The sequence below is a fragment of the Hordeum vulgare genome, chromosome 4H, assembly GCF_904849725.1.
Source record: "Hordeum vulgare subsp. vulgare chromosome 4H, MorexV3_pseudomolecules_assembly, whole genome shotgun sequence".
NCBI lineage: Eukaryota > Viridiplantae > Streptophyta > Magnoliopsida > Poales > Poaceae > Hordeum > Hordeum vulgare.
In genome coordinates this window covers 20,216,372-20,288,460 of record NC_058521.1, presented here as the reverse complement: position 1 = coordinate 20,288,460, position 72,089 = coordinate 20,216,372, and the positions used below count along the sequence as shown (strand labels likewise).

General features: G+C 47.2%; 2 protein-coding genes and 1 long non-coding RNA gene across 3 annotated transcripts; 1 reads left to right on the top strand and 2 right to left on the bottom strand.

The window, feature by feature from the left end:
- Positions 1 to 19,909: 19,909 nt before the first annotated feature.
- Positions 19,910 to 39,629, bottom strand: LOC123447537. Its single transcript, XR_006631514.1, has 3 exons — positions 39,363 to 39,629; positions 26,127 to 26,133; positions 19,910 to 19,922 (listed from the first exon to the last, which is right to left on the bottom strand). It is a non-coding gene; the product is annotated as an uncharacterized LOC123447537 (long non-coding RNA).
- Positions 34,594 to 39,541, top strand: LOC123447536 (cytochrome c oxidase assembly protein COX11, mitochondrial-like). The gene is made up of 6 exons (XM_045124143.1): positions 34,594 to 34,991; positions 35,586 to 35,638; positions 36,510 to 36,582; positions 36,659 to 36,763; positions 38,796 to 38,876; positions 39,238 to 39,541. The coding sequence occupies exons 1-6, from the start codon at positions 34,698 to 34,700 to the stop codon at positions 39,334 to 39,336; spliced, it is 705 nt and encodes a 234-aa protein (XP_044980078.1). The 5' UTR covers positions 34,594 to 34,697; the 3' UTR covers positions 39,337 to 39,541.
- Positions 39,630 to 59,212: 19,583 nt separating the features above from the next.
- On the bottom strand, positions 59,213 to 60,793 carry LOC123447535 (zinc-finger homeodomain protein 11-like). Its single transcript, XM_045124142.1, has one exon. The coding sequence runs from the start codon at positions 60,132 to 60,134 to the stop codon at positions 59,412 to 59,414; it is 723 nt and encodes a 240-aa protein (XP_044980077.1). The 5' UTR covers positions 60,135 to 60,793; the 3' UTR covers positions 59,213 to 59,411.
- Between the last annotated feature and the right edge of the window lie 11,296 nt (positions 60,794 to 72,089).

The following is a 72,089-nucleotide window of genomic DNA, read 5'->3' as shown; positions in this document are numbered from 1 at the left end:
TATTGCAATAAACACGATCTAATCATGTTCATGCTTAACGCAAGCACCAAATAACAATTATTTAGGTTTAACACCAATCACGATGGTAGAGGGAGCGTGCGATGTTTTGATCATATCAATCTTGGAAACACTTCCAACACGTATCGTCACCTCGCCTTTAGCTAGTCTCCGTTTATGCCGTAGCTATCATTTCGTGTTACTAATCACTTAGCAACCAAACCGGTATCCAATACCCTCGTGCTACTAGGAGTACTAGTAAAGTACACATCAACATCATGTATATCAAATATACTTCTTTCGACTTTTGCAGCCTTCTTATCTACCAAGTATCTAGAGTTGCTCCGCCTCAGAGACTGTTCCCCTCATTACAGAAGCACTTAGCCTCGGGTTTGGGTTTAATCTTGGGTCTCTTCATTAGTGCAGCAACTGTTTTGCCGTTTCACGAAGTATCCCTTCTAGCCCTTGCCTTTCTTGAAACTTAGTGGTTTTACTAACCATCAACTATTGATGCTCCTTCTTGATTTCTACTTTCGCAGTGTCAAACATCGCGAATCGCTCAAGGATCATTGTATCTATCCTTGATTTGTTATAGTTCATCACGAAGCTCTCACAGCTTGGTGGCAGTGACTTTGGAGAACCATCACTATCTCATCTGGAAGATTAACTCCCACTTGATTCAAGCGATTGTCGTACTCAGACAATCTGAGCACATGCTCAACGATTGAGTTTTTCTCCTTTACTTTGTGGACAAAGAATCTTGTCGGAGGTCTCCTACCTCTTAACAAGGGCACAAGCATGAAATCACAATTTCATCTCTTTAGAACATCACTTATGTTCCGTGACGTTTCAAAACGTCTTCGGCGCCTTGCTTCTAAGCCATTAAGTTTTTTGCACTGAACTATCGTGTAGTCATCAGAAACGTGTATGTCGGATGTTCATAGCATCTACAAACGATGCTTGAGGTGCAGCACACCGAGTGGTGCATTAAGGACATAAGCCTTCTGCGCAGCAACGAGGACAATCCTCTGCAAAGTTTGCTACTATTAACTTTCAACTAAATTTTCTCTAGGAACATATAAAAAACAGTAGAGCTATAGCGCAAGCTACATCGTAATTCGCAAAGACCTTTAGACTATGTTCATGACAATCAGTTCAATTAATCATATTACTTAAGAACTCCCACTCAAAAAGTACATCTCTCTAGTCATTTGAGTGGTACATGATCCAAATCCACTATCTCAAGTCCGATCATCACGTGAGTCGAGAATAGTTTCAGTGGCAAGCATCTCTATGCTAATCATATCAACTATACGATTCATGCTCGACCTTTCGGTCTCATGTGTTCCGAGGCCATGTCTGCACATGCTAGGCTCGTCAAGCTTAACCCGAGTGTTCCGCGTGTGCAACTGTTTTGCACCCGTTGTATGTGAACGTTGAGTCTATCACACCCGATCATCACGTGGTGTCTCGAAACGAAGAACTGTCGCAACGGTGCACAGTCGGGGAGAACAAAATTTCATCTTGAAATTTTAGTGAGAGATCACCTCATAATGCTACCGCCGTTCTAAGCAAGATAAGGTGCATAAAGGATTAACATCACATGCAATTCATAAGTGACATGATATGGCCATCATCATGTGCTTCTTGATCTCCATCACCAAAGCACCGCATGATCTTCTTGTCACCGGCGTCACACCATGATCTCCATCAACGTGTCGCCATCGGGCTTGTCATGCTACTCATGCTATTACTACTAAAGCTACGTCCTAGCAATATAGTAAACGCATTTGCAAGCACAAACGTTAGTTTAAAGACAACCCTATGGCTCCTGTCGGTTGCCGTACCATCGACCTGCAAGTCGATATTAACTATTACAACATTATCATCTCATACATCCAATATATCACATCACATCGTTGGCCATATCACATCACAAGCATACCCTGCAAAAACAAGTTAGACGTCCTCTAATTGTTGTTGCATGTTTTACGTGGTGACCATGGGTATCTAGTAGGATCGCATCTTACTTACGCAAACACCACAACGAAGATATATGAATTGCTATTTAACCTCATCCAAGGACCTCCTCGGTCAAATCCGATTCAACTAAAGTTGGAGAAACCGACACTCGCCGGCCATCTTTGAGCAACGGAGTTACTCGTAGCGATGAAACCAGTCTCTCGTAATCGTACGAGTAATGTCAGTCCCAGCCGCTTCGATCCAACAATACCGCGGAATCAAGAAAAGACTAAGGAGGGCAGCAAAACGCACATCACCGCCCACAAAAACGTTTGTGTTCTACTTGAGAAGACATCTATGCATGAACCTAGCTCATGATGCCACTGTTGGGGAAAGTCGCATGGGAAACAAAAAATTTCCTACGCGCATGAAGACCTATCATGGTGATGTCCATCTACGAGAGGGGATTTCCGATCTACGTAGCCTTGTAGATAGCACAGCAGAAGCGTTAGTGAACGCGGTTGAAGTAGTGGAACGTCCTCACGTCCCTCGATCCGCCCCGCGAACCATCCCACAAACCGTCCCGCGATCCGTCCCACGATCCGCTCCGATCTAGTGCCGAACGGACGGCACCTCCGCGTTCAGCACACGTACAACTCGACGATGATCTCAGCCTTCTTGATCCAGCAAGAGAGACGGAGAGGTAGATGAGTTCTCCGGCAGCGTGACGGCGCTCCGGAGGTTGGTGGTGATCTAATCTCAGCAGGGCTCCGCCTGAGCTCCGCAGAAACGCGATCTATTGGTAAAACCGTGGAGGTATGTGGTCGGGCTGCCGTGGCAAAAGTTGTCTCAAATCAGCCCTAAAACCCCACTATATATAGGAGGGAGGGAGGGGAGGAGGCAGCCTCAAAACCTAAAGGTTTGGCCGAAATTGGAGGTGGAGGAGTCCTACTCCAATCCTACTTGGAGTAGGATTCCACCTTCCCACTTGGAAACTCTTTCCACCTTGTGTTTTTTCCTTCTCAAACCTTATGGGCCTTAGTGGGAACTTATTCCAGCCCACTAGGGGCTGGTTTATCTCTTCCCATAGCCCATGAGACCCCTTGGGGCGTGACACCCCCTCCTGATGGTCCCCGGCACCCCTCCCGGCACTCCCAGTACACTACCGATGAGCCCGAAACTTTTCCGGTAATGCACGAAAACCTTCCGGTAACCAAATGAGGTCATCCTATATATCAATCTTCGTTTCCGGACCATTCTGGAAACCGTCGTGACGTCTGTGATCTCATCCGGGACTCCGAACAACATTCGGTAACCAACCGTATAACTCAAATACGCATAAAACAACGTCGAACCTTAAGTGTGCACACCCTGCGGGTTCGAGAACTATGTAGACATGACCCGAGAGACTCCTCGGTCAATATCCAATAGCGGGACCTGGATGCCCATATTGGATCCTACATATTCTACGAAGATCTTATCGTTTGAACCTCAGTGCCAAGGATTCATATAATCCCGTATGCCATTCCCTTTGTCCTTCGGTATGTTACTTGCCCGAGATTCGATCGTCAGTATCCGCATACCTATTTCAATCTTGTTTACCGGCAAGTCTCTTTACTCGTTCCGTAATACAAGATCCCGCAACTTACACTAAGTCACATTGCTTGCAAGGCTTGTGTGTGATGTTGTATTACCGAGTGGGCCCCGAGATACCTCTCCGTCACACGGAGTGACAAATCCCAGTCTTGATCCATACTAACTCAACTAACACCTTCGGAGATACCTGTAGAGCATCTTTATAGTCACCCAGTTACGTTGCGACGTTTGATACACGTAAAGAATTCCTCTGGTGTCAGTGAGTTATATGATCTCATGGTCATAGGAACAAATACTTGACACGCAGAAAACAGTAGCAACAAAATGACACGATCAACATGCTACGTCTATTAGTTTGGGTCTAGTCCATCACATGATTCTCCTAATGATGTGATCCCGTTATCAAGTGACAACACTTGCCTATGGTCAGGAAACCTTGAGCATCTTTCATCAACGAGCTAGTCAACTAGAGGCTTACTAGGGACAGTGTTTTGTCTATGTATCCACACATGCACTGTGTTTCCAATCAATACAATTATAGCATGGATAATAAACGATTATCATGAACAAAGAAATATAATAATAACTAATTTATTATTGCCTCTAGGGCATATTTCCAACACATAGCTAGTAGCTAGATGGCTTCTTCTCTCTCTTGGATCTTCAATACAAAGTTCTCCATGATCTTCATGGAGATCTATCTGATGTAATCTTCTTTTGCGGTGTGTTTGTCGAGATCCGATGAATTGTGGATTTATGATCAGATTATCTATGAATCTTATTTGAGTTTCTTCTAATCTCTCTTATGCATGATTTCATATCCTTGTAATTCTCATCGAGTTGTGGGTTTTGTTTGGCCAACTAGATCTATGATTCTTGCAATGGGAGAAGTGCTTGGTTTTGGGTTCATACCGTGCGTTGACCTCACCCACTGACAGAAGGGGTAGCAAGGCACGCATCGTGTTGTTGCCATCAAGGGTAAAAAGATGGGGTTTTCATCATTGGTTTGAGATTATCCCTCTACATCATGTCATCTTGCTTAAGGCGTTACTCTGTTCGTCATGAATTCAATACACTAGATGCATGCTGGATAGCGGTCGATGTGTGGAGTAATAGTAGTAGATGCAGAAAGTATCGGTCTACTTGTCTCGGACGTGATGCCTATATGTATGATCATTGCCTTAGATATCGTCATGACTTTGCACGGTTCTATCAATTGCTCGACAGTAATTTGTCCACCCACCGTAATACTTGCTATTTTGATAGAAGCTGTCGTGGATATAAGTCTGACAGTAGATGTGTAGGGTACGAAAGGATGGGCAGAGCCTTAGCTACGGCGAGGTTGTATGAGTTCAGGCCCCTCTACCATGGAGGTAACAGCCCTACGTCTCAGTGCTCTTGGGAGCTTGATGTCGAGTGGAATATGGATTACCGTGAATTGCTAACCCCTGCACCAGTGGGGAAGGGCGACTTATATAGAGTGCGCTGCCCTTCACAACGGTTCGGTGCACAGGGGTGGAGTAGTGGCAATTAAATGTCTACGTTACAGGTAACGTATGCCTTAAATGCTAATAAAGGTACATGAAAACGTATGACCGTTGCCCTCCAGGTGGGTTACGATGTACAGAGTGGAATCCAGTCGGTAAATTTGATACGCTCCGAATGCTCATCTCCGACTGGATGATGGAGGAATCATCACCGACTGGATGATGGGAAGTCCTTAATTCAGTCGGAACTGACTAAGGGCCTTGTCCCTTATGAAGGGTAGTCCTTGGGTAGGACCTATAGGGCAGGCCTATGACCCTACCCTAGGACTATAACCCCATCATTAGTCCCCGAATGGATCGGGGTTGGAACGACGAAGCGATGCTTGGAGTACGGATCCGACTGGTGTGGATGCGACTTTGGCGTTGTTTGCCTCGATCCATTTTATCCTCTTGACCAGTGATCCGAGTGGATATATCTGTGAAACGAACCGTCAGAGACCGAGTGCTTTCATGGAATCTTTTGACGTGACCGACATCGTCATCGGCAGGAGTGGATTTTCTGGGATCCTCAAATTTCGGTTGTCGCGCGCTCAGCGGGGATGACGACATCGTCATCGAGTAGTATCTGCCGCCTCGATTTCCGTGCCTTCATCTCCTCCACTAGTATCGCAGCAACCGGTCGGGGGATAAGATTTCGGGGCCACCTGCTAGTGACCCAGTCGGAACCTTATTTAAACCTCTCCAGCGAGGGTTTCTTGTTGCACTCGCCTGATAACTCGCACTCGCCCCGCTTCTCCCGTGGCTTCCTGCGCACCCCAAGCTCCTTCCTTCTTCTCCTCCTCCGCGGATCTGCAGCCTCCACCATGAGGAAGGGGCAGACGAGCAAGCTCGAGGCGCGGAAGAAGAAGAAGACGGCGGTTCCCGCTCAACGGCGACAACGGGCACTGCCGGCGGGTTGGATCCAGGGGGATTTCCCCCCCTCCAGAGTGACGAAGAGCGACATGCTGGAGCTGGTGGAGCAAGGCCTGATCGAGAACAAGACGTGGAGGCTGCCGGCGGAGGGCGAGACGGAGCCGGCGCCCCAGGAGGGGGAGCGCGTCTTGCTGCTCAGTCACGTGTACCGAGACTTCTCTCTACCTCCTCATCCCTTCTTCAGAGGTATAATGAACCACTTCGGGGCGCAGCTCCACCATTTTCCTCCCAGCGCAATAGCTCATCTCTCTGCCTTCGTCGTGCTTTGCGAGTGTTTTATCGGTTGTCCTCCTCATTGGGGGCTCTTTAAGCACATCTTCTCCGCTAGATCCCAAACCATCAAAAGACTTAGCCAGTCGGACGACAAAACTCATCTCCTCCAGCTCTGCGGAGGCTTAGGCTTCCAGAAGAAAAGCAAAAGTAGCTATCCCGCTCTTTAGTTGTCTGAATCCGTTAGGAACTGGCAGTCGACTTGGTTCTACTACATGGACGTCGCTTGTCCGAATGCCGCAACTGGACTGCCACCTTTTAGCCTAGACCGACCGGCTCCGCCTAGGCAGCTTGCGCTCACGAATATGGAAAAGATCTAGATTCAGCCTCTGGTCGACGCGCTGGTAGATGTCGTCCGCAAGGGAGTCACCGGCACAGATTTGCTGGAGATTTTTCTGGGTCGGCGTATCCAGCCTTTGCAAGCTCGACACCACGCCATGTGGCACTACACGGGGCCTGAGGACTCCACTCGGACTCACCCCGAGTGCGTGACCCGGGAGGTTGTGACGGCGTGGATCCGCAGCATCACAAGCGCCTGCGATAACCCCAGAGGAGCGCGACGAGTGAAGCCCTTCCGCGCGGACAACCCTCCTCCGAATGAGGTGAGTATAACTTGTCGAGTGCTCACAATTGTCTTAGATTTATCGCTTTTTCTTGTATCACTGTCTGACGTCTGATGTTGTCGACAGTATCTCGTGCAGGCGTGGACCAACTGGTTTTCTCCCATCTCGAACGGGAATCCGGCTGAGGAAGAGGAAGGCAGCCAGGAGGGCAGCTTGGAGAGCGCCGAGTACGTCTCCGACAGTGGGGAGACGGAGGAGGAGTCCGAAGAGGAGGAGGGGGGAGATGAGGAGCAGAGCTAGCTGCCGCCACCACTAGAGCCTCGAACTAAGCGCCGCCACGAACCTGTGACTCCGTCGGCTCCCCCAGCGGCTCTGAGTGCCCAGCCAGCTCCTCCTGTGGTTCCGGGCGCCTTGCCAGCTACCCTCGTGGCTCCAAGCGCCTTGCCAGCTACTCCCGTGGCTCCGAGTGCTCGGAGCACAAAGAGGACCAGGGACGCTGCTGCTGAGCCCGCGGGCCAACCTCTCAAGGTGGCTAAACCAAGTGGATCCAAGCCTCGGAAGGCTTTGCCTCGGATGAGGATCGTCGTTCCCGTTGCCTCAGCGTAAGTGTCTTGTTCTCCTATCTTCTTTCAGTATTTGATTGAACTCATGTTTATTGGTCGAGTGGATTTTACTCGACAAAGCTGCTACCTTCGCCACTTCTCCGCCATGCCAGGAAGACGATCCCATGGATACGGACAACGTTGCCACATCCCAGCAAGGTACGTCATGATGACTCCGAGAGCTTAAATTATTGTTTCGCGAATTCTGTCTTTGATCTTGCCCTTTTTCCGATGGTCTCACGTCATTCGGTTGGGCTTCCTTCAGAGGTGATTCATGTGGAGGAGGACGACCAGAAGAGGTCCGAGCAAGCTGCGGTGCCTGTCCTTGAGGCTGTTCCATCTGCTATTACTCCCGCCATGGACGCGCCACCAACCGAGACGATGCCGTCGACTGAAACGGCGCTCATCGCTGCTGAACCGACTGGAGCGGGACTTGGGATGCCCAAGGAGTCTCTTGTGGTGCCAGGTCCATCGACCGTCCAGTACGACGCCCAACGCCTCCCGGAAGATCAGGTGGGAGCTGCCAAGGGGGCGATGGTGCAGGCGGAGTTGATGGCGGGTGATGCCAAGAGTGCGTACGACTCCATCGTGTCCGTGTACAAGCGAAGCTTGGAACTCCGGGACGATATCCGAGTAAGTGGGCTAGTAAGTATTTACTTTCCTCTTGTAACCCAGTGGATGTTTAAGCAATATACTCGGATGCAGTATGATTATCTTGCAGTGGGTTCACTCGTAGTGAACCCAGTGGGTGTAGTCCCCGAGACTTCTATCGAGTGCTTGCACCGGCAGTTGTCTTTATATACATTTTCTTTAACTTGATCAGATCAAATCTAATCTGTTCGAATGTTACCGGTGGGGGCACTCCGAGTGCACCTACTGGAAGTAGTCCCCGAGAGTAATTTTACTCAGGTCGGGTAGTAGTAGCCTCATAGGCTTGTTTTTGTTATTTAGCTCAATAGAGCGGACCTGTTTGAGCTTCGTGGCAGTGGGATCACTCTTAGTGAACCCACTGGGTGTAGTCCCCGAGGCCGCTGTCGACTGCTTGCGTCGGCAGGGGTCTGAAGAACTTCGAGCTTTTATTGTTTTCCTTGTTGAATTTGTCTGATCTTCTCTTCGCGCTGATTTGCAGAAGACTTGCGAGATGGGATGAGCGTACAACACTCTGAAGGCTGAAAAGATTCAGCTTGCTGCGGAACTGGAGGCAGCTGTTCATGACTTGGCTGGTGTGAAGGGTGCTCTGGCTGAACGAGGGAAGTCCTTGGAGGAGTCTCATGAGGCAAACAAGGCATTGGTGGCCGAAATGGAGAAAATGGGCAAACAAAGAACTGAGCTGATGGGACAGATGAAGGTGATGAACAGATGGTGCATATCACAGGAGAAGTACGTCAGTGACTGGGCAAGGAAGATGATTGCGCTTCTCGGTGGTAAGTTCTGTTTTTCCGAGTGCTTCTTGACTTTGTGTTTCAAGATGCGCTTACTGTCTGCTCGTCTTGTCTTTGTAGATTTTTGTATGGACGCTCAGGCTGAAGCAGCTGACATTGAGCGGTCGGTTATTCCGAACGTTCCACTCGGCGACGACGCCAATCGAGACATGCTCCGAGCGCACATTCGCCTGGGCAAAGTGGGACCTTTCGTCGGTCGCCTGAGAGAGGTTGTCGGCTGAATCGATAAGGAGCTGTGGCCCAAAGACGAGTCCCGGCGGGAGATGGAAGGGTTGATGACTCGGCTGGAGGACATCCCGAACCGACTGCAGGCGTGGAAGAAGTCTGCTGCTTGCTGTGGTGCGGACGTGGCGCTGTCGCTGGTCCGAGTGCACTGCAAGGAGGCTCGCGAGGAGAAGCTGAAGGCGCTGCAGGTCGCCAACACCAAGAAGCTTCGATTCGAAGATTTCATGGAGACCTTCCTTAAGAGCGCCAATCGCATCGCAGACGGGATCGACCTCGACACTTTCGTGGAGCCTGCCAGTCACAGTGCCAGTCCTGACGACGCTTGAAAAAACTTTACCTCGGTATGCCGAGTGGTAGTTGTATCAAACTTTGGCCACTGCTGTTGGCCGTCACGTTCGTGGTTCGGTGTGGATACGCTTGATCTACACCGAACCGACTATCTTTAAAACAACTTTGAATTTGAATCTAATATTTTGCTCTTCCTTTGCCAAATAATTGTTGACACGATTTTGGCTCGTGGTTTTTGTTTGGCGTTTCTTGGTGAAGCCAGTGGCAAACATGCGGAGCATGTAGTTGTCAGTTGTCTTGACATCTGCATGAGCCTCAATGAGCGTCTGCTAAGTCTCCGAGTGTATCTCTAGGATACACTCGAAGGCAATTGTTTACTTAGGCGATTCGTGATCGCAGCTAAGTCTTCGAGCGCGACTGTAAGGTCGTACTCGGAGCGAGTTACTACTCATGTAATTGTCAATTGTCTTGACATCTACATGAGCCTCGATGAGGGTCTGCTACTCATGTAATTGTCAGTTGTCTTGACATCTGCATGAGTCCCAATGAGGGTAGTTGCTAACCTCCGAGTGGATCTCTAAGATACACTCGAAGGAAGCTTTTTACTTAGGCGATTCTTGATCGCAAACAAGTGCCCGAGTGTGACGGTTAGAGCGCACTCGGAGAAAGATGTTGTTTAGGCAATTCTGGATCGCAGCTAAGTCCCCGAGTGCGACGTGCAGTGCACACTCGGAGAAAGTTGGTACTTAGGCGATTCTTGATCGCAACTAAGTCCCCGAGTGCGACGGTTAGTGCACACTCGGAGAAAGTTTGTACTTAGGCGATTCTTGATCGCAGCTAAGTCCCCGAGTGCGACGTGTAGTGCACACTCGGAGAAAGTTGGTACTTAGGCGATTCTTGATCGCATCTAAGTCCCCGAGTGCGACGGTTAGTGCACACTCAGAGAAAGTTTGTACTTAGGCGATTCTTGATCGCAGCTAAGTCCCCGAGTGCGACGTGTAGTGCACACTCGGAGAAAGTTTGTACTTAGGCGATTCTTGATCGCAACTAAGTCCCCGAGTGCGACGGTTAGTGCACACTCGAAGAAATTTTGTACTTAAGCGATTCTTGATTGCAGCTAAGTCCCCGAGTGCGACGTGTAGTGCACACTCGGAGAAAGTTGATACTTAGGCGATTCTTGATCACAGCTAACTCCCCGAGTGCGACGGTTAGTGCACACTCGGAGAAAGTTTGTACTTAGGCAATTCTTGATCGCAGCTAAGTCCCCGAGTGCGACGTGTAGTGCACACTCGGAGAAAGTTTGTACTTAGGCGATTCTGGATCGCAGCTAAGTCCCCGAGTGCGACGTTTAGTGCACACTCGGAGAAAGTTTGTACTTAGGCGATTCTGGATCGCAGCTAAGTTCCCGAGTGCGAAGTTTAGTGCACACTCGGAGAAAGTTTGTACTTAGGCGATTCTGGATCGCAGCTAAGTCCCCGAGTGCGACGTTTAGTGCACACTCGGAGAAAGTTTGTACTTAGGCGATTCTGGATCGCAGCTAAGTCCCGGAGTGCGACGTTTAGTGCACACTCGGAGAAAGTTTGTACTTAGGTGATTCTGGATCGTAGCTAAGTCCCCGAGTGCGACGTTTAGTGCACACTCGGAGAAAGTTTGTACTTAGGCGATTCTGGATCGCAGTTAAGTCTCCGAGTGCGACGTTTAGTGCACACTCAGAGAAAGTTTGTACTTAGGCGATTCTGGATCGCAGCTAAGTCCCCGAGTGCGACGTTCAGTGCACACTCGGAGAAAGTTTGTACTTCGGCGATTCTGGATCGCATCTAAGTCCCGAGTGCGACGGTTAGTGCACACTCGGAGAAAGTTTTTTTTCTGAGACCGGAGTCTGCGAAAGCGGAAGAATTTTGCATCTGCAAAAACTCAATCTGCTTTGTATTACTTCAACGATACTTGTTCTTTACATTGCTTCAGTCGACGGTCACGTGTAGAAGCGCTTCAGGAGATCTCCGTTCCATGCTATCGGCTCGTCCGTTTCCCTGTCGAGGTTGTAGAGTCGATATGCTCCGTTGTTGAGCACCTTGGATATGATGAAGGGTCCTTCCCAGGCGGGAGCCAACTTGTGAGGTCTCTGCTGATCCACTCGGAGCACCAGGTCGCCTGCTTGGAATGTACGACTCCTGACGTGTCGCGCGTGAAAGCGCCGCAGATCTTGTTGATAAATGGTTGAGCGAGTCAGTGCCATCCAGCGCTCCTCCTTTAGAAGATCCACTCCGTCTTGCCTTGCTTGCTCTGCTTCAGCTTCGGAGAAGAGTTCAACTCGTGGAGCGTTGTGAAGCAAGTCACTCGGAAGGACTGCCTCTGCTCAGTAAACGAGGAAGAACGGGGATCGCCCTGTAGATCTATTTGGGGTTGTGCGGAGACCCCACGGCACCGAAGGCAGCTCGGTGACCCATGCGCCGGCAGCATGTCCCACTTCTCACAGGAGTCGAGGCTTCAAACCTTGCAGAATAAGTCCATTCGCCCGCTCTGCTTGCCCGTTTGTTTGGGGATGCGCCACAGATGCAAAATCCACTCGGATACCTTGGCCTATACAAAAACCTTTAAATCTGTCCGAGTCAAAGTTTGTGCCATTGTCAGTGATTATGTTGTGCGGTACCCCGAATCTGGAGATGATGTCCCTGACAAACTTGATGGTTGTAAGGGCGTCGAGCTTCTTGATGGGCTTGGCTTCAATCCACTTTGTGAACTTGTCGACTGCCACCAACAGATGTGTGAATCCCCCTTGGCCTGTCCTGAATGGACCGACTGTATCTAATCCCCACACTGCAAACGGCCAAACAAGAGGGATTGTCTTCAACGCAGATGTTGGCTTGTGGGACTTGTTAGAGTAGAACTGACAGCCTTCGCATCGGTCAACCATATCCTTTGCCATTTCATTCGCCTGCAACCAGAAGAAGCCAACTCTGAATGCTTTGGCGACGATTGCCCTTGAGGAGGCGTGATGACCGCAGGTTCCCGAGTGAATTTCTTCCAGGATTAACTGTCCCTCCTCAGGGGAGATGCATCGTTGAAGGACGCCTGAAACGCTTTCCTTGTACAACTGGCCATCAATGAAACTGAACGACTTTGACCTGCGGACGATATGTCTGGCTTGGACTTCGTCTTCTGGTAATTCTTGCCTCAGGATGTATGCAATGAACGGCATAGTCCAATCGGGGATGATAGCAAGAATCTCCATGATCAAATCAACCACAGCAGGGACTTCGACTTCAGTGGGATCTGTCGAGCTCTTTGATTGTACTGGTTCCTATGTGAAAGGATCTTCTTTAACTGAGGGAAGGTGAAGGTGCTCGAGGCAGACGTCACTCGGGACTGGTCTCCGAGTGGATCCAAGTTTCGCCAATTCATCAGCTGCTTGGTTTTTCAGTCGCGGAACATGGTGGAGTTCCAGACCTTCAAACTTTTTCTCGAGCTTCCTCACTGCATTGCAATATGTGGTCATGGTGGGGTTCCTTACGTCCCACTCCTTCATCACTTGATTAACTACCAAATCTGAATCGCCGTAGACCATCAGGCGACGGACGCCGAGTGCGATGGCCATGCGCAATCCATAAAGGAGAGCCTCATACTCTGCCTCATCGTTGGAGGAATCAAAGTGTATCTGCAACACATACTTGAGTTTGTCACCCTTTGGCAATATGATCACAACGCCAGCGCCGGAGCCATTCAACATCTTGGACCCATCGAAGAACATTGTCCATTGAGTCGAGTAGATGTGGGTCGGTTGCTGTTGTTCTACCCATTCTGCTATGAAGTCAGCCAGAGCTTGAGACTTTATAGCTTTCTTGGCCTCGAACTTGATGTCGCAGTATAACATCTCCATCGCCCACTTCGCCACTTGGCCCGATGCGTCCCGATTGTGGAGGATTTCCGACAACGGAGCATCAGAAACGACAGACACTGAGTGGTCTTGGAAATAATGAGCCACCTTCTTCGCAGTCATGTAAATCCCGTAGATAAGTTTTTGATAGTGGGGATACCTCTGCTTGGAAGGAGTCGGGACTTCGGAGACATAATACACTGGCCGCTGAACCTTGTATGCTTTGCCTTCTTCTTCGCGTTCGACTGTGAGAACAGTGCTGACGACTTGATTTGTAGCCGCGATGTACAGAAGAAGGGGTTCTTTACTGAGCGGAGCAGTAAGAACCGGTGGGTGGAAAGTAGGACTTTGAGGTTGTCGAATGCGATTTGGGCTTCATCTGTCCACTCGAAAGTATCTGATTTCTTCATGAGTCGGTACAGAGGAAGTGCCTTCTCGCCGAGTCGACTGATAAAACCTGCTCAAAGCCGCTAGGAAACCTGTGAGCCTTTGAACATCGTGTATTCTGACCGGCCGCTCCATTCGGACGATGGTCCCGATCTTTTCGGGGTTGACATCGATCCCTCGTTCGGAAACGAAGAAACCGAGTAACTTTCCGCTGGGAACACCGAATGAACACTTGGCTGGGTTGAGCTTGATATCGTACCTACGAAGGTTGGCGAATGTTTCTGCCAAGTTAGCCAGCAGGTCGGAACCTTTGCGTGACTTGACTACGATATCATCCATATACGCCTCCACATTTCGACCGATCTGGTCATGGAGGCATTTTTGGATCATGCGCATAAAGGTTGCTCCTGCATTCTTCAAACCAAATGGCATAGTGATGTAGCAGAAGCACCCGAATGGGGTGATGAAGGCTGTTTTTAATTCATCGGGGCCATACAGACGGATCTGATGATAGCCTGAGTAGGCATCAAGGAATGACAAACGCTCGCAACCCGCAGTCGAATCAACAATTTGATCGATGCGGGGGAGCGGGAAATGGTCTTTCGGGCAGACCTTATTGAGATGCTTGAAGTCGATGCACATTCGAATAGACTTATCCTTCTTGGGCACCATGACAACATTGGCGAGCCACTCGGAGTGGTGTACCTCGCGAATGAAGTTGGCTGCCAAAAGCTTAGCCACCTCTTCTCCGATTGCCTTCCTTCTGTGCGCGGCGGACCAACACAGGCGTTCTCGGACAGGCCGAGCAGCAGGATCCACATGCAGTCGGTGCTCAGCCAACTCCCTGGGTACACCTGGCATGTCAGCGGGCTTCCATGCGAAAATGTCCCAGTTCTCACGGAGGAATTGGATGAGCTCGGCTTCCTATTTAGGATCGAGGGTGGTGGATATGTTCGTCGGGGCAGCGGCGTCGTCTGTCGGGTGGATGCTGACCTTCTTCGTTTCTCCCGCCGACTGGAATGCGGATTCCGAAGCTGGCTTCTTCGGACGCATCAAGTCAGCGGGGTCGACTGTCTTCTTGTACTCGTCAAGCTCGAGGACAGCCATCTGCTGATCGGCGATCCTCGATCCCTGCTGCAGACACTCCTCGGCTTGCTGCTGATTGCCTGTGATAGTGATCACACCTTTTGGGCCTGGCATCTTCAGCTTCAGGTACACGTAACATGGACGGGCCATGAAACGCGCATACGCCGGGCGGCCCAGAATCGCGTGGTACGCACTCTGGAAGTCCACCACCTCGAACGTCAGTTTTTCCTTGCGGAAGTTCTTGTCGGAGCCGAAGACGACGTCCAACGCGATTTGGCCGAGTGACTTGGTCTTTCGTCCAGGGACGAATCCATGGAACTGCATGCTGCTCTCGCTAAGTTTGGACATCGGAATGCCCATCCCCTTGAGAGTGTCAGCATACATGACGTTCAAGCCGCTGCCGCCGTCCACGAGGACTTTGCGCAGTCGGACTCCTTCCACCACCGGGTCGACGACCAGGGCCTGCCTCCGTGGGGTGGGTACGTGTGCTGGATGATCCGACTGGTCAAAGGTGATCGCAGTCTGAGACCATTTGAGGAATGTGGGATTGGTCGGGGTGGCCATGTTCACCTCCCTGTTCACCAACTTCAGTCGACTCTTGCTTTCAACGTCAGCAAAAATCATCAGTGTGGCATGGACTTGGGGGAACGGATCCTCCTTGTCCTCCTCATCTTGTTCATTGTCCTTTTCACTAGGCTGCCCTTCGCCGAACCCCTGGATCAGGAGGCGACATTGCCGAGTGGTATGCTTCAGAAATATGGCGTTGCCCTCTTCATCCATCTTCGTGTGGATTGGACATGGCTGGTCCAGGATGTGGTTTCCGAAATGCTTCTTCTTGGGGGTGAACTGAGCCTTCCCCTTGCCCTTGAACTTGGCATTGGTAACGGCTGCGGCCTCTGCCTGCGGAGTGGACGGAGCTTTCTGCTTCTGCTGCTGAGTGTTGTTCCCATCTCCATCGGCGATTGCTTTGTGCTTGCCGCTACGAATGCGGTCCTCTTCTTCGCCATTTGCATAGCGTGCCGCTATTTCCATCATCTTGCTCATGGAGATGTCGCCTGTTCGACAGAACTTCAGGTACAGATCTCTGTACCGCACGCCTGCCTTGAAGGCGCAGACTGCTTGGTGCTCTCTGACGTTCTCCACCGTGTGGTAAAGGGTTGTCCAACGCTGGATGAAATCGCGCAGGGGCTCATTCTGCTTCTGGACACAGTGCTGGAGCTCCACGAGACCAGCAGGGCGTTTGCACGTCCCCTCGAAGGTCCTGATGAAGACTCGGGCCAGATCTGCCCAACTGTAGATGCTTGAAGGAGCCAACCGGTTCAGCCACGCTCGTGCCGAGCCGTCGAGCATCAGGGGGAGATGTTTCATGGCGACCTGGTCGTCTCCACCGCCGATCTGGACTGCCACTCGGTAGTCGTCCAGCCACGTTTCTGGCTTGGATTCTCCTGTAAACTTGCTGATTCCCGTCGCCAATCGGAAGTTGGGAGGGATGTCAGCCGAACGGATGGCTCGATTGAAACACTCGGGGCCAGAGACAATGGTCCTGCTTCCACTCGGACGGTCTATATCATGACCATCGCGGTGGGCCCGACCCTGTCGACCCTCCTCTGGGTGATATATCCTCTTGCGTCGGGCCTTGGATCATAAGTGTCACCGACCGAACGCCGATTATCATGATGTGGGGGCCCTTAGGGCCCACCTCGCGGAGGGGTGCGTGAACGGCAACGATCTTTGGAATTCAAGTAACGGCTGCCTCCCCTATGTCGCTGATGAGAACCAGGGCTGTGAACTGACCGATGCGTGTTCGCCCGAACAGAACTATTGTGGATCCTGTTGTGCGACTGGGAGACCGCCGAATTTTGCTGCTGCGCCATGTGCAGCAGGGCACGGATCTGCTCGATCCCTCTGCCAGCCTCTGAATTAGTCGGCTGGAGGGAATCGACTATCTTGGCAGCGGCAGCCAGGTTGAGGACGGGTGTGCGGAACACCTCCACGTTGCTCTAACGAGTGCGCCGACTGGCAGAACGGCGGGGCTGACGGCGAGCGCCGGATGTTTTGCCGACCTCGTGCTCGTTCCGGCCGGTTTGGCGGGGACTTTCATGGGAGTTGGCCATGTGCACTTCGGCTGCAGGCCCGCGACCCAAGTACTCGGAAGGGAACTCAGTCGGAACTGAGTCCGAGCGCTGGGACAACAGCGCAACTACAACCGACTCGAGGACCGCCACTTGTGAAGACGCGCTCTGGCGCGCCTGGGCGTGTCGCACCCAACGCCAGAGCCGCAGACGGCGAGACCGCTTGTTGCGGCGCGTGACTGGGGCGAAGGTCGACACCGGAGCCGACTGCTGGAGAAGAAGGATGCCGCGGGCGCCGGCACGGAAGTGTGTAGCCCCGCGACTGGGGAGCGCGTCGACGTCGAGAGGAGCATCCCGAAGCCATGCCGAATCGTCGACGATGAAGGAGAGAGCGCCGAAGAGAATCTCATGACCCATGCACAAATCTCCACCGGACGACATGATGAAAAGATGTAGTCGCAAACTCGCCAAAAGTCGCTTAGACGCGTGCCCCACGGTGGGCGCCAACTGTCGTGGGTATAAGTCTGACAGTAGATGTGTAGGGTACGAAAGGATGGGAGAGCCTTAGCTACGGCGAGGTTGTATGAGTTCAGGCCCCTCTACGGTGGAGGTAAAAGCCCTACGTCTCGGTGCTCTTGGGAGCTTGATGTCGAGTGGAATATGGATTACCGTGAATTGCTAACCCCTGCACTGCACCAGTGGGGAAGGGCGACTTATATAGAGTGTGATGTCCTTCACAATGGTTCGGTGCACAGGGGTGGAGTAGTGGCGATTAAATGTCTACATTACAGGTAACGTATGCCTTAAATGCTAATAAAGGTACATGAAAACGTATGACCGTTGCCCTCCACGGGGGTTACGATGTACAGAGTGGAATCCAGTCGGTAAGTTTGATATGCTCCGAATGCTCATCTCCGACTGGATGATGGAGGAATCATCATCGACTGGATGATGGGAAGTCCTTAATTAAGTCGGAACTGACTAAGGGCCTTGTCCCTTATGAAGGGTAGTCATTGGGTAGGACCTATAGGGCGGGCCTATGACCCTACCCTAGGACTATAACCCCATCAGAAGCCTCTAGTAAACACTATGGCCCCCGGGTCTACTCCACACCATATTTTCAGCCTTACACTTTTTACTTCGTTGCACTTTCCGCCTTCAGTTCTCACTTTGCAATCAATCTTGAAGGGATTGACAACCCCTTTAAAGCGTTGGGTGCAAGCTCTTTTGAGTTTGCGCAGGTAATCTAGACTTGACGAGATTCTCCTACTAGATTGATACCTTGGTTCTCAAACTGAGGGAAATACTTACTGCTCCTGTGTTGCATCACCCTTTCCTCTTCAAGGGAAAAACCAATGCAAGCCCAGCCTCCGTCAACGTGTCAATTTCTGGCGCTGTTGTCTGTTGCCGTAGCAGAAGAATTTCTGGCGCCGTTGCCGAGGAGGATCAAGTCAAGAACTCATCCAAGTAAGTGTCTCAAACTCATATCTTGCATTTACTTTGTTTGCGAGTTGCCTCTCATTTTCCTCTCCCCCACTTCACCAATTTGCCTTTTTCGTTCGCCTTTTCGTTCGCCCTTTTCTCTCGCTTGCTTTCTATTCGTCTGTGTGGGATAGTCTACCTGTCCTCATGGCTAGATCCATCACTTCAAACGATACTCCCGAGAGAGAAGTCCTCAGTTTCAAACAAATTGAGGAAGAAAAGTTAAAGGACGCTTGGTATAGGATTTGCAATGCTGAGAGTATATCTACTCATAAGCAATCCACTACCGTCCTGCTTTGCAGTTTTTATGTGGGTGTTTCTCCTTGGAATAGGTATATTCTTGACACCATCGTAGGTGGAAATTTCTTGGGTAGCCATACTGTTGATTCTTACGGAGCTGTAATAAATTTTGTAGGCTCACCCCCGCTCATGGTTAATGCAACTACCTTAACTCTGGAATATGTGATGCGTAGGCTGGACGTCATTGAAAATAAAGTTGCTACGGTCGAACTCATTGAGAATTTGGATAAAAAGATCCACAATCAAATCACTCAGTATGGATCCAAGGTGGGAATGGTTTTGAAAAATCTAAAGGAGAAGGAACCCACAGTTAACGAAAAACTAGGTCATGATTCCGCTAGGATTGGCAAACTAGAGGATGTTATAACCGACTTGGGTTCCGCTTTTGCCGTTGTGTAGAATACTCCAAATTTTGCCCACAATAAAATCACCAAGTCTGTTTTTGTTCCTAAAAGTAGTGGTGAATCATCCAGCAAGAAAGATGAAAACCTTAAGATGATAGGTGATCACGCTACTTATGGTTTGAGCACCAAAGACGACGATACTTGATTCTATCGCTTTTATGCCTAGCTAGGGGCGTTAAACAATAGCGCTTGTTGGGAGGCAACCCAATGAATTTATCTTTTTCTTTCTATTTTGTTGCGTCCACACCATCATAATTCTGTTGTGATTGTGTTTTTTGTGTTTCTTTTTGTGTTCGAGCCAAGCAAAACCTTTATGATTAGTCTTGGTAATGGTTGTTTGATCCTGCTGGAAAAAGACAGAAACTTTTCGCTCACGAGATGATTTTTCATTTTTATTCAGAAAGAGCTTTTGAGTTGATTCTTTTTGCTGCTGGTTGATATGCCTTTTTCCCAGTCAGTCGTAATTTTTCAGAATTTGTGAGGTACCATAAGTACACGAAGTATACAGATTGCTACAAACTGGTCTGTTTTTGACAGATTCTGTTTTTGTTGAGTTGGTTGCTTGTTTTGATGAAACTATGGTTAGTATCGGGGGGTACTAGCCATGGAAAAGTGAGAATACAGTAGCCCAACACCAATATAGATAGAATTCAAGTTTTCTACAGTACCAAAAGAGGTGGTAGTTTGTTTTCTTGTGCTAATGTTATCACGAGTTTGTGTTTAAGTTTTGTGTTGTGATGTTTTCAAGTTTTGGGTGATGTTCTCATGGACAAAGAGATAAGGAGTGGAAAGAGCTCAAGCTTGGGGATGCCCAAGGCATCCCAAGCCAAATTCAAGGACACCAAAAAGCCTAAGCTTGGGGATGCCCCGGGAAGGCATCCCCTCTTTCGTCTTCAATCCATCGGTAACATTACTTGGAGCTATATTTTTATCCACCACATGATATGCGTTTTGCTTGGAGCATCTTGTATCTTACGAGTCTTTTCTTTTTGTTGTGTCACAATCATCCTTGATGCACACCTTTTTGAGAGAGAGAGAGACATGCACTCATCGTGATTTTGCTAGAATGCTCATAGTGCTTCACTTATATCTTTTGAGCTAGATAATTTTACTCTATGTGCTTCACTTACATATTTTAGAGCACGGCAATGCGTGACTTGGTACTTGGCTTATGCTATGAAAGTAGTCCCAAAGGTGATAGGTACCCAAAGAGGATATAAAAACCTCCATCTTCATGTGCATTGAGTAGAAAGGGAAGTCTTGATTCCTCTCAATTAGTTTTGAGACGTGGATTCGGTAATATTAAGAGTTATGCTAGTAGGGTGTTGTGAATCTAGAAATACTTGTGTTGAAGTTAGTGATTTTCGTAGCATGCACGTATGGTGAACCGCTATGTTAGGAAGTCGGAGTACAATTCATCTATTGATTGTCATCCTTTGTGTTGAGGTCGGGATCGCGCGATGGTTAACACCTACCAACCCTTCCCCTAGGAGTATGCGTTTAGCACTTTGTTTCGATTACTAATAAAAACCTTCGCAACAAGTATGTGAGTTCTTCATGAATAATGTGAGTCCATGGTATAGATGCACTTTCACCTTCCACCTTTGCTAGCCTCTCTAGTGTCGCGCAACTTTCATCGGTACACAAACCCACCATATGCCTTCCTCAAAACAGCCACCATACCTACCTACTATGGCATTTTCATAGCCATTCTGAGATATATTGCCATGCAACTCCCACCGTTCCGTCTCATGACTTGTGCCGTCACTCTCGTATTGCCATTGCATGATCGTAAGATAGCTAGCGAGATGTTTCAACATCATACGCCAAGCTAGATCGTTGCACATCCCGGTACACTGCCGAAGGCATTTCCTATAGTGTCATCATCATTCTAAGCTTTGAGGTGTGAGTAAATAAAAGTGTGATGATCACCATCATTAGAGCATTGTCCCATGCGAGGAAATAAAAAAAAGGCCAAAGAGCGCCAAAAAAAGAGAAAAAAAAGAGGCCTAAGAGCCCAAACAAAAAATGACAAAAGGAGAGAAGGGACAATGCTACTATTTTTTTCCACACTTGTGCTTCATAATAGCACCATGTTCTTCATGTTTGAGAGCCTCTCGTTTCGTCACCACCATATGCTAGTGGGAATCTTCATTATATAACTTGGTTTGTATATTCCAATGATGGGCTTCCTCAAAATTGCCCTAGGTCTTCGTGAGCAAGCAAGTTGGATGCACACCCACTAGTTCTCCTTTTGAGCTTTCACATACTTATAGCTCTAGTGCATCCTTTGTATAGCAATCCCTACTCATTCACATTGATATCTATTAATAGGCATCTCCATAGCCTTTTGATACACCTAGTCAATGTGACCATCTCCTCCTTTTTTGTCTCACAACCACCACCACACTCTATTCCACCTATAGTGCTATACACATGGCTCACGCTCATGTATTGCGTGATAGTTATAAAAAGTTTGAGAAAGTAAGAGTGCGAAAACAATTACTTGGCCAATACCGGGGTTGTGCATGATTTACATTAGTTTTGTGAGGATGATGGAGCATAGCCAGACTATATGATTTTGTAGGGATAACTTTGTTTGGCCTTGTTATTTTGAAAGTTCATGATTACCTTGCTAGTTTGCTTGAAGTATTATTGTTTTCATGTCAATAGCAAACTATTGTTTTGAATCTTACGGATCTGAACATTCATGTCACGTGAAAGAAGTTGCAAAGGACAACTATGCTAGGTAGGATTCCACATCAAAAATTCAGTCTTTATCACTTCCCTACTCGAGGACGAGCAGGAGTTAAGCTTGGGGATGCTTGATACGTCTCCAACGTATCTATCATTTTTGATGGTTTCATGCTATTATCTTGTCAAACTTTGGATGTTTTGTATGCCTTTTATATATTTTTTGGGACTAACCTATTAACTCAGTGCTAAGTGCCAGTTCCTGTTTTCCATGTTTCTGACCCCTTTCAGAGGAGGATTTTGAACGGAGTCCAAACAGAATGAAACTGGCAAAAAGATTTTTTCTGAAACAGAAAAAGATCGGGAAGCCGAAGAATCAGGGCAGCGGGCCTCCAGGGACCCCACAAGCCCTCATGGCACGGCCAGGGGGGCCGTGCCACCCTGGCTTGTGGGCTCCCTCGGCCACCCCTGCCCTAGGTTTTGCGCCTATATATTCCCTAAAATCCCAAAAAAAATCAGGAGATCATCGAAAGTACTTCTTCGCCGCCGCAAGCTTCTGTCTCCGCAAGATCCCATATGGGGCACGTTCTGGTGCCCTGCCGGAGGGGGGATTCGGATACGGAGGGCTTCTTCATCAACACCATGACCTCTCCGATGATGCGTGAGTAGTTCACCATAGACCTACGGGTCCATAGCTAGTAGCTAGATGGCTTCTTCTCTCTCTTGGATCTTCAATACAAAGTTCTCCATGATCTTCATGCAGATCTATCTGATGTAATCTTCTTTTGTGGTGTGTTTGTCGAGATCCGATGAATTGTGGATTTATGATCAGATTATCTATGAATATTATTTGAGTTTCTTCTGATCTCTCTTATGCATGATTTGATATCCTTGTAATTCTCTTCGAGTTGTGGGTTTTGTTTGGCCAACTAGATCTATGATTCTTGCAATGGGAGAAGTGCTTGGTTTTGGGTTCATACCGTGCGGTGACCTCACCCAGTTACAGAAGGGGTAGCGAGGCACGCATCATGTTGTTGCCATCAAGGGTAAAAGGATGGGGTCTTCATCATTGGTTTGAGATTATCCCTCTACATCATGTAATCTTGCTTAAGGCGTTACTCTGTTCATCATGAACTCAATACACTAGATGCATGCTGGATAGCGGTCGATGTGTGGAGTAATAGTAGTAGATGCAAAAAGTACCGGTCTACTTGTCTCGGACGTGATGCCTATATGTATGATCATTGCCTTAGATATCGTCATGACTTTGTGCGGTTCTATCAATTGCTCGACACTAATTTGTTCACCCACCGTAATACTTGCTATTTTGAGAGAAGCCTCTAGTGAACACTATGGCCCCCGGGTCTACTCCACACCATATTTTCAGCCTTACACTTTTTACTTCGTTGCACTTTCCGCCTTCAGATCTCACTTTGCAATCAATCTTGAAGGGATTGACAACCCCTTTAAAGCGTTTGGTGCAAGCTCTTTTGTGTTCACGCAGGTACTCTGGACTTGACGAGATTCTCCTACTGGATTGATACCTTGGTTTTCAAACTGAGGGAAATACTTACTGCTCCTGTGCTGCATCACCCTTTACTCTTCAAGGGAAAAACCAACGCAAGCCCAGTCTCCGTCAACGTGTCAATTTTTGGCGCTGTTGTCTGTTGTCGTAGCAGAGCCCTGCAGGAGTAGATCCTCACCACCACCGGAGCGCCGTCACGCTGCCGGAGAACTCATCTACTTCTCCGTCTTGGTTGCTGGATCAAGAAGGCCGAGATCATCATCGAGCTGTACGTGTGCTGAACGCGGAGGTGCCGTCCGTTCGGCACTAGATCGGATCGAATCGTGGGACGGATCGCGGGACGGTTCATGGGATGGTTCCGGGGTGGATCGAGGGACGTGATGATGTTCCACTACATCAACCGCGTTTCTTAACGCTTCCTGCTGTGCGATCTATAAGGGTACGTAGATCCAAATCTCCTCTCGTAGATGGACATCACCATGATAGGTCTTCGTGTGAGTACGGATTTTTTTTGTTTCCCATGCAACGTTCCCCAACAGTGGCATCATGAGCTCGGTTCATGCATAGATGTTATCTTGAGTAGAACACAAAAGGTTTTGTGGACGGTGATATTTGATTTTCTACCCTCCTTAGTATTTTCTCGATTCAGCGGTATTGTTGGATTGAAGCGGCCCGGACCGACATTATTCGTACGCTTACGAAAGTCTGGTTTCATCGATTTACATGCAACCTCGTTGCATAAAGATGACTGGCGGGTGTCGGTTTCTTCAACTTTAGTTGAATTGGTTTTGACCGAGGCGGTCCTTGGAGAGGTTAAATAGCAATTTGCACACCTCCGTTGTGGTTTTTGCGTAAGTAAGATGCGATCATACTAGATACCCATAGCAGCCACGTAAAACATGCAACAACAAATTAGAGGATGTGTAACTTTTTTTGCAGGGTATGCTTGTGATATGATATGGCCAATGACGTGATGTGATATATTAGATGTATGAGATGATCATGTTGTAATAGTTAATATCGACTTGCACGACGATGGTACGGCAACCGGCAGGAGCCATAGGGTTGTCTTTAAACTAACATTTGTGTTTGCAGATGCGTTTACTATATTGCTAGGACATAGCTTTAGTACTAATAGCATGAGTAGCACGACAACCCCGATGGTGACACGTTGATGGAGATCATGGTGTGGCGCCAGTGACAACAAGATTGTGCCGGTGCTTTGGTGATGGAGATCAAGAAGCACAAGATGATGGCCATATCATGTCACTTATGAATTGCATGTGATGTTGATCCTTTTATGCACCTTATTTTGCTTAGAACAACGGTAGCATTATAAGGTGATCTCTCACTAAAATTTCTAAACAAAATTTTGTTCTCCCCGACTGTGCATCGTTGCTACAATTCGTCGTTTCGAGACACCACGTGATGATCGGGTGTGATAGACTTAACGTTCACATACAACACGTGCAAAACAGTTGCACACGCGGAACACTCGGGTTAAGCTTGACGAGCCTAGCATGTGTAGACATGGCCTCGGAACACATGAGACTGAAAGGTTGAGCATGAATCATATAGTTGATATGATTAGCATAGAGATGCTTACCACTGAAACTATTCTCAACTCACGTGATGATCGGACTTGAGTTAGTGAATTTGGATCATGTACCACTCAAATGACTAGAGAGATGTACTTTTTGAGTGGGAGTTTAGCAAGTAATTTTATTACTTAAACTCGAATTATCTTGAACATAGTCTAAGTCCACTTTGAAATATTTTTGTTGTAGATCAATGGCTCACGCGACAGTCACCCTGAATTTTAATACGTTCCTAGAGAAAGCTAAGTTGAAAGATGATGGAAGCAACTTTGTAGACTGGGCTCGTAATCTTAAGTTGCTCCTGCAAGCTGGAAAGAAGGATTATATCCTTAATGTTGTGCTAGAAGATGAACCACCCGCTACGGCAGACCAAGATGTTAAGAACGCTTGGTTAACACGTAAGGAAGACTACTCAGTAGTTCAATGTGCAGTCTTGTATGGCTTAGAGTCGGGACTTCAACGTTGCTTTGAGCGTCATGGAACATTTGAGATGTTCCAGGAGTTGAAGTTTATCTTTCAGAAGAACGCCCGGATCGAGAGGTATGAGACCTCCGATAAATTATATGCTTGCAAGATGGAGGAGAATTCGTCTGTCAGTGAACATGTGCTCAAAATGTCTGGGTACTCAAACCGTCTAGCTGAGCTGGGGATTGAACTCCCGCAAGAGGCTATCACTGACATAATTCTTCAATCATTGCCACCAAGCTACAAGAACTTTGTGTTGAACTATAACATGGAAGGGATGAACAAGTCACCCGGTGAGTTATTCGTGATGCTGAAAGTCGCAGAGTCAGAACTCCGTAAAGAGCATCAAGTGTTGATGGTGAATAAGACCACTAGTTTCAAGAGAAACGGCAAAGGAAAGAAGGGTAATTCCAAGAAGAGAGGCAAACCTGTTGCCAATCCGACGAAGAAACCCAAAGCTGGACCTAAGCCTGAAACAGAGTGTTATTATTGCAAGGGTATGGGTCACTAGAAGCGCAACTGCCCCAAGTATCTGACTGATAAGAAGGCGGCCAAGGAAAAATCAGGTATATTCGATATACATGTTATTGATGTGTACTTAACCAGCTCTCGTAGTAGTGCCTGGGTATTCGATACCGGTTCTGTTGATCATATTTGCAACTCGAAATAGGAACTGCGGAATAAGCGAAGGCTGGCGAAGGATGAAGTGACGATGCGCGTGGGAAATGGTTCCAAGGTTGATGCAATCGCCGTCGGCACAGTTTCACTTCAGTTACCATCAGGATTAGCTATGAACTTAAATAATTGTTATTTAGTGCCTGCGTTAAGCATAAACATTATATCTGGATCTTGTTTATTGCGAGACGGTTACTCGTTTAAGTCAGAGAATAATGGTTGTTCTATTTCTATGAGTAATATCTTTTATGGTCATGCACCCAATGTGAGAGGATTGTTCATATTGAATCTTGATAGCGATGATACACATATACATAACATTGAGACCAAAAGAGTTAGAGTTAACAATGATAGGACCTTGTTTTTGTGGCACTTTCGCTTAGGTCATATTGGTGTAAAGCGCATGAACAAACTCCATTCCGATGGACTTTTGGAGTCACTTGACACGTGCGAACCATGCCTCATGGGCAAGATGACTAAGACTCCGTTCTTCGGAACAATGGAGCGTGCCCGTGACTTGTTGGAAATCGTACATACCAATGTGTGCAGTCCGATGAGTGTGGAGGCGCGCGGCGGATATTGTTATTTTCTCACCTTCACTGACGATTTGAGTAGATATGGTTATGTCTACTTGATGATGCACAAGTCTGAAATGTTTGGGAAGTTCAAGCAATTTCAGAGTGAAGTTGAAAATCATCGTAACAAGAAGATCAAGTTCCTACGGTCTGATCGTGGGGGTGAATATCTGAGTTTCGAGTTTGGTGCTCACTTGAGACAATGTGGAATTGTTTCACAATTGGCACCGCCTGGAACACCACAGCGTAATGGTGTGTCCGAACATCGTAATCGTACTTTATTAGAGATGATGCGATCTATGATGTCTCTTACCGATTTGCCGTTATCGTTTTGGGGTTATGCATTAGAGACAGCTGCATTTACTTTAAATAGGGCACCATCAAAATCCGTTGAGACGACACCATACGAACTGTGGTATGGGAAAAGACCAAAATTGTCATTTTTAAAGTTTGGGGATGTGATGCTTATGTCAAAAAGCTTCAGCCTGAATAGCTGGAACCCAAAGCGGAAAAGTGCGTCTTCATAGGTTACCCAAAAGAGACAGTTGGGTATACGTTCTATCTCAAATCCGAGGACAAAGTGTTTGTTGCTAAAAACGGAGCTTTTCTTGAGAAGGAGTTTCTCTCGAAAGAATTGAGTGGGAGGAAGATAGAACTTGATGAGGTTGTCGAACCTCTAATCCCTCTAGATGTTGGTGCAGGGCAAGGGGAAACCCGTGTTGCTGCGGCACCGGTTGAGGAGCAAGTTGATGATGATGATCATGAAACTTCGGATCAAGTTCCTATCGGACCTCGCAGGTCGACAAGATCACGTACTGCTCTTGAGTGGTACGGTAATCATGTCTTATCAATTATGTTGTTGGACAACAATGAACCTGCGAATTATGAAGAAGCAATGGTGGGCCCGGATTCCAACAAATGGCTAGAGGCCATGAAGTCTGAGATAGGATCCATGTACGAGAACAAAGTGTGGACTTTGGAAGTACTACCTGAAGGTTGCAAGGCTATTCAGAACAAATGGATCTTTAAGAAGAAGACGGACGCAGACGGTGATGTGACCGTTTATAACGCTCGACTTGTGGCAAAGGTTTTTTCACAAGTTCAAGGAGTTGACTACGATGAGACTTTCTCACCGGTAGCGAGGCTTAAGTCCGTCCGAATCATGTTAGCAATAGCTGCCTTTTACGATTATGAAATCTGGCAGATGGATGTCAAAACAATGTTCCTTAACGGTTTTCTTAAGGAAGAGTTGTATATGATGCAACCCGAAGGTTTTGTCGATCCAAAGAATGCTAACAAAGTGTGCAGGATCCAATGATCCATTTATGGACTGGTGCAAGCGTCTCAAAGTTGGAATAAGCGCTTTGATGAGGTGATCAAAGCATTTGGGTTTATACAAGTGGATGGAGAATCTTGTATTTACAAAGAAGTGAGTGGGAGCTCTGTGGCGTTTCTAATATTATATGTGGATGACATATTGCTGATTGGAAACAACGTGGAGCTTTTGGAGAGCATAAAGGATTACTTGAATAAAAGTTTCTCTATGAAGGACCTAGGAGAAGCTGCTTACATTCTAGGCATTAAGATCTATAGGGATAGATCGAAACGCCTAATAGGACTTTCACAAAGCACATACCTTAATAAAGTTTTGAAGAAGTTCAAAATGGATCAGTCCAAGAAAGGGTTCTTGCCATTATTACAAGGTATTAAATTGAGTAAGACTCAGTGCCCAGCAACTGCGGAAGATAGAGAACAAATGAGTTTTGTCCGCTACGCTTCAACCGTAGGTTCTATCATGTGTGCCATGTTGTGCACTAGACCAGACGTCAGCTTGGCCATAAGTATGGTAGGCAGGTTTTAGAGTAATCCAGGAGTGGATCACTGGACAACCGGTCAAGAATATTCTGAAGTACCTGAAAAGGACTAAGGAAATGTTTCTCGTTTATGGAGGTGACAAAGAGCTCGTCGTAAAAGGTTACGTCGACGCAAGTTTTGACACCGATCCGGATGACTCTGAGTCACAAACCGGATGCGTATTTATTCTTAATGGGGGTGCGGTTAGCTGGTGTAGTTCCAAGCAGAGCGTCGTAGCAGATTCTACATGTGAAGCATAGTACATGGCTGCCTCGGTGGCAGCAAAGGAGGGTGTCTGGATGAAGCAGTTCATGACAGATCTTGGAGTTGTGCCGAGCGCACTACATCCATTAACTTTGTTATGTGACAACACTAGTGCCATTGCCTTAGCAAAGGAACCAAGGTTTCCCAAGAAGATCAAACACATCAAACGATGCTTCAACCTCATCCGCGACTACGTCGAAGGAGAGGACGTGAATATTTGCAAAGTGCACACGGATCTGAATGTAGCAGACCCGCTGACTAAACCTCTTCCATGGGCAAAACATGATCAACAACAGAACTGTATGGGTGTAAATCGCATGGCGATGTGAGAACTACATTATTGACTCTAGTGCAAGTGGGAGACTGTTGGAAATATGCCCTATAGGCAATAATAAATAGTTATTATTATATTTCCTGTTTAAAGATAATCGTTTATTATCCATGCTATAATTGTATTGAATGAAAACATAGATACATGTGTGGATACATAGACAAAACAATGTCCCTAGCAAGCCTCTAGTTGGCTAGCCAGTTAATCAAGGATAGTCAAGGTTTTCTGACTATGTGCAAGTGTTGTCACTTGATAACTGGATCACATCATTAGGAGAATCATGTGATGGACTAGACCCAAACTATGAACGTAGCATATTGATCGTGTCGTTTTATTACTATAGTTTTCTGCGTGTCAAGTATTTGTTCCTATGACCATGAGATCATATAACTCACTGGCACCGGAGAAATACCTTGTGTGCATCAAACGTCACAACGTAAATGGGTGACTGTAAAGGTGCTCTACAAGTATCTCCGAAGGTGTCCGTTGAGTTAGTATGGATCAAGACTGGGATTTGTCACTCCGTGTGACGGATAGGTATCTTGGGGCCCACTCGATAATACAACATCACACACAAGCCTTGCAAGCAATGTGACTAAGTGTAAGTCACGGGATCTTGTATTACGGAACGCGTAAAGAGACTTGCCCGTAACGAGATTGAAATAGGTATGCGAATACCGACGATCAAATCTCGGGCAAGTAACATACCGAAGGACAAAGGGAATGACATACAGGATTATATGAATCCTTGACACTGAGGTTCAACCGATTAGATCTTCAGAGAATATGTAGGATCCAATATGGGCATCCAGGTCCCGCTATTCGATATTGACCGAGGAGTGCCTCGGGGCATGTCTACATAGTTCTCGAACCCGCACGGTCTGCACACTTAAGGTTCGATGATGTTTTAGTATAGTTGAGTTACATGTGTGGTTAATGAATGTTGTTCGGAGTCCCGGATGAGATCACAGACGTCACGAGGGTTTCCGGAATGGTCCGGAGACGAAGATTGATATACATGATGACTTCATTTGGTTACTGGAAGGTTTTCGGGCATTACCGGCATTGTACCGGGAGTAACGAATGGGTTTCGAAAGTTCACCTGGAGGGGGGCAACCCACCCGGGGGAAGCCCAATAGCCCTAGGGGTGGCGCACCAGCCCTTAGTGGGCTGGTGGGACAGCCCAATAGGGCCTATGCGCCAAGGAAATAAAACCAAAGAAAAAGAAAAAAAAAGAGGTGGGAAGGAAGAGAAGGGCTTCACTTTCCAATCCTAATTGGAGTAGGATTGGAGTAGGACTCCTCCTCTCCCTTGGCCGGAGCACCCTTGAGGGCTTGGCCCTCAAGGCAAGCATCCTCCCCGCCCCTCCTATATATAGTGGTGGTCTAGGGATGATTTGAGACAACTTTTGCGAGGTGCAACTCAGATCTAGACACCATAGTTTTAGCTCTAGATCGTATTTCTGTGGAGCTCCGGCGGAGCCCTGCAGGAGTAGATCCTCACCACCACCGGAGCGCCGTCACGCTGCCGGAGAACTCATCTACTTCTTCATCTTGCTTGTTGGATCAAGAAGGCCGAGATCATCGTCGAGCTGTACGTGTGATGAACGCGGAGGTGTCGTCCGTTCGGCACTAGATCGGATCGGATCGTGGGACGGATCGCTGGACGGTTCGTGGGATGGTTCGCGGGGCGTATCGAGGGACGTGAGGACGTTCCACTACATCAACCGCGTTTCTTAACGCTTCCTGCTGTGCGATCTACAAGGGTACGTAGATCCAAATCTCCTCTCGTAGATGGACATCACCATGATAGGTCTTCGTGTGCGTAGGAAATTTTTTGTTTCCCATGCAACATTCTCCAACAACCATGAGGTCATGCAACTACCGGGCACCGGAGGAATACCTTGTGTGTATCAAACATTGCAATGTAACTGGATGACTATAAAGGTGCTCTACAGGTATATCTGAAGGTGTCTATTGGGTTGGCATGGATCAAGACTCGGATTTGTCACTTTGTATGACGGAGAGGTATCTCGTGGCTCACTCGGTAATACAACATCACAACAAGCCTTGCAAGCAATATGACTAAGGAGTTAGTCATGGATCTTGTATTACGGGACTAGAAAAGCGACTTGCCGGTAACGATATTGAGCTAGGTATGGAGATACCGACGATCGAATCTCGAGCAAGTAACATACCGAAGGACAAAGGGAACATCATACGGGGTTAACTGAATCCTTGACATAGAGGTTCAATAAGTAAAGATCTTCGTAGAATATGTAGGAGACAATATGGACATCCAGGTCCCGCTATTAGTTACTGACCGAAGAGTGTCTCAGGTCATGTCTACATAGTTCTCGAACCCGCAGGGTCTGCACACTTAAGGTTCGATGATGTTTCGGTATTATTGAGTTATGTGTGATTGGTAACCGAAAGTTGTTCGGAGTCCAGGATGAGATGCCAGACGTCACGAGGAGCTCCTAAATGATTCGAAGGTAAATATTAATATATAGGAAAGTTGCATTTGGCTTCCGGAAAGTTTTTTGGCATTATGGGTAAAGTACCGTGAGTGACGAATGGGTTCCGGGGTTTTACCGGGGGGGGGGGGGGTCACCCTCCCGAGAAAGAACCTAATAGGCCTAAAGGTGGTGCGCCAGGCCTTAGTGGGCTGGTGCGGCCAGCCCAAGAGGACCTATTTCGGCCAAGGAGAAAAAGAAGGGAAAAAAGGGGAAAGGGGAAGGAGGAGAAAAGATGGAATCCTACTAGGAGTAGGATTGGAGGTGGACTCCTCCACCTCCACCTCCAATTTCGGCCAAACCTTGAGGGTTTGAGGCTGCCTCCTCCCCCCATCCCTCCTATATATACTGGAGGAATTAAAGGCAACCCTAACCCTAATTAGCCACGTGTTGCCCTCTCTCTCTACATCGTATTCTCCTCTAGATTAGTTCCGCAACGCTTGGCGAAGTTCTGCTGGATTGTCCACCACCACGCCGTCGTGTTGGAGAACTCATCTACCTCCCCGCCCCTCTTGCTGGATCAAGAAGGCGGGAATCGTCATCGAGATGTACGTGTGCTGAACATGGAGGTGTCGTCCGTTCGACACTAGATCGTGATGGATCGTGATGGGATCGCGGGTCGGGTCGTGATGAAATCGCGGGACAGACTGCAATTTGGATCGCGAAGATGTTCCACTACATCAAACGCGTTATATACGCTTCCGCTTAGCAATCTACAAGGGTATGTGGATCCGACCTCCCCTCTCGTAGATGATCATCACCATGGATAGGTCTTGCGTGTGTGTAAGAATTTTTTTGTTTCCCATGCAATGTTCCCCAACAAGAGGAACCGACCAATGACGATCCGGAAGACTGCAACAATTCGGATGACGACGACGATTACCTCCCTCACATCGACGACCTCAACGACCTTGAAGCCTAAGAGTTCGTAATTCCCGATGACCCCGAAGGCCAGGATCAATTTCGGCAGCAGCTTATAGCCACCGCCCAAAGCTTAAAAGCAAAGCAACAACAGCTCCAGGACGAACCTGATACCATCAATAACAGGTGGACCGAAATCCTAGCGGCCAAAGAAGGATACGGTATAGAATGGCCGGGCCAGAACAAAAAATACCCGCACCAACGGCTACTCCCACAGTTCGACGACGAGGCCCTAGAACATGTGTCCCCTCGACGCACTGACTACGACCAGCCTTATCACCCACCCAGAGGGCGCGATAGAACAGCCGGAGATAATTGGGTATAAACTCGAACCTCCATGTCGAAAAGGTAAAGAGCACATGCACCATGGGAACAAACCCGACCCACGATATGATAAATTGGGCCATAACAAATCCATCTACGGATTGAAGAGGTATCTCCCACTCGATGGGATGACGAACCACCTCGAGTCGCTTACAAGAGCAGAGGCCGGGAAGCATACCGGGCTCAACCCGGAGCAGATCTACGACACATCATAGCTCGGATCAGAGGTGCTGCCCACCCAGTATGTTTTACGAATGAGGTCATGCAGCACATGTTTTCGGAAGGGTTTAAACCCGTAAACATCGGACAATATGACGGGACAACAGATCGTGTAGTATGGATAGAGGATTTCCTTCTTCATATTCATATGGCCAGAGGACATGACCTCCACGCCATAAAATATTTACCATTAAAACTCAAAAGACTGGCACGTCATTGGCTAAACAGCCTACCGGAAGATTCCATGAGATGCTCGGACGACCTTGAGGAGGCTTTCCTATCCAACTTTCAAGGAACATATGTTGGGCCACCGGATTCATACGATTTGAGCAACGTCGTCCAAAAGACAGGGGAACCAGCTAGAGAATTATGGAACCGGTTCCTCACTAAGAAGAACCAAATCGTAGACTGCCCGTACGCCGAAGTAATAGCCTCTTTTTGGCACAACATCCGGGGCGAATGGCTCGGCAGATAGCTCGGCCAAGACATGCCGAGAAGAATGTCCGCCCTTACCAAACTCATGACCCGCTTTTGCGCCAGTGAGGACAATTGGCTTGCTCGGCGCAGCCACAATGCGACGACCCCGAAACCTCCGAGGTTCGGGATGGAAATGGCAAGCCAAGGAAAAACAAAAAAGAACGTCGTCACCTTCATGGTGATGCCTACGACGCAGCAGTCAATGCGCGGTGTTGGCAACACCGACGCGTGCCTTCGTCCCCGGTGTGTTCCCAGGCCTGGCAAGGCTGGAGCGATGCATCGTCAACATCGACTTCATTCATCTATGCATGCGCGGTGCTGGCAACACCGACGTGTGCCTTCGTCCACAACATGTCCCCGGGCTTGGCAAACCCGGCGCGACGCGTCGTCAACTACGTATCCTTTCCGGTGCATCACTGCTTCGACATCACTGTGTCCATGACTAACTCGGTGCCTTCTTGCGCCTGCGGCTCCACGATGACTTCCTCAACACCGGCTATCCCGACTCGACATTCGACCACGGCGTTCTTCGCACGGCTACCTCGACGACCGGCTACCCCGACCACGGCTACACCACTCTACGCTCTTGGCTACCTCGACAAATGCACAAAGGGCTACCGCCTTGCTTGAGCTACCTCGTCGGTTTTCACTCCGACCACAACTTCCGCGATGCATCGACCGTTACGACTGTGGGGGATGACTGTCGGATTACCTTCGGATTCTTCTCCAGTTTCACCGTCTGCGTCGCTACCGTTGTGAGTGCGGGGGGATGTTGAGTATCATGATTGCATTGAAAACATAGGATAGACTAGGAAGTATTCTGACTTGTCTTGTACTCCAAATTAATCATGTATTCCTATATGTATGCCTATAAGGCTCAAACAATACAACAACTAGTTCATCGATTCCTTTTTCAAGATGCGACTGATCTAAATTTAGACCGGTGCGCCGGCGCAGATCAGTGCCCTTTCGTAAAACGTATGAAAAAGAACACACACGACTATCTTTTCCACTTCTTTCGATCAGAGCACACGCTGTCGCGGTTCGCGCCTCTGACCCTGAACATCTTATTAACAGCCGTCCGATACGGATCCAACGTCTCCGGATCGCTGTATTTGCCCATCGCCGGCAGCGTAGCAGGCGTTGCCTTTGCATTCTGCAAGTAAGCCGAGCACACATCACAGCGAATCGCGGCGGCGCCATCCGTGGCCTCATCTCCGACCTCTCGCCGCCCCCGGCGTCGCCGGCGCGATGCCTCCGCTCCCCAGGCTCCTCCACCGCCACCTCTCCGTCCCGCTCGCCCGCCGCCTCACCCCTTGCCATCTGTGGCCGCCCGCGGCCGACGCCTTCCTCCGTCGCGGTCTCGCATCTTCCTCCGCCGCCGCCGCCTCCGCGGCAGCGGGCCGGGAGAAGAGCTCTAGGAAGACCCTGGGTTACCTTGTCGGCGTGGCAGTCGCCATGGTCGGCGCCTCCTACGCGGCCGTCCCGCTCTACCGCCGGTTCTGCCAGGCCACCGGGTACGGCGGCACCGTCCAGCGCCGCGAGGTCTGCCCCCTCCCCCGCCCCCACTACTCCTCATCCGATTTACTTGCGCAAGTGGGGTCCTTGGGGGTTCTCGGAACGGCGCATTTGCCGGGATCACCATTAGGTTGTGCTTGATTTGGTGGAAACTAGCAACACGGATCCAAATTGAGTAGGGTTTAGATTGGAAATCTGCTTCTTGTTCATGTTATGTGCGGAAATTGATATGATTGCTGGGTTATGCTGAGTTCTTATCGATGCCATGTTTTACACTGTAGTTCTCTAAGTTGGAATGTTATAGTATGGGGAAATGCGGCCTCTTCTGGCTCTCTCTATGTTCAATCCATTGCCATCTATAATTGTCTATGCTTGAAAATGTTCTGTTGGAAATGCCATCAAACAATTTCTGGTTCATTTCCAGACAAAGGTTTGCATCCAAGATGTCAATCTAATTAAAAAAATAAAAGTGGTAACTGTGAGGGTCAGTCTAAAATTTGGTATGGAGACAGCTCTTATTGGTGCTGATAAATAGATAAATAGTCAAAAAGGGCGTTAAAATGAACATCAAGTGTGCTTGCACTTGGAGTATCGTGTTCCTCATTGTTTGATCCTTTGCAGAGTGTAGAGGAGAAGATCTCCCGACATGCTCGAGTCGGAACGACGCCATCAAGGTGACCCTTGTTAAACATGGGGTACCAAGTTTCTGGGTACTACCATTTCCATTAGATATTTTTCCACCCCACACCAAACAACCGAACGATCATTCACTTAGGCCTTAGCAGTTTCTTCTGGATATTATTTTGCATAGTTCATTTTATTGTACCTTGAATGTTAATATAATTATTCATTGATGCATGAAGCTTTTGTGTATTTTAGAGAAAGAAATTGTTGATGTCAAGGTTCCATTAAAGGACTTCACCGTGAATTTACTCTGAGAGGTCATGAAATTCTAGTCTTCTCCGTTGTTCTTGCTGAGTTCTCTAGAATAACTTGCTGTCTCATCTTGGCTGTTCATGTCTTATGAAGAGCACTTTGGTGTAACTTGTAATTGGGCTGTAGTCAGTTTTAGGAACATTATATAGTCCGTCCATGCGTTGTTGGCTAGCTGGTGGTTGCATGAAGTAGATTCCTTTTACTAGTCCCCAACATGGTCCTTCTGATTATCTTCCCTCGTCAATGCTAAGCTGATATGACACTTGATCTGGTTCTTGATTTGGTGGAAGGTACCTGGAATACATTATCTTGAAGATTTAGTTGGTACATTTTTTACCACCTTCGCATGTCTGCAGTACTAACCATAAGCTAACTGTTGTAGAACTTGACAAAAGCATTAAGGTGCTGACATAGATCCCTTTTTAACGTTTGATTTCAACTAGTTGCACATCCTTCAAACAAGAAAAACTAACTGCCTGCAGTTTCCTGGTATTCGCATAAGTGGCATAGCATTTCACCTGTAACGTTATGCAGGAAGTGAAGTAGTGCTTCAGTTTTTATGTTGGGGTTTCCCTTGTTCCTTAGATTTAGGCTTCATTTTGTTTGCAGAGAGATAATTATCCAATTTAATGCTGATGTTGCTGATGGAATGCCATGGAAGTTTATTCCTACGCAGAGAGAGGTACCATCAGAACTTTAGTGCCAATGAAAAAGCATTTTTTGTTCTTGTATTTGTTCTTGATCTATTCCACTTATAGGTGAAGGTTAAACCTGGTGAAAGTGCTCTTGCATTTTATACTGCTGAAAATCACAGTTCAGCTCCGATTACTGGTGTGTCCACGTATAATGTTGCTCCAATGAAGGTATAAAAGTTGTAATCTTGCATAATCATTTATTACTGTGATGCGATCTTCATATTCCTGCTGTTTCTTCTTGGAACCTAATTGCATGTTGCTGTAGTTGTATCTGGTTCTTTCTCTTTGATAAAGATGGCTCCCCATCTGATTTCATTTATCAGAAACCATAATGTCTTTACAAACTAAGCAGAAAATAAATGATAGCATCACTAGAAATGCCCTAGAGTGCCGACTATAGCAAGCTGAAGATAAAACCAACTGAAGAACCGCAAGGCTTCAGCTTACCTTCAGCAGGCACCAGGGTGACGGAAGCAACGTTTGGAACGTTGCTTATAATAGGAGTTTAACCACAGTAAACTACTTAAGCTATTACAGTTTTAGCGTCAGGAGCAGGACAAAGTGATACATAGTAAGGACCAAAGGTATCTTCTCCGCATCATCTCCAAACAGATCTTAGGGCCACCCTGGAACAGCACGAAAAACTTCACTTGCTGTCTGCTTGAGCACTTTTACCACCAACTTCAGTCTTCTTTGATTTTCCTGTTTTTTCTGCAAAACAGTCCAGTCATTTAGCCATCTAGCAATCATGTTGACAGACAGGGACACAAGGGTCAGTAATCTTTGAATTTTCAAATATGGTACTACTATTTCTTAATTTCCAATAGTCCTGAAGGGCACACCCACACCAGTAAACACCAGGTGTTTGTCATCAACGCTAAATACATTAAGCCAAGTATTAAGCAGGGCATCAGAGTTACCAGGGATGTCAAGCAAAGTATAGCTGTATCCGTGATCTTGTTTATTATTTCTGTCGGAAATTTTGTAGGATCTTTGTGTAATATGTTGTTTTCATTGCTGCATAGTGTTCCTGATGTACAGCTATTTGTTCAACCAATACAGCACATAGTTCCTTCTGGCAATATTTCCTATGTTATGATCGCCAAGAAATGGAAGTGTATTATTTTCCTTGTGTTTTCATAAGATAACCTTAGAACATCAGTCAAATCTCTGTCAATTTTTATGGTTCATACTTCAGAGTAATACAGGACCTTCAAGGTACAGAAGAGTATGAGACATGATAGTTAAGCCTTGAAAATGCATGTAACATACTGGTTTGCTTCTACTTGTACATGTAAGTTTAGGTATATATATCCTTTACTCTTTGAAGATTATACGCGACGTGTTACAAAAGCCCCACTCTAGAAACAAGATTTGGTGTATGTACTTTTGTGATGTCAAGTAAGCTGCAATCGTTATGAATCAAATAAACCCCCGTCTTTGATGGAGCATGGCTTGGCAACCTTAACCTTGTTGGCATGTGCTGGGAAGCATGATTTGCGAAGAGTGTTCATACTGTAGACTTCTCATCATGGTTTCTTCTTGTCAGCCTATAATTAGTGCCTTCATGGAAATATGTTGGGCAAAGTAGCTCCGAACTTGATTTCTACCAGAGTATGAATCACGGTTGACTTTTGCGAATGAGGTGAAAAGTGAAATTGCTTTCAGAAAATTATAAATATAAAACGATTGTTGAGGTGATGGTTATTTTTTAAACTAGAGGATATCCCTCACGTTGCTGCGTAGTCGGTTGCAATATATTTCAGTGTGCTTTGATTGTGTGGAATATAAATATTTAGATTAACAACGCCTGAACCAAAATTTAAAACATATATGACTTATTATATTTGATTGTGTATAGTATTAAAATATTTACTGAATATTAGTAGAATAATTGAATGAAAAATATTTTCCCATGCATTGTTGCACTGGTGGTGTGTCTTTTCCCATGCATGGTTGCATGTTAAGGTGGGCCATATCCCATCCATAATTGTGTGGTGATGTGGCATGCTTGCATGTTGAGATAAATAGGTTAGTGGGGATGAATCTCTTAGGTATATAGGATATGAAGCAGTAAAGTGAGTTTACCTTTTCAGCCTAGTTTGTTGCTGCACTGAAGCTAAGTTGAGTGCATTCTACCTATGCCAAGTCTTGACTCCTGATGTTTTGTGTTTACAAGTCCTTTTTACCTACCCTGCAGGCTGCAATTTACTTCAATAAAATACAATGTTTCTGCTTTGAGGAGCAAACACTTCTTCCAGGGGAGCAGATTGACATGCCAGTGAGTTTAATTTTACATTCTTTGCAGTAATTATGGCTTTTCTAGCTGGCACCATTATTTCTGCACAGATAGAAAAACAACTTAAACATTGAGATTCAGGGCACTTCACCTCTCTCTCGGAGTGCAAAGATATATATTCCCAGAACAATCCTGTAAAAGAAAAAAAATCCTAGAAATGCTGTCATAAATGGAGGCAAAATGAGAAAAGTCTACTCTACATTGCTTATTTTGATGGGTACTTACACTTGTATAGTAGTCCAAATATTTCTAGTGATAGGATCTGAAACTCTGTAGGTTGAGCTATAATATCTACTTACGTTAACTCTGCTAGCTGTTCTAACATGCACCTGAAAACTTCCAGGTATTCTTCTACATTGACCCTGAGTTTGAGACAGACCCCAAAATGGACGGGGTGAACAATATTGTTCTTTCCTACACATTCTTCAAGGTGAAAGAGTAGAAATATTTGTAAGTGACCCTTAACACCGAAACAGTACGCAAATCATGTGCCTGAGAATTCCTTCTCATGTAACACCAAGGGTAAAAGGTCTAGGTTTTTTTTTTTTGTGTACGTAGTTATTAGCTCATATCATTGGTGGAATTTTTTGCGAATAATCTGTAATTGTTGTTCCAATGCAATCGAATTGGAGAAACAGTTTTGGGCCGATCCCAAGATTCGTGGAGGGGAATGCGTTGTATTGATGGGATCAGGGAACTTTATCACGTGTGCTTGGACTTAAACGATAAGATTATGACTTGCTATTCGTCTCAACTCTAAGTCCAGGGCTACGTAGCTCCTGGATGTAGGCTGAAAGAAGAAGAAAAATACTGTTTAGTTTCCACGTAGGATCCTCGTTGGTGCCTGGGTGTCCAGACGTGCTGGCGTGGGGTATAAGAAGTATGTATCATAGGTATGAAGGGTAGTACAAGGCTGTGTGTCGCGGCATGCATGACTGTTTACGAGTACACGAATATTATTGGCCGGCACCCACGGTGTAGCAGTACGCCACAGCACTGGTGCTTCGGACGGTAGCCGGCAGCCCCGTGCAGTCGATTCGATTGGCCCCGCCTCAGCCACCCCCGCGGCTACGGGAGAAGAGACGAGACCTGCTGCTGCTGTCGCACGTGGAGTGGAGGACACTGCCGCTACTGTTTGGCCGCCAGCCCGCGCCGCGCCAGGGAGCGAATCCGCCGTGCGGATCGCCCTCGCGCTCGCCGTGGCCCTCGATACGGCGCGGCGCCACCACCCCCCGTCCACGGACGCTGCCGGTTCCGACGCCTCGGCGGCAAGCGGCGGCGGCAGGGGCACGCACGCCGGCTTCCTGCAGCGCTGGGCTGCCGGACGACCGACCGGACTCGGGCCCCGCCGCGACAGTCCGGCCGCGTGCCGTCGTGTTGCTGCGCGGCGCGGTCGGCTGCCCGCTGCGTACGGACTCGGGCCGTGGCGCCGTACGTAGGGTACGTGCCCCGACTCATGCCGTGCGGGGGCACCCGAGCGCGTGCCCGTTTGGACGGTGCGTGCGGCGCGGTACAGGTGCTGTCGTGCAGTAGAGCAACTCTAGTCGATTTATAATTTTGTGTGAAAAATAAAGTTTCGAACAGACATGGCGGATCGTTATTTTTTTTAATAGACGTAGTAAAAGTGTCCCTTCGACCCGCGAAAGCACACCGTCCCATCACTACCCGTATCACGCGAGCGGTTGACGGGAGGGACATTTCATCCCGGCGCTACTTCTTTCCCCATCCTGCAGCGCCGCCGCCTGCCCCGCCGCCAGCGATTCTGACCATACCCGCCGCCATATTCACGTCGCCAAAGCGCTCTCGAGCCCTCTACACCTCGCCGCCCTGTCGAATTCGCCGTCTCCGGGTGTTCGCCGGACCGGATTGATCCCCGCCTAGCCGCCGCCGGCTTCGGCCCGCCTCCGCCTCGGATTCGCAAGTTTGCGGCCGTCCCCGACCCGCTGCCGGTGAGTCCTTCCGTGCTCTTGGCTAGTTATAATTAGTGGTGGATTTCGCGAAGATTTTTTTTTTAATTTGAGCTGGGTGCATCATTTTATTAGATGGATTTAAGCCCTTGCAAGAAGTCTTTACTCGACGATTCATCCTCGTTCGATGACTTGGACATAGAGTCGATGTTCGAGAGACATCGACGGCAAATGATGGTGGTCGTGCTCATCATGAAGGTGTACGGGGATAGGAACCGGAAAAGACGGCGAGGATCTACCGTCGATTCCTTGTGCATCCCTCGTAACCGTCAACCTGGGAACGATATGCTCATGCAAGACTACTTCACGAACAATCCAACATATCTGCCGCACCTCTTTCGAAGAAGGTATCGAATGCGCCGATCCCTTTTCATAAAATTAGTGCAAGCTTGCGAGGCAAATCCCGCATACAAGCATTTATTCAGACATACCGACAGATTGAGGACGCAAACACCCACTATCAGTTTCAGGAGAATCTCATTAAACACCATTGACACATACATGGGCAGTATTTTTTGCCTTTTTCCATTCATTTCCTTAAATTCATGTGTGATTTTAATCATTGTTGTATTCAAAACAGTTTTTGTATTGAATTATTATTGTAATCTAAATGACTGTTGTATTATGATTTTGATATTTGACCTAGGTCTTTAATCAAATTTAGCAAATACCACGATTTATACAGGCTGGCGAGGCGCGTGGCAGAACACAACCCACATCACGAAACTGTAAAATAGAACATTCTGAAGTTCTGTGATGCGGTATCTATTTTGCTACGCATCTCGCGGCGAATATTTCGTTTTACAATTTCACGATGTGGGTTCTTTCTACCGCGCGGCTTGCCAGCTGTAAAAATCGTTTTTCGCGAACTGTAAACATACGATACGGATCTAACTTATTAGGGATGTGCTAGAGTTGTTCTAAGAGTCTGACGCGGAGCCGACCCAGGTGGTTGGGTACGTACGTTTCGGACCCATGCATGTCCTATGATGATGTGAATATAGTAGTCGCTGTGATAAGATTAGGAATTCCATAAGATTATGTGATGTTCACTCGGCCGGTGTGGGGGAAGCTGACGAGTCAAAGGCTTTACACTTGGGCGTTTCACGGTGCGATGCATCCAAGTGCCAAGTCTCTCTCTGCATGGTTTCGGACAGCGGCAGCCCGTGATGTGACCCACAAGCACATCGGGTCAAAGTAAAACAGCCGGTGATGATAGCGTGTCAACTTGAGAGCGTCTCCTAGGTTTTGGCATCTGGTACATCAGCAGAAAATTTTAGGTGCTCCCTCCTAACATTTTGGCAGTTGTATGCGCGTGTATGCCTCTACAATGGGTTCTGTTTCTCAAAAGAAAAAATAAATCTATACGAGACATAATTATACTCCCTCCATCTTAAAATAAATGCCATAAATTTAGCATAAAATAAGAACATGTATATCCACCACTCTGGAACTAAACCTAAAAGTAGGCATGACGAAAAAAGGTCCCAAGCCTGGCTGTTTGGTATCTATATGCGATTTCATAATATAGCTAGTGGACAAGTTACGCACATTTCCTTTTTTAGCTTTTCATATTTCAAAATGAGCTCTATTGCATATTCAACTTGATTTGTTAGCAGGCCAAGTATGCCATAAGAATTACGTTTTGATTTTACTTTATTATGTTGTGTTAGTATTTATTTAGAAGGTAACACTCATATAAAGCCGGAGTCTTGGAGTACTTCGATCCATCTGTTGTATAGGCTTGAGTCAGCAAATGATATTCTCATATTCATTTGCATTATCCACAGAACAACTTATATGTATGTTCATGCGCAAAAAAAAACCAAAAAACTAATATCTATGTTCTTAAAAGGGATTAAGTGATGACCTTATTTTTTGATAATCAATGATGAACTTTAGTTATCGATGTGAAGAAAAAACTCTTGAGAGGAACCATCCTTTTTTTTCTGTGGTTAGGGGGTGTCACATGATGTCCTATAAAAAAAATACTCCCTCTATCGTAAAATAACTGTCTCAGCTTTGTATTACCTCTAATACAAAGTTATACTAAGCTTAAGACACTTATTTTGGGACGGAGGGAGTAATTCCTCGGTCCAATGATATGGAAGCGTTTTTAACACTCGACAAAAATGTTTTTATATCATGAGACAAAAGTGATAGATCCCGTGGATCTTCTAGGTTAGATGGGTCACGGTAGTAGCCGAGGGTTTACCTTGTCCAAAACTTGATGAACTTCCGCCGGCCTCCATCGGTGTGGTGGTGACGGCGGTGGTGACATAGAAGGGTGTGGCGTCGGTGGAGCTTCCCGTGAGCACCGCGCTAACCCTAGATCGGATGGGTTTGTAGGTGGGGTGTGTGGCGGCGACGAACCTCGTAAGTCGTGCCCCGACCCCCACCTCTGTTTATATAGCGCGGGTCACAGGGGCCCACCAACCATAACGGGTTGGGCGCGTAGATCAGGGTCCGATGGGCCGTTGGGCCCACTCAGGAAGAGATCAACCTAACATTCTCCCCCTTGATCTCAACTTTTAATTTTAACTATATACTTTCTAGTTTATTTGTTCCATCACATAAAGGCATGTAAAGCATGTCTGATCGTCTCAGCTTAGTTGCCGATAGAATCATACAGCCACAACACACGTTTTGTTTTGAAACAAATTCTTTTACTTTTGGGCCTCTTATGATCCAGGAATCATAGGCTTTCCATCAAACCCATGCCGACTAAGTGTTCCTTGAACACACTAGGTGGTAAGCCTTTCGTTAGCGGATCCGCAAGCATATTCTTTGTACTTATATGCTCGAGATTTATAGTGTGATCCTGGATTTGATCTTTCACAACATAGTACTTTATATCTATTGTCTTGGAAGCATTACTTGACTTGTTGTTGTGAGCATAAAATACTGCGGGCTGGTTGTCACAGTATATCTTTAGTGGCTTGTGAATACAATCTACCACTTTCAAGTCGGGTATAAATTTCTTTAACCATATCACCTGTCCGGTGGCTTCAAAACATGCTATAAACTCTGCTTGCATCATGGATGATGCAACTATTGTCTGTTTGGAGATTTTCCATGAAATAGCCCCTCCAGCGAGAGTGAACACGTATCCAGACGTGGATTTTCTATCATCTCTATCTCCCGTAAAATCTGCGTCTGAATACCTTTTTATCTCTAGGGAATCAGATCTTCTGTATGTTAGCATGATATCCTTTGTGCCTTGCGCATAACGCAATGCTTTATTTGCCATCTTCCAGTGCTCTTGGCCTGGATTTGCTTGATATCTACCGAGTACCCCGGGGATAAAAGCTAAGTCAGGGCATGTGCACATTTATGCATACTATAAACTTTCAACAGTTGAAGTATATGGCACTGTTTTCATCTCATCGAGCTCGTACTGGTTCTTGGGACATTGGTAATTCCCAAAACTATCGCCCTTGACTATAGGAGCAGGTGTGGATTTACTCTTATGCATATTGTACTTTTTGAGAACTTTCTCTAAATATGCTTTCTGCGACAGTCCTAAGACTCCATTTTCCCTATCTCAGTGAATTTCAATGCCGAAAACATATGAAGCATCACCAAGGTCTTTCATATCAAAGTTTGAGGATAAAAACTTCTTTGTCTCTTGTAGTAAACTAACACCATTGCTTGCAAGCAAGATATCATCCACATACAAGATTAGGAAAATGTATTTCCCATTTTGAAACTTTGCATAAACGCAGTTATCCTGAACATTTTCTTGAAATCCAAACCTTTTAATAGTATCGCTAAACTTTAGATAGCACTGTCTAGAGGCTTGCCTTAGTCCATAAATGGATTTCGTTAGGCGGCATCCCATATCTTCCTTGACTTTCATGATAAAACCCTTGGATTGTTTCATGTAGACATTTTCTTCTAAATCTCCGTTTATAAATGTCGTCTTTACATTCATTTGATGCAACTCTAAATCAAAATGTGCAACTAATGCCATTATGATTCTAAAGGAATCCTTGCATGAGACTGGGGAAAAAGTCTCATTGTAGTCTATCCCTTCTCTTTGTGTAAATCCTTTTGCGACGAGTCGTGTTTTATACTTTTCTATATTCCCATTAGAGTCATACTTTGTTTTGTAGACCCACTTACAGCCTATTGTTTTGGCTCCTTTAGGAATAATTTTTAAGTCCCAAACATCGTTGGAACTCATCGATTTCATCTCGTCTTCCATTGCCTCTAGACACTTCGATGAGTGAGGACTTCTCATCGCTTCTTCATATGAAGTGGGGTCACCTTCCATATGAACCAATTTTGTGTTATAAACTTTATAATCAGCAGAAATAGCTGATCTTCTTCTTCTGTTAGATCTTCTAAGTGCCTCATTCTCAGGCACATCCTCTAAAATTGGTTGTTGTATCTCCCTTTCATGCTCAACCACAGGTTTAGTCGGGTCGTGAAGGACAGGTTCCGGATCTTCTCCCATAGTTGTCATGGTTGGAGTTACAACAGGTAGTGCGAAAAATGGCTCTTGAATCATCGGATTAGGTGCATGCACCCTCTTCTCCCCAAGATCAATTTTCCGAGCTACCATGCTCCCCTCATCATTTCATCCTCTAAGAAGACCGCATGTCTCGTTTCTACAAACTTTGTGTATCTTTCTAGACAGTAGAAACGAAAACCTTTTGATCTACCAGGATAGCCAATGAAATGGCAACTCACTGTTTTGGGATCTAACTTTCCAATGTTTGGATTAAACATTTTGGCCTCAACTGGGCATCCCCAGACCCTGAAGTGTTGCAGAGATGATACTCTTCATGTCCATATCTCATGCGGTGTTTTGGGCACCGACTTGCTTGGTACTCTGTTGAGGATGTGAATGGCGGTTTTAAGAGCCTCCATCCAGAATCCCAATGGCAGGTTGGAATAACTCATCATGCTGCGCACCATATCCATATGGGCACGGTTACGCCTTTCAGCTACTCCATTTTGCTGAGGCTCGCCCGACATTGAATACTGGGCAACTATGCTAGTCTCCTGCAAGAACTTTGCAAAAGGTCCACGGACTTGGCCATATGGAGTGTGTCGATCATAGTACTCCCCCCACGGTCAGACCTCACTATCTTTATCTTTTTGTCAAGCTGATTTTCAACTTCATCTTTGAATATTTTGAATTTATCCAATGCTTCGTTTCTTTCTATGATTGGATAAATATAACCGAAGCGGGAATAATCGTCTGTGAATGTTATGAACGAATCATAGCCATCCACACTTTTCACCGAAAATGGTCCACAAATGTGAGTGTGAATAATTTCCACTGTTCCTGTGCTTCGGTTTGCATCCTCTTTGATTTGTTTTACATACTTTCCTTTAACGCAATCTATGCATTGTTCTAATCAGAGAACTCCAACGCAGGAAGAATTTCACTTTTGACTAATCTTTCTATTCTCCCCCTGGAAATATGGCCCAAGCGACAGTGCCATAATTTTGATGAGTCGTGAGTTCTCTTTCTTTTCTTTTGTTCTTTGTTCGACGAGGAACTTTGCTCATTCACATTATATGCATAATGCACTTTTTCATGAAGTGATAACAAATAAAGTGTAGGGGAACGTCGCAGGGTCTGCACACTTAAGGTTCGACGTTGTTTTATGCGTATTTGAGTTATATGGTTGGTTACCGAATGTTGTCCGGAGTCCCGGATGAGATCACGGACGTCACGAGGGTTTCTGGAATGGTCCGGAAATGAAGATTGATATATAGGATGACCTCATTTGATTACCGGAAGGTTTTCGGAGTTACCGGGAATGTACCGGGAATGACGAATGGGTTCCGGGAGTTCACCGGGGGGGGGGGGGGGGCAACCCACCCCGGGGAAGCCCATAGGCCATGAGGGTGGCGCATCAGCCCTTAGTGGGCTGGTGGGACAGCCCAAAAGGTTCCTATGCGCCATACAAAGAAAAATCAAAGAGAAAGAAAAAAAAGGGAGGTGGGAAGGGAAGGAAGGACTCCCACCCACCAAACCAAGTCCAACTCGGTTTGGGGGGGGGGAACCTTCCCCCTTGGACTCGGCCGACCCCCTTGGGGCTCCTTGAGCCCCAAGGCAAGGTCCCCTCCCTCCCACCTATATATACAGAGGTTTTAGGGCTGATTTGAGACGACTTTTCCACGGCAGCCCGACCACATACCTCCACGGTTTTTCCTCTAGATCGCGTTTCTGCGGAGCTCGGGCGGAGCCCTGCTGAGACAAGGTCATCACCAACCTCCGAAGCGACGTCACGCTGCCGGAGAACTCTTCTACCTCTCCGTCTCTCTTGCTGGATCAAGAAGGCCGAGATCATCGTCGAGCTGTACGTGTGCTGAACGCGGAGGTGCCGTCCGTTCGGTACTAGATCGTGGGACTGAACGCGGGATTGTTCGCGGGGCGGATCGAGGGACATGAGGACGTTCCACTACATCAACCGCGTTCACTAACGCTTCTGCTGTACGATCTACAAGGGTACGTAGATCACTCATCCCCTCTCGTAGATGGACATCACCATGATAGGTCTTCGTGCGCGTAGGAAATTTTTTGTTTCCCATGCGACGTTCCCCAACAGTGGCATCATGAGCTAGGTTCATGCGTAGATGTCTTCTCGAGTAGAACACAAAAGTTTTTGTGGGCGGTGATGTGCATTTTGCTGCCCTCCTTAGTCTTTTCTTGATTCCGTGGTATTGTTGGATTGAAGCGGCTTGGACCAACATTACTCGTACGCTTATGAGAGACTGGTTTCATCGTTACGAGTAACTCCCTTGCTCAAAGATGACTGGCAAGTGTCGGTTTCTCCAACTTTAGTTGAATCGGATTTGACTGAGGAGGTCCTTGGATGAGGTTAAATAGCAACTCATATATCTTCGTTGTGGTGTTTGCGTAAGTAAGATGCGATCCTACTAGATACCCTTGGTCACCACGTAAAACATGCAACAACAAAATTAGAGGACGTCTAACTTGTTTTTGCAGGGTATGCTTGTGATGTGATATGGCCAAACGATGTGATGTGATATATTGGATGTATGAGATGATCATGTTGTAATAGAAAATATCGACTTGCACGTCGATGGTACGGCAACCGGCAGGAGCCATAGGGTTGTCTTTATACCAATGTTTGTGCTTGCAGATGCGTTTACTATTTTGCTAGGATGTAGCTTTAGTAGTAATAGCATGAGTAGCACGACAACCCCGATGGCAACACGTTGATGGAGATCATGGTGTGGCGCCGGTGACAAGGAGATCGTGCCGGTGCTTTGGTGATGGAGATCAAGAAGCACGTGATGATGGCCATATCATGTCACTTATGAATTGCATGTGATGTTAATCCTTTTATGCACCTTATTTTTCTTAGAACGACGGTAGCATTATGAGGTGATCTCTCACTAAAATTTCAAGACGAAATTGTGTTCTCCCCGACTATGCACCGTTGCTACAGTTCGTCGTTTCGAGACACCACATGATGATCGGGTGTGATAGACTCAACGTTCACATACAACGGGTGCAAAACAGCTGCGCACGCGGAACACTCGGGTTAAGCTTGACGAGCCTAGCATGTGCAGACATGGCCTCGGAACACATGAGACCGAAAGGTCGATCATGAATCATATAGATGATATGATTAGCATAGGGATGCTTACCACTGAAACTATACTCAACTCACGTGATGATCGGACTTGAGCTAGTGTAAGTGGATCATGAACCACTCAAATAACTAGAGAGATGTAATTTTTGAGTGTGAGTTTAGCAAATAATTTGATTAATTTAAACTCTAATTATCTTGAACATAGTCTAAGTCCACTTTGAATATATTTGTGTTGTAGATCATGGCTCACGCTACAGTCATCCTGAATTTTAATACGTTCCTAGAGAAAGCTAAGTTGAAAGATGATGGAAGCAACTTTGTAGACTGGGCTCGTAATCTTAAGCTAATCTTACAAGCTGGGAAGAAGGATTATGTCCTTAATGCTGCGCTAGGAGATGAACCACCCGCTACGGCTGATCAGGATGTTAAGAACGCTTGGTTAGCACGTAAGGAGGACTACTCAATAGTTCAATGTGCAGTCTTGTATGGCTTAGAACCGGGACTTCAACATTGCTTTGAGCGTCATGGAGCATTTGAGATGTTCCAGAGTTGAAGTTTATCTTTCGGAAGAACGCCCGGATCGAGAGGTATGAGACCTCCGATATATTCTATGCTTGCAAGATGGAGGAAAACTCGTCTGTCAGTGAACATGTGCTCAAAATGTCTGGGTACTCAAACCGTCTAGCTGGGCTGGGGATTGAACTCCCGCAAGAAGCTATCACTGACAGAATCCTTCAATCACTGCCGCCAAGCTATAAAGGCTTTGTGTTGAACTACAACATGCAAGGGATGAACAAGTCTCCCGGCGAGTTGTTTGCGATGCTGAAAGTCGCAGAGTCTGAACTCCGTAAAGAGCATCAAGTGTTGATGGCGAATAAGACCACTAGTTTCAAGAGAAACGGCAAAGGCAAGAAGGGTAATTCGAAGAAGAGCGGCAAGCGTGTTGCCAATTCGACGAAGAAACCCAAAGCTGGACCTAAGACTGAAACGGAGTGTTACTATTGCAAGGGTATGGATCATTGGAAGCGCAATTGCCCCAAGTATCTGGCAGATAAGAAGGCGGCCAAAGAAAAATCAGGTATATTTGATATACATGTTATTGATGTGTACTTAACCGGCTCTCGTAGTAGTGCCTGGGTATTCGATACCGGTTCTGTTGCTCATATTTGCAACTCGAAACATGAACTGCGGAATAGACGAAGGCTGGCGAAAGATGAAGTGACGATGCGCGTAGGAAATGGTTCCAAGGTTGATGCAATCGCCGTCGGCACAGTTTCACTTCAGTTACCATCAGGATTTGTGATGAACTTAAATCATTGTTATTTAGTGCCTGCGTTGAGCATGAACATTATATCTGGATCTTGTTTATTGCGAGACGGTTACTCTTTTAAGTCAGAGAATAATGGTTGTTCTATTTCTATGAGTAACATCTTTTATGGTCATGCACCCAATGTGAGAGGATTGTTCATATTGAATCTTGATAGCGATACACAAATACATAACATTGAGACCAAAAGAGTTAGAGTTAACAATGATAGCTCCATATTTTTGTGGCACTGCCGCTTAGGTCATATTGGTGTAAAGCGCATGAAGAAACTCCATGCTGATGGACTTTTGGAGTCACTTGACTTTGATTCACTTGACACGTGCGAACCATGCCTCATGGGCAAGATGACTAAGACTCCGTTCTCCGGAACAATGGAGCGTGCAAGTGACTTGTTGGAAATCATACATACCGATGTGTGTGGTCCGATGAGCGTGGAGGCACGCGGCGGATATCGTTATTTTCTCACCTTCACTGACAATTTGAGTAGATATGGTTATGTCTACTTGATGAAGCACAAGTCTGAAACATTTGAAAAGTTCAAGCAATTTCAGAGTGAAGTGGAAAATCATCGTAACAAGAAGATCAAGTTCATGCGGTCTGATCGTGGGGGTGAATATGTGAGTTTCGAGTTTGGTACTCACTTAAGACAATGTGGAATTGTTTCACAGTTAAACACCGCCTGGAACACCACAGCGTAATGGTGTGTCCGAACGTCGTAATCGTACTCTATTAGAGATGGTGCGATCTATGATGTCTCTTACTGATTTGCCGTTATCGTTTTGGGGTTATGCATTAGAAACAGTTGCATTCACTTTAAATAGGGCACCATCAAAATCCGTTGAGACGACACCATACGAATTGTGGTATGGCAAAAGTCCAAAGTTGTCATTTCTTAAAGTTTGGGGATGTGATGCTTATGTCAAACAGCTTCAGCCTGAAAAGCTGGAACCCAAAGCGGAAAAGTGCGTCTTCATAGGTTACCCAAAAGAGACAGTTGGGTACACCTTCTATCTCAAATCCGAGGGCAAAGTGTTTGTTGCTAAAAACGGAGCTTTTCTCGAGAAGGAGTTTCTCTCGAGAGAATTGAGTGGGAGGAAGATAGAACTTGACGAGGTTGTCGAACCTCTTATCCCTCTAGATGGTTGCGCAGGGCAAGGGGAAACCTCTGTCGTTGCAACGCCGGTTGAGGAGGAAGTTAATGATGATGATCATGAAACTCCAGTGCAAGTTTCTGTCGAACCACGCAGGTCGACGAGACCACGTGCTGCTCCAGAGTGGTACGGTAATCCCGTCTTATCAATCATGTTGTTAGACAACAATGAACCTGCAAATTATGAAGAAGCAATGGTGGGCCCAGATTCCAATAAATGGCTAGAAGCCATGAAGTCTGAGATAGGATCCATGCATGAGAACAAAGTGTGGACTTTGGAGGTACTACGTGAAGGCCGCAAGGCTATTCAGAACAAATGGATCTTTAAGAGGAAGACGGACGCTGACGGCAATGTGACCGTTTATAAAGCTCGACTTGTGGCAAAGGGTTTTTCACAAGTTCAAGGAGTTGACTACGATGAGACATTCTCACCCGTAGCGATGCTTAAGTCCGTCAGAATCATGTTAGTAATAGCTGCATTTTTCGATTATGAAATCTGGCAGATGGATGTCAAAACGGCGTTCCTTAACGGTTTCCTTAAGGAAGAGTTGTATATGATACAACCCGAAGGTTTTGTCGATCCTAAGAATGCTAACAAGGTGTGCAAGCTCCAGCGATCCATTTATGGACTGGTGCAAGCATCTCGGAGTTGGAACAAACGCTTTGATGAGGTGATCAAAGCATTTGGGTTTATACAAGTGGTTGGAGAATCTTGTATTTACAAGAAAGTGAGTGGGAGCTCTGTGGCGTTTCTAATATTATATGTGGATGACATATTGATGATTGGAAACAACGTGGAGTTTTTAGAGAGCATGAAGGATTACTTGAATAAAAGTTTCTCTATGAAGGACCTAGGAGAAGCTGCTTACATTCTAGGCATTAAGATCTATAGGGATAGATCAAAACGCGTGATAGGACTTTCACAAAGCACATACCTTGATAAAGTTTTGAAGAGGTTCAAAATCGAACAGTCCAAGAAAGGGTTCTTGCCAGTTTTACAAGGTACGAGATTGAGTAAGACTCAGTGCCCAGCAACTGATGAAGATAGAGAGCATATGCGCTCCGTCCCCTATGCTTCAGCCATAGGTTCTATCATGTATGCAATGCTGTGCACTAGACCGGATGTTAGCCTGGCTATAAGTATGGCACGTAGGTTCCAGAGTAATCCAGGAGTGGATCACTGGACAACAGTCAAGAATATCCTGAAGTACCTGAAAAGGACTAAGGAGATGTTTCTTGTGTATGGAGGTGACGAAGAGCTCGCCGTAAAAGGTTACGTCGATGCAAGCTTTGACACAGATCCGGACGACTCTAAGTCGCAAATCGGATACGTATTTATTCTTAATGGGGGTGCGGTAAGCTGGTGCAGTTCCAAGCAAAGCGTCGTAGCAGATTTTACATGTGAAGCAGAGTACATGGCTGCCTCGGAGGCGGCTAAGGAGGGTGTCTGGATGAAGCAGTTCACGACGGATCTTGGAGTGGTGCCAAGCGCACTGAATCCAATAACCTTGTTCTGTGACAACACGGGTGCCATTGCCTTAGCAAAGGAACCACGATTTCACAAGAAGACCAGACACATCAAACAACGCTTCAACCTCATCCGCGACTACGTCGAGGGAGAGGACGTAAATATATGCAAAGTGCACACGGATCTGAATGTAGCAGACCCGCTGACTAAACCTCTTCCACGGCCAAAGCATGATCAACCCCAGAACTGTATGGGTGTTAGATTTATTATAATGTAATTCACATGATGATGTGAGGGCTAGATTATTGACTCTAGTGCAAGTGGGAGACTCTTGGAATTATGCCCTAGAGGCAATAATAAATATAGTTATTATTATAATTCCTGTATCAAGATAATCGTTTATTATCCATGCTATAATTGTATTGAATGAAGACTCATTTACATGCGTGGATACATAGACAAAACACCGTCCCTAGCAAGCCTCTAGTTGGCTAGCCAGTTGATCAAAGATAGTCAGTGTCTTCTGATTATGAACAAAGTGTTGTTGCTTGATAACTGGATCACGTCATTAGGAAAATCACGTGATGGACTAGACCCAAACTAATAGACATAGCATGTTGATCGTGTCATTTTGTTGCTACTGTTTTCTGCGTGTCAAGTATTTATTCCTATGACCATGAGATCATATAACTCACTGACACCGGAGGAATGCTTTGTGTGTATCAAACGTCGCAACGTAACTGGGTGACTATAAAGATGCTCTACAGGTATCTCCGAAGGTGTTAGTTGAGTTAGTATGGATCAAGACTCGGATTTGTCACTCCGTGTGACGGAGAGGTATCTCGGGGCCCACTCGGTAATACAACATCACACACAAGCCTTGCAAGCAATGTGACTTAGTGTAAGTTGCGGGATCTTGTATTACGGAACGAGTAAAGAGACTTGCTAGTAAACGAGATTGAAATAGGTATGCGGATACTGACGATCGAATCTCGGGCAAGTAACATACCGAAGGACAAAGGGAATGACATACGGGATTATATGAATCCTTGGCACTGAGGTTCAAACGATAAGATCTTCGTAGAATATGTGGGATCCAATATGGGCATCCAGGTCCCGCTATTGGATATTAACCGAGGAGTCTCTCGGGTCATGTCTACATAGTTCTCGAACCCGCAGGGTCTGCACACTTAAGGTTCGACGTTGTTTTATGCGTATTTGAGTTATATGGTTGGTTACCGAATGTTGTTCGGAGTCCCGGATGAGATCACGGACGTCACGAGGGTTTCCGGAATGGTCCGGAAACAAAGATTGATATATAGGATGACCTCATTTGATTACCGGAAGGTTTTCGGAGTTACCGGGAATGTACCGGGAATGACGAATGGGTTCCGGGAGTTCACCGGGGGGGGGGGGCAACCCACCCCGGGGAAGCCCATAGGCCATGAGGGTGGCACATCAGCCCTTAGTGGGCTGGTGGGACAGCCCAAAAGGGCCCTATGCGCCATACAAAGAAAAATCAAAGAGAAAGAAAAAAAAGGGAGGTGGGAAGGGAAGGAAGGACTCCCACCCACCAAACCAAGTCCAACTCGGTTTTGGGGGGGGGGTGGAACCTTCCCCCTTGGACTCGGCCGACCCCCTTGGGGCTCCTTGAGCCCCAAGGCAAGGTCCCCTCCCTCCCACCTATATATACGGAGGTTTTAGGGCTGATTTGAGACGACTTTTCCACGGCAGCCCGACCACATACCTCCACGGTTTTTCCTCTAGATCGCGTTTCCACGGAGCTCGGGCGGAGCCCTGCTGAGACAAGGTCATCACCAACCTCCGGAGCGTCGTCACGCTGCCGGAGAACTCTTCTACCTCTCCGTCTCTTTTGCTGGATCAAGAAGGCCGAGATCATCGTCGAGCTGTACGTGTGCTGAACACGGAGGTGCCGTCCGTTCGGTACTAGATCGTGGGACTGATCGCGGGATTGTTCGCGGGGCGGATCGAGGGACGTGAGGACGTTCCACTACATCAACCGCGTTCACTAACGCTTCTGCTGTACGATCTACAAGGGTACGTAGATCACTCATCCCCTCTCGTAGATGGACATCACCATGATAGGTCTTCGTGCGCGTAGGAAATTTTTTGTTTCCCATGCGACGTTCCCCAACACTCGCGGCCTAGAGCGAGCTGCTCTCCCGCCAGCCTTTGGCCTGTGGCCACTGCCTGCGACCCGACTGGCCTAGGCGCCTCTTCTTTCGGCCCAAGGCCCGGCTGGAGTTGGGATTTCTCTCAAGGGTGTTCGGGGCCGTCAGATGCGATCCGACGGTGGCCCTTCGATTTCGCTGGATCAAAACCAGCGACAGCATCCGTGGGGGGAAAACCCTCAATCCATTCTTCCCCCGTGCGTCGCGCGCTCTCCCTTGCGCTGCTCGCCTGGCCTCTTTCTCGCGATCGAGGCAGAGGCTCTGCCTCGCGCCCGCCGGCCACGCCGCCGCTCGTACGTCGGAGTTCTCGCTCCTCTCTTGCCCGAGGGCCTGCTACCTTGCGCAGCGTCCCAGAGGATGCGGTACTCCTTATCCCCGCACGTGGTGACGACGGCCACCCACGGCAGTCGGCCCGGCCGCGGGCGACGGGGCCGAAGACCACCGCGCCATGCGTGCCTTTCCTTCCTCTCCCCGTTCACTTTTCCGTTACGTGCGAAACCACCACCAGCCCACTGTGAGCAGAGGTGATGCCCGGACAGCGGTGCCCCCTTAGCCCCCTTGCCGACGTGCGCGTCCACCCTCAGGTGAGCGCGTCGCTGTCAAGTGGTCCCAGCGACGGCACCTTTTCCTCCCGGTGAGAGATTTCTTTGCCCCTCCGACTCCGTTGCGCCGTTTCACCGTTTCCTTTGCGCCGTTGCCTCCCCTTCGCCGATGGCGCATTTCCCTTAGCGGAAGCGCGCCGCCGTCGAACGGCGTGGCTGCAGTGCATGTATTTTGCCCCCGGAGGGGTGGCTTTCTTTGCATTGTTTTGTTTGCTTTTTCGGATCAAGCCGATCTGTGCTTTGCCTCCGGGGAGGTGTGTTCTTCTTCCCCACACCTCGGCATGCCGATGCGTGTGGGGATCGAGAGAAACAGGCGCGGCCGAGGCGACGCTCTTTGCCGGCGGCCCGAGGCCTTCTCCGGTGAGATTCAATTTCCTTTGAACTTTGCCCTGCGCTAGGGGAGATGGGGGTCATTGGGCTAGGAGCCTAGGAGGACGTAGGCGAGGAAGAAGAACAAGAAGGGCACTCGGTCATTAATTTTGTGGGATCACTAATTTTATCCCTGATATCCACCAATTGTTCTACTATGTGTTACTATTAGTGGACTTGTTCTTGCGCCTCTCTTTCTCTAAGTGACCCAAAATGATTAGAATACTAGCATATGGTTAGAGCATGGTTAATAGTATAGCCAACTGTTGGCTATAAGCAGTCTCATAGCTCATCTTATAGCTATCTTATACAATAGTTAGCTATAAAAGAGTACTACTTTTATCATATATGACCCACGTTTCATTCTCATAAAGCATCTAGGAGCACGTGCTAGAGCTGGCTCTTTACGAAGAGTCCACTTCCCTTCTCTCTCCTCTTCTCTCTCATCCAACTCAGTAAAAATATAGTATTTTAATCCTTACAGGCTGCTGACTGTACTTTATTGTACCTGCTCTTAGATTTCCAGAATTTGATCCAATCACTCTTGGGTGGTGTTTTTATTTTTAAGGGACTCATTTTTTTTTAGTCTCAGAGACTAAAGGAAAAAGTCTCTTCTGTAGAGTCTTTTTCTAGTCACTTAAGAAAAAGTCCCTCATATTTCTTTACTTAAAAACTAAAAAGAATTTTTTTTAATCTAGTCCCTCTAAAGAAACACCACCTTGTTTTCATGATTTTCACGATTAGCAATGGACATTCTTACCCTTTACTTGATGATATCTTCTCGAATGGAACATAAATTGTTAGCCGACAAAACAGTAATAATAATCGATCTAATGCAGCGGTAGGAAGTAGCTAGAAACAGTCTGATCTATCCCTGGCCGTACCTCGATATATATCCCATGATTATATATTCCTCTCACGGCCATCTCGCCACATGAGATTACAGTACACATGATCGCATACGGACACACACTCGAGTTAGCTTGATCCCGTTCTAACTTCGCCCCATCCCACACATTACTCTACTAAGATCAGTCTATATGTAGTATTATCACAGTGCCTGTTGCAACTCACATGCCCAATCACATGCGAGTATGCATGATCATAAATAGTACTGTACAATCGATCGAGATGGTTCCGCTTCGAAATACGTGAGTTATTTCGTTTGACAAACCCACGAACCAGATACGGCTCCTGCATTCAAACCCTTACGGTGTACTGAACGATCTTTAGTTATTTTGTGTTGGTTCGTTTTGTACTTGTGTTAGTGTTAGAGCATCCACAGCCCCGCATCTCTAATTCATTGTGTTAGTGTTAGAGCATTCACAGCCCCGAACCTCTAATTCAACCCCTCGGCGCATCTGTTTTGAGCTTCTATTTATTCGTTCGTGCGGCCACATTTCTCATTTCATCCCTTATATGTAATTGATGGAGATAAATAAAAAAAATGAATTAAGAAAAATATAATGTGGTTCGGGCTAGGACCTCGTCAGGCGATTCCACGAGCACTCATATCCTTCTTACATTTGTCCTCAATACAAGGGTTCACGGATAGACTGAACGTATATAGATGATATCAAAGATTCGGTTGGATCAATTTTTTTCTTCTCTCTTGTCCGGTCACTGACCTCACACGTCCACGGACGCTTAAGGATGTCAGATATAGATGCTCTTATTCATCTTTCAGCAGTAAATGATTATTTATCATAGTTCGGCAAACCGGCCACAATGTGCGCCTCCCGACCCCCTCGCGCCCACCACCCCGGGGCAGCACCAAGGGGATCAGATCCGAGCGCCCCCAGCCCCACACCCCACAGCAGATCCTCCCGCCCTTGTTGCCGGTGTTGGCCGCGGTGGCTCCGACGCTCTGTGCAAGACGTTGAGGCAGGAGGAGGCGGCTTCAACCCCTCGAGGTGGCTGGGGCACTTTGGACTGAGGGCTTCACGTCGCGGCCAGGGCGGCTCCCTTGTCGTGCGACGGCAACCGACGACCCCATGGTTGGTGGTGTTCACGATCGTGAGCATGACGACGGCCACAGATCTGGATGCCACCCAGATCCGTCGTCAATTCTTCACATGGATGGTTGGCGTCACGATGAGGGCTTCGGTGAAGGAATGGAGGACCTCTGCCTGAGTACCGACGGCGGCATATGTCTTTATTGCAAAGCTCCACGCGGTTCCTGCCAGCCGCGAGATCGGAACGATGCGGCTTCCGATGAAAACCACGCCTGACTGCGGTCTTGACGGGTGATGGTGGCGTCTTTGACGTTATTTTCTTCTCAATGCATCGTCGTTGCAGGTCATGTCAAGATGATGTCTTCAGGATTAATGATGTATTATTTTATAAGATTTTTCTAAATAATTAATAAAATGATTGCGTGCATCGTTCAGATGCAGAGAACGGGAGTATATCCTCCTTCTCTATAAAAACCTGGCTGCTCTGTGGTAATGTGCATATATCGCTTGCTTAATCTAAGGATATAGGCAACCATTCTTAATAATATTGACTCATATTTATACAAATTTTGATTTGAAACCTATCTATGTGGTTAGATTTGCATCTAGGAGTACTTTTATTTGATGTTATAGATTTTATAACCATACCACTGCAGACTACAATAGAAATGGTGGGCCAATCCGAGGTTGTAGGAATCCGGTCTGGATATCAAAGAGTAACATTAAAATTGTAACAGGTATGCCTATATGCAAAAAATTATTAATGCAAAACTACCAACAAAAATGTATAAATTATGATCGATAATATGTGATCCCTGCTATTTTCAATTATGCGATAAATTGCAGGGATCCCTGCTACCAACAAAAATGTACATATTATCGATCAAATGTGATGGAGACCAAAAGAGGACCGTCTGGCTGTCTGGAAAATATATTCAAGAAGTGATATCCCTGGCTGTTTGAAAGGTTACATCGCACTCATTTATGCAGCACAAATCAGGCTGTTCGGAATATAGTGGCTCATCAAAATGGATTAAAACGTAATGAGCCCTCTGCCTCTTTGGAACACAGGAATAAAATGCCATGACTTAGTACTTCTTATCGTGGACCGAGAACGCTGAAAAAATGGGCAATACTGTTGTTTCATTGCACCGCTAAGAGGCATAAATATTCTCCAAAATGTTAACCTCAGGGTAAAAGAAAATCTGAATTACTACATAGGGAAGTAATGAATTTTGGAAGTTCAGTTATTCTGAATCAAATATCTTCACTGAAAAGGAAAATCATATACTCCCTCCGATAAAAAATAATAATAATAGCGTCGTGGCTTTAGTTCAAAGCCGCGACGGTTCTTTTGAATTGGAGCTAGCCTTCTCAAGCCATTGTATCTGTACTCAATGAGTCCTTGCCAGATCAAGTTAAACTAAGTGCAAAAGGAAATTAAGCATGCATGGCTCATTTGTAGTTCATAGTTAATATGCATTTCGAGCCGGCTATCATGCATCATACTTCATCTGTATCTAAATAATTATAGTTGAAAATAAATAGATTAATTCTTTCTAACTACTTTCTTTGTAAACTAATATAAAAACATTTAGAATATTACTTTAATAATTTAAGTGCTCTTAGATTAGTTTACAGAGGAATACAATGTAGATGTGATGAAGTGGACAATCTAAGTAAAGACACGAGACTCCTTTGAGGGTAACAACAAAATCAATGAGTTAATTACCAAAATAACACACCATTAGGATCACTGTTAAACACAATTAATCTCATCGTCAAGAACCAATAGGTCGAAGCAAAAAAATGCCGAAGAAATCAGCGAAAAAGGAAGGGTTAAATTATCCCAGCCTAGCCATGCGCCCATGCCATCCCTCCCACTACACGTAGAGGAAGAAGTACTACATGCACATCTCGCTGCCCCTCACCTCCTCGTCGTCGTCGCCGTCACCGTCGCCACCCATCGCCGGCGACATGCCCCCGGCACCTCCACCTCCACCTCCGCCCCCACCCCCGCCGCCACGCGTGGTCGACGACGACGTCTGGGCGCCGGCGCCCCCGCTGCCGCCGACACCGGCCTTGTGGTTGTGCATCCAGACCTTGAACACCTGCCTGGTGACCCCGATCTCCCGGCAGAAGCGCGCGACCTCGTCGTCCCCCGGCGCGCGGCCGGGCTCGCGCTTGGGCATCCGCCACCCCAGCCGCTCCGCGAACCGCAGCATCCGCGCCTTCTGCTCCTCGGTGAACTTGGTGCGCGTCCGCCGCCTGCCCCCGCCGCTGTGCGACCCGCCACCGTCGCCGCCGCCCGTGGCGACCCCGGAGGGCCCGGCCATTGCCAGGTGGTGGTGCATGTATCCCGGCGGGGCGCCGGGGGAGGGCAGCATTAGTGGCGCGTGCTGGCTGGCGGCCTGGCCGGGAGATGCCGTGCCGTCGAGGAATGCCTTCCGGTGGAAGTTGCGGTGGCAGCCGCATGCGGCGCAGAGGAGCGCGGCCGGCTGCCCGTCGTCGGGGGTGTACTCGCAGCAGCCGTCGGATGCGTACGTGCCCAGCTTCGCCGCGTGGTTGCGCAGGCACTCCCTGTACACCTCCCTCTCCCGCTCCTGCTGGTGCTGCATCTGCTCCATCACTCTCCTTCTCCCTCCCTCCCTCTTGCCTTCTTCTTCCTCCTCTTTCTCTCTGCTCCTTTCTCCCTCTCCCTCTCCCTGTCCTTCTCCCTCCTCTCTTCTCTCTCTCTCTCTCTACTTCTACTATGTGGACCGTGGAGCAGCAGCAGCGCCACCACGCATGCTACGTGGGAGCATGAGAGAGGAGTCGCTCGTCAATACGAGCTGTAAGTTTGTGCTGGATGGATACGTAGGTAGAAGAAGTACTGCTGGTACCCCAAGGGTATAACGTGGTTGTGGCTCAGCAGTCCGGTGCACGTCGGGATGGTAGATTTGCCGTGTGTCGTTGCTGATTCTTGCAATATATTTTGTGATCCTGGCATTTTGGGAGGGTGTAGGTGTAGGGGGACGGGCTGCTTCTTTCTTGCTGCTGCAAGCAAGAGGAGGACGGGCAGGGGCACTGTTTGACTTTCCTCTGTGCCGCTAGCTCTTGGAGGGTAGCAGGTGCAATGTTTCGACCCGGAATCTTTTCAAGATACGATCACACATGGAGTATCTCCCCATGTCGTGTTTACGATGTGCGTGAGCGTGTACTTTGCATGCAATACTCAGAAGTATGAACAAATGTAAAACTTCACAGATGCGTAGTTTCGAAAATGCACTAGTGTGCAAGTATATATATGTGATTAATGTACAAATACTTCTCCTACCACCGGGAAAAAAAAGTCCATTTCGCCCGTCTCTTATGCTGACCGCGATTCCGCCGACACAGCCGATCACCCGGCCGGATCTATCGTATGATTAGATATGTTAAATAAATATTTGGTGATCTCTGGTTTCTTCACGATCCTTCATGGAATCATGAGTGAGTCGATCAGAGCATCTCCAACACAAAATGTCTTTGGCCATCTATCTCCAACACAAAAAAGGGGGGCTCTGACAGATGGTGTGTCGTGGCATCCATCCCTCACCCTCTACACTTTCCTATCGTTTTGTTTTAAAATAACTAAAGTTTTGGATTTACGTAAAGTTATTTTTTTTACGTGTGATCAGTTTTGTAAAAACTGTCTTAAGATCTAAAATACCAAATACATGTAGTATGAAATAAAACATTATTTTTTGTGACTACAGTATAAAAATATATTCTATAAAATATGAGATTTATTGGGGGTTATACATGTTAATATATTTTTCTATATATTTGGTCAAACTTAAACAAGTTAATTTTTGACAAACCTAGAGCTTCAATCATTTTGGAACGACAAATTTTTATCTAAGTGCCAGCAATACTCAAACAAATTTCGTCCACCCCTCACATTTCTTTTGCAGTTCGCTCAGAACTACTCCGTCCGTACCTAAATATAAGTCTTTTAAGATATTTTATTAGGTGTCTACGTACGGAGCAAAATGGATGAATCTATACTCTAAAGTATGTCTATATGCTTTCGTATGTAGTCATTAATGAAACCTCTAAAAAGATTTATACAGTATTTAGGAACGGAGGAAGTAGTATATTTCAATGAAACTATTGCTATTCGATAGTGTATTCTCATATCGACACAAGTTCTTCATTTGTTAGTATATTTTAACCTTTATAAAATAGATAACGCACCGACGCTCTTTCGAGCCAAAGGTAACTAATCCGCCTCCTTCGCACCCCAGTTAATAGAACATTCCACTGCATTAGTAATTGAAATGAAGACTTCTCGCAATAGAAATAATTGATGTGGGGACCTTTTGCTCGCTATATTATCTGAATACTGATACAACACCCATGATAGCTATAAACGGGAGTGGTACAAGGTTGTAGAGAGTTTAGTAGGGCAAGGCACTCATGGAACACCTTGCCTAATTTGGTACTGACGGATAGGTTCTTTGGAGAGGGACAAAAGAGCCGGTGGCTGATGCTTGAATAATTAGCTCTCGGATCGAGTGCACTGATTACCAGCGCAAGAAAGTCAGTGCCCAGATTAGGATGTGAAATAATCTAGATTATATAAAAAATAGGTTAATATCTAATCCGTATCGGAAGTTGTGCCGTGAGACCAAAGAGCGTGTCATGCACAAATGCGGCCAGCTGGTTCCGTAACGTGGGTTTTTGTTTCTTGGAAGTACTCCAACACTCTACTCCACGCATTTGCATCGTATTGTAATCCAAAAAATAGGTAAACATGTGGTACAATGCATTTGTCTACGTGGATGCTCTGCATTTCTCCACGTGTCGTCAAATTCAACATTAGTATAGAAGAGAGATGATAGACACATTTATGTATTTTAGAGTAAGCCACATAACTACGTGTGCAGTTAATACCTCTGAAAATGGTAACCATATTATGCCATATGTATCCTTTTAGGCATACTTTACATCGCATATTAGTTTTTCCCGTTCTTTTACATGTCACATTGTGCATTATTGTCTATTACGTACTATGAGACGTAGATGCAGCAAGCCAATGCATGCATGAGTTTTAGGCTTTTAGGCGAGAGCCAAATGCACACCAACTCCTGGTTGGCATTTGTAGATCTCCTTGTCCGAATGTGAGGTAAAAACGAGACAAGAGGAAGTGCACTCCGGGCAGTAAAAAACCGAGCCGGTAAATAACGTGCCGGAGCAAACCCTAATCTCTTATCAGCCGTAACTCGGTTGGGCCGTTAATCTTGGGTAGACGACAAGATCGATTGCGGTGATCTGACATCCGGTGGCCGAACGCCATCCAGATGATCCCAACCATATAAAAATGTTGACGCTTGAGCTGGTAGTACACGCGCGTGAACCCACGGTTCCTTGAGAGCATGGCTAGGCCATGGAAACGCCGGTGTCTATAGCCGGCCCATAGGGCAGGCAGGGCAGGCATACTGAGCCGCGAATGCTTCCAACCCACGCGCGACAAGGCCACCAACGGTTGACAGCACGAAGCGCGAGAAAGCCACCCTACGCCAGCAATCGGCACGCTACTGAACCTGAGCCTGAGCCCTGAGCCCTGAGCCCTGGCCGGCCTATGACCGCGACGGCGCGTGTAGTGTAGACCGTCCTTCCCCTCTCCTCTCTCCGTGCGAAGTCCAACCCTGCTCCCAGTGCTCCGCGCTGTGTGGATGGCGAGGTGCCCTGCATGCACGCATGCATGCATGCGCACGGACGTCGGGCAGGCCACGGACCGGGGCGTGCGTCGAGCGGCGGCACATGGGCGCATGCCGGCGTGTCGACAGGATTCTTCGCCGCCGCGGCCACCCACCGGCATGGGCCGCGGGACACGCAACGTGAGGGATGGGGGAGGCAGGTCTTCCTCGCGCGCGCCACCACCCGCCGACTGTGGGTTAATTAGAAATACTCCATGCATGAAATCATCTGCAGCCGGGCGCCCCTCGATCGCTGGCCGGTAAAAGAAAAAAACCTGGTTGATAGGGTTTACACTACCGGTCCTATGTGTCGGGGCTGTTCGGCGTGACCAATCCATATATGGCGGATATGAGGAGGCTTGGACGCGTCCGTCTTGTCGTACTAACGGTTGAGACCCTAAAATGGCCGGAAACGTGCGACGCGCATCTTCCTCGATCGAGTCTTGATGCCACCGCAGGCGCAGCTTTGGCGTCCTAGTCCGACGGAGCTCGGCGAGGTCTTCATCGACATGTTCCACGACGAGGGGCCGGAGGTGCGGGAGACAGCCATCCGTCAGGAGGCAGGGTCGTCCGGTACGATGGTTGTTAACATCTCCACCGACGAATATATAGTGTAGGCTAGCTTAAGTTGTTTATGTACTACATATGTTCTACTCCCTTCGTTCCTAAATACTCCCTCCGTTCCTAAATATAAGTCTTTAAATTTTTTTCATTACTGAGCTACATACGGATGTATATAGACATACTTTAGAGTGCAGATTCATTCATTTTGTTCCGTATGTAGACCCATAATGAAATATCTTAAAAGACTTATATTTAGGAACGGAGGGAGTATAAGTCTTTCTATAGATTTCACTAATGGACTATATACAGATGTATATAGACATACTTTAGAATATAGATTCATTCATTTTGCTCCGTATGTAGACCCTTAGTGAAATCTCTTAAAAAACTTATATTTAGGAACAAATGGAGTATTTTGCATGTTTTATATGGAGTTAAGGTATCAAATATGTGGTAATTGGATGAAGCCGAGGAAAAAAATGAGGGATAGCGGTCATAATCCGCAGAAGTATAAAGGGTCGAATTTTTCAAGTCTAGATGTTCTATGGTCAAGTCCAACCGGACGATGCAAACATACGTGGTTTTGGTTTTTTTATATCTGTTTGGATCGGCTTAAGGGGCGTCGTCCGGCCTTGTGCGTGGATTTCATGGAGTGCGCCCAACCAACCAACCTATTTGGCCCGCTCGATCGGTTTTTCGTCCATTTTTTTTTTACATTCGATGCATACAAATAAGAGATCACATAGTTTCTCAACACAATAATAATTTACAACCAAATAAAAATCTCATTGTTTACAACCAAATGAATTTGAATCTCCCACAAATACAAATAAAAAGATCTGATACATCTATTGGTTGCCTAGGTGATTCATGTATGGCCAACTATAGCACTTTGAATTTGAATCTAAGTTGCCCAATCACTTATTCCATGATGAAATTGAACGAAGTCTGCAATTTTTTTTGGTCGATACTGAGGCTAAGCACTTTCAGAGTGACAATCAAACCCTTGATCAAAGATGTTGTTATCACGTTTATTCTCTAGGATCGTGCATGATCACACAAAGATGATCACATTTCACATCTTACGTCGGCTTCATGTCCTAGCAGGGTGTCAAAAAATAGCCCATCAAGGCTGGAGCACACCGAAAACACGCTCTACATACTTTCTATCACTCTTTTTATGCTTGTGCAAACCTAGTCCGCTTCTCCCTACTGGCTTGGAGATTGTCTTCACAAGAGTTGATCACTGAGATAGATAACATCAGCTAGGTGGTATGTCTTATGTATTGGTGACCACTGATCTCAAAGTTGACCTCTGTGATATTGCCTTCTGCAAGCCGTGCAAACATCATAGACCGCTGAAGCACATTGATGTCATTGAAAACCTCTCATGTAAAAAAAAACACACCAAATTTAGGGATCTTGTGAAACCAGAACTTCAAGTATGATTGTGCAAGCTTTAAGATGCCCTTTGTATTGTCGTTGTCAATCAAATGGACAGTTTTTTCATTTTCAGTCTGCACCCTCCGGTGGTGACCGTGCAGGCGAGGGCGCGGCCAACGACCCTTGGCAGGCGTAGCTTCTCGTGCTACACCGGTGGCGAGGAGCGGCCACAGACGTCGGTCTCGTTTGATCCGATGGCGGTGGATACGTTGGTGGATGCGGCGGCGACGCCTGAGTGGTGCGGTCGCGGTCGGAACAGTGCGGCAATGATGAGGCTAGGCGGCAAAACAAGGGTGAATACGGAGGTGGGAAAATGAACGCTGTGTCACCGACGAACGGACTAGGAAAGGACACGGAAGAATGTCGCTCAGAGTCCATACTGTGCCTATACCGACACAAACCCGACCCCAAGTTTAGGTCAAAAATGGACCACGACGCAGAGGAAAAAAACAGGCATCCATCTTATGCGTTGACACATTGGATCGCGTTTTCTACCGTGCAAATTTAAACTAAAACGAAATGGATCGCCCGTTAAGAGTTTGCCTGATAACCATCCGGTCAAGCGAGCGTACGGGGCGCGCCCATGCCGTGCCGACGCCGGCCGCGAGCGACAGCCCACGGCAAAGAGCCCATGCATCGCGCGGTCACGCACGCCTTGGCCACTAGCACGGGGGGAGGTGCACTGCACTGCACATCGCAGCAGTGGATGCATCGTCGTCGTTATTACGGCCGATCTTATCTGCTTATCCCGGGCGATAATGACGACGGGACGATGATGCGGCGCTGTGCGTGCCTTGTCCGATTTCGGTTCAGTCCCCTCGTGGCCGGACATATCGAGCTGCGATTCCAGGGCAGGCAGCGGTGAGCTTTTGCGAGCTGGAAAGATACGCTTGACATGGGCGACTTGACGATGCGAGTTTGTCCGTGCCCCGAGCTTTTGACCCGGGCGCGCATTTCAAATGTAGCGCGCGCGCTCGAAGAAAACTTGCGTGGAGAATGTACGTACACCAAGTCTGGCGATAGAGTTACGCATGGATGAGCTTGAAAAAAAGTTACGCGATCCTTAAAGGAAAACGTAGGCATTCGTCCCGCTACATATATATATATATATATATATATATATATATATATATATATATATATATATATATATATATATACACAACCACACGATATAACATGAAACTACTGTTGGAGAAAATAACACATCCACGTTAGAAAAAAAGAAAGAGAAAACAATGATAACACCGACGGATTAACGAAAACAACAATAACTTGCAACCGTTGCGTCCCCTTCAGAGTATTCCCACCACGATCCAAGTACTCTGATTCATCGCGTATCAAGAAGCACCTTCAAGAAGGATAGTGACGATGACGATACTGCTGCCCGGACATGTCCTAGGGTTTTTCCTGATACTCTCGAAGAGTGGGGAGGAGGTACACCCGACACCCTTCACGAAGGAAGGGTGACACTCTCAAGCGTCATTGTATCGGTGTTGAATGACAAGGATTTTTTTCGACACCCAAATCACCACCGCCTGGACAATCAGATGTGCTTCACCAAGCATGTCATCCACCAACATACGCCACCACGGTCTTGCAGTTACTATCGTCGTCTCACCATGGCCAACGTAGCAAAGCCAGTCAGTCTGAGGGGAACCACCCGTAGACAAGGTCCGATAGGAGGACAACCACGCAAGAGGGAACCTCTCCACCGTCCAAGACGGTCGCCGTCCGGACACGACGACGAGACCACACGAGCCATTGGAACCGGAGGCGGCATCAGCGCACCCACCCGGAGGACGTCCTCCACCGCCATCAGCGGGTGCCGACCGGTACAGCAACAGGGACACACGAGGCCAAATAGGCACGACCGAGCCCCATGGCTCGTAAAGTCCCTGTCGTCGTGCTGCTGCACGTAGGCCGCTGTCGCCGCCACCCTCATGAGCGGCCCAAAAGCTTAGTCGGGCATGGACAAGCCCGTGATGCTCCCATCGCCACACTGCAGCGGTGCGGCGTCAACAGTGTCATCTCCGCCGCGAGTCACGCCGCAAACCAACCAGAGGCAACGAGGCAGGCCCGACCTGACCCAGATCAGGCCCGAGGGGCCCAGATCTGGGCCTGTAGGGCCGTAGTGCCACCAACGCTAACCACCCACCAATGAAAGCACCCCCGCCACCAAGACAACGCACGCGCGCACAAGGGGGAAGCCTCGCCGCCATGCTGGGCCGCTGCCGCCGAGGAGCACCACCCGGACCCGGGCTGCCCCGCGCTGCCCAAGCCAGGAGGGGGAGGGTCGAAGGTCCGCCGCCACCGGGGTCACCAGGCAAGGGGCGACGCGACACACCAGCGACGATGGGAGGGAGGAGAGAGAGCAACTCCAATATGCTGACCCAAACAGATGCTGATTTGTCTGTTTGGGTCAATCAAGTAAATGCTGATATTTGTTTTTTCATTTGGGTCGACATGTGCATCTAACACACTCAGACACAAAATTTTAAACACAAAGAAACAAAAAATTATAAAAGCCCAAACAACGATAATTAAACATTAAAATACCGGTCAAACACCGGCCCAAGTCCACATGAACATAACTACTAAAACATAATTAAAACATATAAAAAATCGCCGCCCCGCACGCTGCCCTAGGCGTGATCGCCCTCCCTTGAGCCGGTGAGGTCGATGAGCTCCCGCATCGGGCCAACCCACGTGAACTCTACCTCCGAGGCCCGAGCAGCATCCCGTGGTGGCAGTGCCGACAGGTGGGGCACAGACTGTTGGGCGCTGCTCTGCCTCCCTCTTGATATGGTCCTCCTCCTCCCACGCCCAATGGCACTCCAGCTCCATCTGCCGCTCGACCTGGGCATGCTCCTTCGCCAGATGACGTGACTTCCAATGCAGGAGATAGGCCCTCTCCTACTCCGGCGTCGCGCTATGCCAGATGGCCGACGCGGAGACCCATCCACTCGTAGCGTTTCCTCACGGGTCGTGCGCCTCGACCTTGGGCTCGGGAAGTGGCATAGGCGTTGGCGTAGGCAGAGGCACGACGCAGTCGTCGGCCACACACAACGCGAGGGCCTCCTTGAGTCCCTCCCAACGCACGCCCTCATCACGCCTCCTCTCCTTGATGGCGAGCTCCATGGCTGCCTCGAGGGCGGGCTAATAGGATGCCTCCTCCTTCATCTCCTCCGGCTTCACCTCAGGAGGGGAGGGGCGGCGGTGGCACGACGGGATGGTGCTGGACACCGTGGAGGCGCTCCTGCTCGTGCTCCATGGTGAACCATAACTCCTAGTTGGGGGAATCACCCGCATCTGTTGGTTGCAGCCGCTGCTTGGGGGTCAGCAGCTCGCGCCGCCTGTGCACCTCTCGGCATGCGCGCGTTGTTGGAGATATGCCCTAGAGGCAATCATGTATGATGATATTTCCCATGTGTTTATGAATAAAGATAGTCCTTTAACATTGTCAATGATGTGTATCGACAAGTATGTGACTTGTTTGTGAGACTATGCATTGTATGATGAGGGTCCTAAATGGTTCCTAGTTGAAAGGATTGTGTGGACGCGCAACGAGTTAGACTAGCATATGACACAGTGGATGGTCCGGTATCACTCACCATGTAGCATTGGATGCTAGCAGGATAATATGAACTCGGAAAGATCTGGTCAGATTCGATGTAGTCGATCCGAGTCGAGATAAGGTGTGAGTTGGACAGACCCAACTATGAGACGCAACGATAGGTCATCTGTGAGTCTCTAGTACAACATACGTTCTATGTCCTAAGACCTGAGCTGGCACATGTACTCGAAATGGTGGCGGACTTGCTTTGGGCCGACCAAACGCTACTTCATGACTGGGTAGTTACAAAGGTAGGTTTCACAGTTGCCCACACCCATGTTGCGAGACATGGTCAAGGAAGATTGGATTTGCCCCTCCGACTAGGAGAGATATACTCTAGGCCCCTCGAGTGATCCGACGTGGATAAGAATGGCCATGCGATGAGCATTATGAGATAATCTGAAGTGTTGGTCGGATTCACCCAAACGAGAAAGAGGTCGTGCTGCAACAAGGATGACCATGTCGCCTTGTGCTCGACAACATATGTCGTGTGGAAAAGGGAACAGAAGTGCGAAGTACAGGTTCGCTTAACCAGCCTCATTGGACACTTGGAGTCAACACGCTTTGCTAGAGGCCGCTACCGACTAGTCGGGCCAAATATGAGCCAGCCCACGACCAAGTGAACGAGAACCTAAAGGGTCGCACGCTTAAGGGAAGGAACACATGACTTTAGGATCTGTGCGAGGCCGAGGAGTTGAGCCCATGGCGGATGCCTATATATAGGGGAGGTGCGACACACTTATCTAGTTGATTGCATCGGTGTCGTCATTAGGGTTGTGCATGTGTTGCACCTATCCACCTCCACTCGCCGCCGCCGACTATGTGATCCGAACCTAGCACTCCGCCGTACGATGTTCCTCCTGCACGCGCGGATACTTTTAGAGGCGATGCACTTGCGCCGCTCCGGTGAACCTGTACGTGGGATCGGCGACCGGCTGTTCGAGGGAGATCGGACAAGGAGGAGACATACCACATAGATGCGCTGCCCCAACTCTACTTCTGTTGCACGACATTGCACATCTAATGGTAACGATATGTGATCCATATCCACAGCATGTTCTTGGATGTTCTACGCGTAGGAAATTTTTAATTCACATGTGATGCATCTACGGTAGAACCCAACACGCGTGCACTAGGGCACCACCAACACGGGAATGTGATTGGGATCAAGATGCCAACCATCCGGGAGGTTGGCTTCTAGATATGGGAGCGCAAGCCTATACTGGCAGTGCCACCTAGCTTGATGGACTGGGATGTACACGTGCTCGTGTACTCGTGGTAGCGCTGTGTGGCGAGGTGGCGACAACGGTTAGGAAGAGTTTGCACGTGGGGTCAGCTCGCCCTTTCCCTGCTGAAAAAGCCCATGGTGGATGGTGGACTGATACGTCTCCAACGTATTTATTTACCATTTTATATTATTTTTTAGCACTAACCTATTGATCCAGTGCCCAGTGCCAATTATTGTTTTTTGTGCATTTTTTTACTTTGCAGGTTTTCCATACCAAACGAGGTCCAATTGCCCTGAAACTTTTTGATGATTTTTTCTGGACCAAAAGAAGACCAATGAGCATCGGAAGAAGGCTGGAGGCCTTGCGAGGGGCCCACAAGCTATCAGGGCGTGGCCTGGGGGCCTCATAGCTTGTGCCCCCTCGTGGCCCTCCCGACTCCGTTCTTCGGCTTATAAATTCTGATCTACCCTAGAAAACATCGGAGGGAGTCCCGAAACACTTTTTACGCCATTGCAAGTCACTGTTCCGACGGGAGGCCATCTGGAACTCCATTCGAGCACCCTGCTAGAGGGGGATCAATTACGGAGGACCCGCTGCCCTCACGATGATGTGTATGTAGTTCACCACAGACCTACGGGTCCATAGTCAGTACCTAGATGGCAATCTCTCTCTCTTTGATCTTCAATACAATGATCATTGCATATTTGCTTTGATCCATATGATGTAATTCCTTTTGTTCGGTGCGTTTGTTGGGATCCGACAAATTGTGAGTTTATGTTCAGTTTATTCATGATAAATATTTGACTCACCTATGAATACTTATATGATTCGTATGTGCATGATTATGACAGCCTCATAATTCTCTCCAATCTACTGAAATAGTTTGGCCAACTAGATCGGTATTTCTTCGCTGAGAGAGGTGCTTGTGCTAGGTTCAAGCTGGCCAATTTCTATAACCCAGTGATAGAAGGGGACAAAATGCATATTTTTGTTGCTGCTACTAAGGATAAAATGATGGGTTTTATTCATATTGCTTGAGTTTACTTTGTCTACATCATGGCATCTTACTCCATGCATTACTTTGTTCGTCGTGAACTTAATATGTAGAGAGACAAGCATAGAAGCGCTCTTGAAGTGAAGTAATAATAATAGGTATAGACAGGAGTCGTCCTTGTTTATGGACATGATGCCTATATACACATGATCATTGCCGTGAATATCGCATAACTACCCACTTTTTGCCAATTGCCCAACAATAATTTGTTTACCCATCGGATGTTATTTTTCCATGAGATATGCCATTAGGAAAAGCTATAGCCCCCGGGTCTGTTCATAGCATATTGATAAAACCTTCATTACCTTGATGTTATTTGCTTGTTTTTATTTTGTCTTGCTATCTACAATCATCTACACACCTCACTTTCTTGCAAATAACAAGACAAGAGGACTGACAACCCTCTTGCATGTGTTGGGTGCAATTTGTTTCTTCTTTTGTGTGCAACCGCTGAAGGCGGTTGTGGTTGACATTCCTATTGGTTCGATAAACCTTGGTTTCATAACCCAGGGAAATACTTACCCATTTTATGCTGCGATAACTCATTCCTCTTTACAAAAAATCTAATGCAGATCATGAGTATCACGAAGGATTTCTGGCGCCGTTGCCGGGGTATATCATCACCAACTACCAAGTAAGTCCACACAAATTTTCATTCACTTGTTCCTCTTTTTATTTGCTGTTATATTAAGGTTGTCTCATATAATAAAATACAAATACAAAAATATTTATCTTTGCTTGTTTAGCTTGTCACTAGATTGCATCTTCACTTTCTAGTTTGCTTGAAAACTGCTATCATGTGTGAGTTTGGAGTTAGTAGTTCTCCCGCCTCTACTGCAAAAACTCTTGATTTTCCAACTCCACCTTGCAATGAAAATGCTAAAAGAAATTTTGAGGAAGTTGCTAATGAATAACTTGACAATCTTGTAAATGATGATCCTCCTAAGGTTGAA

Coding starts and splice junctions, on each gene's coding strand:
- LOC123447535 (XM_045124142.1), bottom strand. CDS start 60,134: ATGGAGCAGATGCAGCACCAGCAGGAGCGGGAGAGGGAGGTGTACAGG.
- LOC123447536 (XM_045124143.1), top strand. CDS start 34,698: ATGCCTCCGCTCCCCAGGCTCCTCCACCGCCACCTCTCCGTCCCGCTC. Junction 34,992..35,585: donor GCACCGTCCAGCGCCGCGAG/GTCTGCCCCCTC, acceptor GATCCTTTGCAG/AGTGTAGAGGAGAAGATCTC. Junction 35,639..36,509: donor GTCGGAACGACGCCATCAAG/GTGACCCTTGTT, acceptor TTTTGTTTGCAG/AGAGATAATTATCCAATTTA.